The following is a 72089-nucleotide window of genomic DNA, read 5'->3' as shown; positions in this document are numbered from 1 at the left end:
ACCTTTTTGGTCGTGGATATACCATTCACTTACAACGCCATCATAGGACGCCCCGCCCTGAGGGACCTGGGACCGGTAGTTTCCACCCCTCACCTCAAAATAAAATTCCCCACTTTGACCGGGATAGGAGAAGTACGTGGACAACAGATGATAGCGCGTCAGTGCTACACAGCAAGCTTGAAAGGAAGCAACGCCCCCGCCGAAAACTTCGCAATCGGAAGCAAAGACCCCCGACAGCGAGCCCTCACTATTAAAGGGGAGCCAATTGAGGAGCTAGACTCCATCCCTATATCCGAGGACCAGCCAGAGAGAGAGGCCCGGATTGGCTCCCTGCTAAGAGGCACCTTACGGGACCAAATGATTAGTTTCCTTAGAGCCAACAAAGATGTATTCGTATGGTCTGCTTCGGACATGCCCGGCATACCCGTGGAGATCGCAGTTCACCGGTTGAACATAAATCCGATCCTCAAACTCGTCCTTCAAAAGAAGAGAAACTTCGCGGCAAAACGACAAACTCACATCAAAGCTGAAGTGGAAAAACTGCTACAAGCCGGATTCGTCAAGGAAATCCGATACCCCAAGTGGCTTTCTAACGTGGTCATGGTCAAGAAGGCCAATGGACGTTGGCGGGCCTGTATAGACTTTACTGATCTGAACCGAGCCTGCCCAAAAGACCCCTATCCACTGCCACACATTTTTCTATCATGACGTGGTCTGTTGCTTTGGCGTTCCAAAGACACTCGTGACGGACAACGGACCCCAGTTCGCGAGTACTGAATTTTGCAAGTTCTGTGATAATCTGACCATCGAACATTGATTCACCTCCGTAGCTCACCCTCAGGCTAACGGACAAGTGGAAGTAACCAACAGGATCCTACTCCAGAGTCTCAAGAAGCAGTTGGGAGAAGCAGGGAAGTCCTGGGTAGAGGCTCTCCCCAACGTCCTCTAGGCCTACTGGACAACACCCCAGGCCGCGACAGGAGAATCTCCCTTTAGCTTAACCTTCAGGGTCGAAGCCGTCATCCCAGTAGAGATTGGTCTCTCCACTTTTCGCACAGAGATCTACGACAAGCATGAAAACTCCGAGCTCCTCCGGAACACTCTCGACCTTATTTTGGAAAAAAAGAAAACGACCTAGTCTCTGAATCGCCTCCTACCAGCAGAGGGTGGCGAGATACTACAACTCCGCCATTTCTTGTTGTTCTTTATATCGTTGGTCCAGAATCTGACTTGGGTGTCGAAGTGGTCGTCCGGCACCCACCCCGAACCTCCCTGACCCCTTTGTTTGTGATTGCAGACCCCCGCGGAGGCTCTCTACCCACTACGTAATCGCGAACCCGGATTCTAACGCCCTCAAGGACCATCCTACGGAGATGAATTTTTCAGGAATGGCCTACTTACACTATGGCCCAACAAATGAACGGCTTGGATCTTCAAACAAGGTGGTTCTCAATGAATTTTGAAATAAATATGAATTATATTATCCCTAAGTAGGTGCAGATATTATTTTCTAAAATAGAGTTAGGCCCACCTTGTTCAAATATCTTAACAACTCAGGTGTTGGGCACAAAAATAAGTTGTACCCCAAAAATCATCTCCATAGGATGATCCTTACCTTATGATCCGTGAAGATTTCTATATTGTGTAGTTTCTCTACAAATTAGAATGTTAGGATCGTCATATGGAGATAATTTTTGAGGCATGACCTACTTACCTTGGCATAACAACTAAATTTCTTGGATTTTTTAACAAGGCCGGCTCTAGTCTGTGAGTATACCTTTTTAAAAATATAAGATAGCGCACCTTGCTTGAAGATCCAGACCATTCACGTGTTTGGCCTCAATGGATATAGGCTCTGCTTCTAAAATCGATGATATACGATGATGCTCAAAACTATTTGTGCAATCGTACGATAAGATGATGTTGATCTCGCCTATCGTCAAATGAGGATGGTGCAAAGGAAACCAGACCTAGGACCTGCACCGGTAAACAACAGGTTAGGGACCATCCGGAGTTTTAACTCCAGGGGAAACCTCCGACGATCAAGTCAATGAAGAGATCAACAGAATGAGAGCTTAGCCAAGAGGAAGGGTATTTTACCTGGTTTGGAGAGGAGGGTTATTATTTATAGGCAAACATTCAATATTATGAGGTTCGGTGTAATGGCGACGTGTTGCGATGCTAATCGTTAAGGGGTGATAATGACATTTTACGGTGTATTATCGCCGTAAGGAGAAGTTGATTGGACGTCCTGGGAGTGAGGAACGATCTTGTAGACACCCCCATTTTGCTACGCTTTAAGTAGCGAAAGGTTTGTTTGGTCTGCGTCAGTCATTTGCATTAGGTTAGGCATTTTTGCATTTTAGGTGTTTTGAAGTTGATTCGCAATCACGAAGGTCTCTAGGAGTTTCCATTAGTCTCCGGAAGATGAGAATTCAAGTTTCCAATCAAGTAGGAAAAACTGCTATTTTTGGGTTTCTCAGGATTTTCCTCATTTTTGCCTATTTTTGCACCTCGGGGATAATTCTGTCATTTCCAATGTGTTTCATTTGATCTCTAGAATGTGTCTAAGGAGTCACGAGTCATTTCATGAATTTTGGAAAACCTGCTAAATTTGGAATTTCTCGGGGGTTTTGCTTGATTTGAAAATTTTGTGTGTCGAGGGCATTTTGGGCATTTTCAGGTAATTCCAAGTGATCTTGTTTAATATCACCCACCAAAAGAAGCAAACTTAAAAACTTTCTATTTTTTAGGTTTGACCATGAAGACTTTCTATTTTTAACTTTCCCCTTTGGGGGTAATCCAATTTAAGGTCATTTTAGTCGCATTTGGGTGTGTAATGATCAAATAGGGGTGTTTTGGTCCAAAAAATTTATTTCTTTAAAGGAGATGATTCAACCATATGTTAGGGGTTCACCATAAAGGTCACATGGGTTGGTCCATCCATAAAATATTGAATTTAAAAGAATTTTATTAATTTTTTATGAAAAAAAACTCAAAACCCATGTGAGAAAGCTCATTGGGCTAAAGCCCACAAGGTGAGGGACCCACCCATGTGGGTCAGCCACATAAGTGGGCGCCCCAAATGAGAAGGTCACATGCAAAAACGTCCAACAAGGGATGAGGTGGTTGGTGACATCATATTTGTTTTGAAAAAATAATAAAGAATGGAAGAGTTATAATTAGAAAGGGCTTGAATGGCCAGATTACTAAAATAGTCATAACGTTTTACCTTCTTATCCAAAAAATTTATAATTATATTTGTTTCGAACGTCTCGAAAAGATCTACAACTTTTTAGTTTATGAGTTTTCCTGAATCAGCATCTAAATAGGTAAATAATGAGCTTCAACTTTGGACATCCATTTTTAGACGAAAATCATTCATAAAAGCTAGTTACCTATGTGAGAAGGCTTCTAGATTGATCTTGAAGGATCTCCATTGTGTAATTTAGCATTGCTTGGCTTGAAAGAACTCAATATTAGAAGTAAATCCAATTTAGAAGGTAAGGGAAAAGCAAGTCATAGGTGAGAATTTGAAACTAATTGAATGTAGGAATCCTCACATTGGAAACTTCCAAATCCAATCTAACCCTAACTTTTTCTATAAAAACAAAGCAAGCAAGCACAACCTTTGGCTTTTCTTTAGAAAATTCATCAATTTCTCTCTTCCTCCTTGGAATTCATTCCTCTCTTTTGTTGCTTTGGTGTTCATCTCTTCCACTTGGTTATTCACAAAGTGCTTTCACATATTCAATACATTCAACATATTAGAGGCTAGTTTATGATTCTTTGGGGTTTCTTTTACTATTAAAAGGGTAAGTCAAAGTGTATATCCAAGGATTACTTACCCTAGAGACAACGAGAGCTAGCAAGGTTGGTCTTCCAAAACCCTCTTTCATATAGTTTAAACTAGAAGCATGCTAGGATTGAATTTGTGATTTTCTTTGAAAAGCTATGAATATGAAATTGTTTGCATGTGAAATTTTGAGGAGATGGGATCAGGTTTAGGTTATTTCATAATCTAAAATTTTCTTAGAAAATCTATTTTTTTATATTAAAATCTAATTTTTGAAATTAAAAGGGTTAAATTCACTTTACAAACCAACTTTAATAAACCTTTGAAATTTTTTAAATTTCTCAATCTCTGAGTCTTTTGTGTATTAAAAAGCATAGAAATATGGACTGTTCAGAAATTTTGACTTCGTTTTGACCACGATTCGACCTTTTGAACTTTACCCTTAAAGGGGTGAAATTCTCAAGATCGAATTGAAAAAGATATCAAAACAGATCAAAAATCAATAAAAATTTAAAAATATCAAGATTTTAAGGTTTTGAATCAGTACGAATTTTTTGAAGAATTTTGGATTTAATTTAAGGGGTTTAAAAAATTATTTAGTCCTAAGGGTATTTTTGGAAAAAATTAATTTTTGAAAGATATATAGAGTTTCCAGAGAAGAGATTTAGATGAAAAGTAACTAAGACTTGATCTAATCTCCTATGAATCTTTCAAGATTTTTGGTTGTTGTTAGATACTTGTTTATGATTTTTTATTCCAAATAAAGCATGTCATATTAAATCGAAACAAATAGCATATTGAAATGAAAACTTTTGGAAATATTTTATTGAGATCTAGTGTTGTACATACATGTGTTCACAAAGTTTGGATTGATTTAGATTCGATTTACTATGTGTTTCTTTGTAAATTCATAATCTTGACAGATACTTTTAAAATCATAAATTGATAGTAAATCATCTTTACAATTAATGAAACTTTTACAGTAATCCACTCTAGTCCAATGGCATATACTGTAAAATTTTCATCTCATTTTGATTAGATTTACTATGTGTTTCTTTGAAACTTCATAATCTGGACAGATACTTTTAAAATCCAAAATTGATAGTAAATCACATTTACAATTCATGAAAATTGTATAGAAACCTTCTATGGTCAAGATCAAGTTACTGTAAAAAATTGAACTTATTTAGATTAGATTTACTATTAGTTATTGTGTAAATCAATAATCTGGACAGAACTCTTCAACATTGTAAAACTGATAGCAAAACATATTTATAATCCATGAAAATTTTACAGTAATCTCATCTTATCAAGTGAAAGCTACTGTAAAACTTTCAGCGTAATCCGAATAGATTTGCTATAAGTTGATGTGTAAATCTATAATCTGAACTAAAAATTTTGAAATCCTTAATAAAATTGAAATATATTCAATTTGTTATAAAAATTCCAGAGAATTCTAATACCACATAATGTATTCAATCTTTAAACTATTGAAACATAAACCTTAGGAATCATTGATTTTCTTTGTAAATTTGCAAAGTTATGATAGTTTAATCGCCAAGATTGCGTTCATAATCGTTTCTTAATTGCGATCTATCCTTAATAATTTGAGCATTTAAATTATAGTATGTTGTTGGCTCTGAGGTCCACTGTCCACGGAAATCCTGAGAAATATGCCAGGCAATAACATACTATAACTTACGTGTTAAATTATGCAAGGGTAGAAAGCACGATTCCCTTCCATGAATTCAACTTGAGGCTGAAACTTGCTAATAATAGAGCCATTGGTATTCCCTAGATGTTAGGAATCAAAAATCTTTAAAAATTAAAAATCATTAACTTCATAAATTAATATCATTTGATTCATGCTTTTGGAATAGTTGGATAACGGTATCACTTCGTAGGAACCTTTAGAACCAATAAGGAACACTTACGTCACGTTGTGTCCTAGGTTTTAGAGTATTCTAGAGTTAGGGAGTTCAGCCTCATCACGACCGATTGCTATTATTAGTAATTGAGTCATAGATCTAGTTACACTAATTACCCAGTTTTTTCATAGGATAAGCCTAGTTACCTAGGATGTAGGACCACCTGCATTAGTCTAAGGGATGTCTTGCAGTTAGATAGGACCATATAGCATTTTAGATGGAGCCCTAGGATAATAAAATCTACTCAACTTGAACTAAATAATCTCCCTTAAACTGTTGAAACAATCCTTCCAGTCTAGATTGGTGTCCTAGATGTCTTAGGCATGTAGCTTAGTTCAGGCACCGAACTACGATCGACTCTGATTCCAGTGAGGTTTGGATACGTAGGCAGCTTTGGATGCTTCGAATAGCATACCGAGCACGAGTCGGCCCACCACCAAATGGTGGGGTTTTGTATATTAGTTTTTTTTATAAATTCTTAACTAAATATATAGGATTTCTCTCAAATTAGAATTTTAGGAGAACATTCACATAGATTGAATCCAAACGAATTAAGAAAATCAAGATACATATTAAGAAATGCATTGAAATTAGATCTTATGATGCATGTCATATAGTTCGCACATTAATATAGAGTTAGATGAGCCATTTAAAAGAAATTCAAGAGAGTTAACATTTGGAATTGAAGACCGAATTATCGGGCAAGAATGATGCATGTGGTGGTAACTCCCCATACCTTCCATTCTCGTATCAGGTAACGAATCTAGATTTCTGGTCAATTATGGGTTTTAGATCTCTCATCTAAGTGGCGACTCTGTCTTTCTCTTTTGCGTGAAATTCGGATTGCTTTAGTGATCCCAAGTTCACGAAAAATATGAATTAAATCAATAATAAAAAATAGCACACGCCATTCGCGTGGGTACGAGAGACCAAGAGAGGCGGGTCACGCGTCGCGCCCCTCTCGCGGGATTGGATCCCACAGATCTCTAACGCTGTGGGTACAAAGGGCAAGAGATAATTAGAAGGTTCTTGCCTTTTAGAGTGGTTAGCTGATGTGACCTACTCCCTGTGAGATGGCATACGCTGGTGAGGTGGTAGATAAGGTCGTGCAATACAGCTCTGTAAGAAGGTGGGTGTTAGGGGACCAATAAGTGGTGACTGCTCAACACGCTCTTGGCCAGAGGCCACATGTTGGAGATTGGATGGCTGCTCCATTGAGAGGTAGGAGGGAACCCTTCATTCGTCTATGAAGAGGTTTGTCCAGCTTCGCCCTTGGGCTGTTATGGCTATCTTAGGGAGAGTGCTAGGGTTTAGGCGCCACGTGTCACTATCGCTAGTCGACTCGTTTCCATCCCCATCATATTGCCCTCAACTCCCTTGAGTCGGTACGTGTCAAGGGAGTAGACTCATTCCATGTGCAGTTTTCCCGAGATGGCGTCATTCTCATGCTCGCCTGTATGGTCTTCGAGGGTCCTGCGTCTTGTCAAATGTGGATGGTGGGATCCATTTGTCACCTCCTCATGGGATGGATTTGAGGAGTCACGCATTTAGCTCGCAAGGGCGATTGGCGGTACCTTATAAATGGTCTTGAGAGTGCGCTCTTCTGCGTTATTCCTTCCTTCCTTTCTCCTGATTTTTCTTGGGTGTCCTATAGGCATCGCTTTCCCTCAGTTTACTCTTTTTTGAGGGTTTTTTGCATGCTTCATGGTATCTGAGGTTTCTGACTTTACAAGGTCACCCCTAAGGCGGTGTCAGTCTCACTTGGTGATTGTGAGGTATTTCCCAGGGGTTTGGAACCTTCAACATCGGCGGGCATCACTGTAGCCATTCCCACTGCTGGAGAATTGTTGTGCTGATCCCGCCTTCGGCCGTTCGGTACTTCGTAGAAAACGGTTTGCGTCGTACCATGGTGGCTACGGTGAGGTTGAGGAAAGGAGAGGATGCAATTGGGCGGCACCACGGCTTTTGGTATAGGATCTTTGAGACAAGGTGATGTGGAAGAATGGAGGAGATTCTATTATATGTCTGACTTGGCCAAAATCCGTGCTCCAAGACCCTGAGAGTGGGGGTGTGAGGAGCGACGCGGTTTGGCGGTTTACGAAGGCGTGTTGAAAGCAAGGTTTCGTCTCCCTCTTCATCACTTATTTGTAGTAGTTTTGAAGGCTTGCAAGGTTCAACCGGCACAAATTCTGCCAAATGGTTGGCGAGCGTTGGTTTGCTTCGTTTATTTAATGTGGAGGTTGGAGAAGGCACGCTTCCCTTGATGTTTTTGGGAGTGTTTTGAAATGAGAGTGATTTCAAAGGCAGGGTGGTTCACTTTTGCCACGAGGTCGAAGGGATCGAAGATCCTTGGGAAGATTCTGTCTTCCATTCAAGGTTGGAAAAGCTGGTTTGCATTTGTGAGTCCCAAAATAGAGGGCATTGAGTGGAGCTTCAATTGTAAATGGAAGCGTTTATCCCTGGAGGAGCTTCGGGAAATGAATTGTCCTTCTACACGAGACCCAGAAACTTCTGTTATTCTTTGGTGGATAGTGTAATACATCGCGAAGGGGGGCCGATTAAGATAGCAGAATTTTAGCTTGAGGAGAATTTGGCCTTGGCGAGCCTGAACGAGTGAAAGTTTGGACCTGGAGGGGAGCTTGAACCGCTCAAAGAGGCATTCTTGTCAAGGAAGGTGGGACCCAGCGAGGGGAAGTGAGGGCTAAAGAAAAAGAATTGGGGAGTGCATATTCCAGGGGAGCTAGTTGCGCCTGCGATTTATGGTGCCCCTGGTTGCCGGAGACGAGTCCATCGATTTTAGCTGGAGTTCTTCAGGTGGCGTCTAATTTGTTTTACCCCTGTTATGTGTGTCTCGATATTTTTGTGCTGATAGGCATTGTCTTTTTATTGCATATCAAGTTTTCATCTTTTTCTGAGGTGCAAAGGAGAGTGTAAGGGGCGCCTTTGCAGTGGCGGACGAAGCGGTCAGAGATGTTTTCGTTGTGGGATTGGAGGAGACTGCGAAGAGGCCGCGATCGGAGCTCTCGCAGGGTGCGAAGGGCAAGAAGATTAGATCAGCTAACCTCAAGGTTGTTTGTGAGAAGTTGTCGCGAAGGGGGTTAGCTCCAACAAAAGGAGGATAGCTCCAACAGTCGTGCTAATGATGTTCGATGGTCATGGCCACCACAGGGTCATCCAATCTTTTCGACGGGGGGCTAACCTTTCTAAATCTACAAGGTGCGCCACCGTCGAGCGATTCTCGTCAGAAGGAGGGGGTGCACATCCTAGCTTGGGAGTTGGAAGCAAAGGACTATGTGTTGCTATCGTCCATAATCGCCAACGTGCTATTTGTGTACGGGCTGTTGCCAAGGGATAGAGAAAGGGTTGGCAAACTTTCAACGAAGGAGCTGGAGGGTATTGGATATTCTTTGATGGCCTAGTCATTAGTTCTGAATGTTGGATGCCTTTTCCACCTTGCAAAATTGTGGGTCTCTTTCGAAGAGTGGGGCAAGGAGTTAAATTTGTTAGAAAGGTTGAAAAAACCCGAGCAAAATTGCTGCACGTAGCGAAAGAATAAACCGTGTAGAACAAAAATTTTGCTCTAACCCGGGATTTCTAAGGACTAATTAATTTTATGGTGATTTAATAAACACAAATATAAATCAAATACCTTTAGTTGCTGTAGAGAAGAATACGTCCGCTTGATCTACTCCTCGAAAATCCGCAGACGATCTAATCGACGCGAAATCGCAAGTTGAATCGATGGATTCATTTTGTTGCACAAAGAAACTTGTGTACAACTCTTTGTTCACTTTATAATCTGATCTAAATCAGATTATAATATGAGAATAATTGTTTAGAACAATAGAGCTTAGTTGGATGATTGTCTTTGACCTTGAAAAGACAAAACTAGTTGATGGGAAAGAGATGAACAAGAGAATGACTTTGGAGTGTCTCTACCAATTTTCAGCATATGGAATTATGGGAGAGCTCTAAAAAACTCTAGCACTTTGTTTTGTATTTATAGAGTTTTCAATTGCCTTTTGCACAATTCAAAGTTTCTAGAGAATTCCCAAAAACTAAGGAAACTAGTCAAAATTGAAAGTTCCAATTGGGAAACAAGACACACCCAATTGGAAACCCACATGGGGCACCCAAGGGGGGCGTGCCTTGCTGCCCAAGCAACCTTGGGTTGCCTCATGTGGTTCTCTTGTTTCTAATTTTATTTTGTCCATTGTTTCCTTCTTTCTCTTATTCCATTTGCATCACATGTGTTGCTTTAATTTGTTAAAACAAATCAAGTAATAATATTTCAAATATATTTGAAATTCAAATTGATAATGGCACACCACATGGGGCTTGTGGACATGGGTCCCACCCAAATTTGTCCCATGTGGGTTCCACTTATCCAATTTAAATCCCCTTTCATTTTTTTTAATTCCTAATTAAATTAATGTAATCCAATCCTATCCAATAGGATCAAAGCTCCAATTATAATTTATGATATTCCCAAAATACCCTAATGGCTAATACTTAACCATTTTGGTATTTCTAATGTATCTCATAGTGCATATACACTATATACATTGTGTATATCCTTTCAATGCATCCAATGCCACGAAACTAGTTCATGTGAGCAACTAAATAAATGCGGGATCTCTATCCAATTGATTATAATAGGTCAATCGAGTAGTGAGTGATGCAGAACCCACAAGTGGGCCCCCACACGATTATTGCTCTGTAACTAATGTTACAATCACAGTGAGTCGGTGGCCTCCATCGAGACGTAACCCTAAAGATAACCGTCAAATTATCATACCCCTAATCACATCAAATGTGCAAGTCCTTTCTCCAAATCTACATCTACCGAGTTGAGTCCTACAAGGGTGGACATCAACTACCCCCTGGGCTTACTCATGGTATACCTTTCAGTCAAGCAGTGTTGGCCCGCAAATGCATTTGCTAAAATAATTTCAAAAGAAAACTTATTTTGTGAAATCTTTTTTATAAACATTTTATCAAATTCACTGGCCAGGTATTTTTCTAGGCCTACTGCTCTGACCAAAATCGCAAATGTTATCCTATTAAATAAGCGGAGAATTCCATGTCGGGTATCACTATTGACCTCGAAGGTTTGTCCAACACTCTAGTACTACCCTCTGGTAACTCCGATAAGAACCACAGTTCGATAGACAAAAAATGAGAGACTCGCCAACAGACCAATACTCAGGTCAAAGGACATGTAAAGGGTCATATTTGGTAGAATGGCTCGCTCAACTTCCTCCTGGCCATAAGCTATTCTAATGTGATCATGTTCAGTACACAATCTCATTGTCGTACCCATTCTATCTTGCTTAGGGTCCACTACCCAAGTGATTGAGATAAGTCACTCCACATGTCATGCATGTAGGCAAGATAGATGCTAATTGTGTACAGGAGGAGGTGTCCAACCTCAACCCCAACTAGGAACTACTAAAGTCTGCAAAGAACCGGAATCCCATATCTCATTGCTCCCTAGGATCTGTGAATCCATGAGCATGGATTTCCTACTTTGCTACCTAAGGACAAATACGTCAATAACTATAGACACCCCATTTTAACCCGGCCCTAAACCTCCTTGTGTGTATAGAAAATCTTCTAAATAAGTGAATTAGGGCCCCAAATTACACCCTAGGGTAGGTTAGGGTCCCAAGCAGGTCCATGTAAAAGTTTAGAAAAATCGGACAAGAATTGCCTAATAAGACGAGCCTAGTTTAAAACATAGTGTAAAAGGGGAGTGTACTATCTGGTAACCCGAGCCTAGTTTAAAACATAGTGTAAAAGGGGAGTGTACTATCTGGTAATCCGAGCCTAGTTTAGAACATAATATAAAAGGGGAGTGTATTATCTGGTAACCCAACCAATTTTTACACTTGGGCTAGAAACGGGTTGAATTATCCATTTTGGGGGTGGTCAAGTAAGAAGAAAAAAACAAAATACAAGAAACAAATATCTCATGCAAGGAGTGTCCAGTAACTTAAAGGGGGTAGATTATTTTAGTATAATTTTCATTAAATCTCTTTCTTGTGGACCACCTCTATTCTAAAAACCAAAGCAAAATTATTGATAAGGGAGTGTCCTAGACAACTAAAGGGGTAAAAAATTATGCCTAAAATCTATAAATAGAGCATTTTGGCTCTTATTTGAAAAACATTAGGGTTCTTAATCTAATTTTAGAGAGAGAGAGAGAGCTTTCTAGAGAAAGATAATTCTAAAGTGAGAAAGAGTTTTAGAGAGAGAAAGAATGAGATTTAGAGAGAGATATAAGGAGGAGAACAAGCTTTCAAGGAGAGATCCAAGAGAAGAGTTCAAGAGTTGCTAGAATTTGAAGTTCCTCACATAAGGTTGGTGGATTTTGAGTTTATTTTAAGTTTTCTCTTGAAAATTGACCAAAAAATGACAAATCTAGGCTAAATATGAATGAAAATGTTAGATCTAACAACATAGGGCTAAAATTCATCAACATATGTCTAATAACAAGATCTAAGAGAATTCTCCATGGATTTTGAGTTTGGGTTGAATTTTGATTCAAAAATGGCAAAAATACATGCTGTCCAGCATCATTTTTGCCCATTTTTTTAATTTTTTACCAGATTTGAGTAAAATATCTAATGTAAGGTCGTAGAGAATTTTGAGATCTTCGATTTGGCATATTATGGCCCAAAATTGGCCAAGAAACGAAGAAGTTATGCCAATTTTAAGATTTCAGCTGAAAATTTGGGTTAAATGGTGAATTCTTGGATGATTTTGTGAAAATCTTTAGATATGATGTGTTAAGCTTTAGAAATTCAAAAATATATGTGTTAATATGTGTGTGATGTGAATGTCTAGTGAAATTCATGATAGACCTAGAGTTTTGATGTGAAATGCTCTTGTAAGATGTTGAAATCATGCTGTCCAGATTTATATTTGTGCTTTTCACTAAATTTCGATTAGAATTTACAAAAGTGATACACGTAAAAATTGTAGAGCTTTTCAAGACCTTCGATTTGACATATTTTAAACTAAAATTGGATTAGGAATAAAAATGTTATGGCGATTTTACTATGTCAGCCATTTTCAAAGGCTCAAATGAGAAATCTCCTTGATTTTTCTCATTTCTATCATCTTAAGTTTGAAATTTGAACCTTATATTCATTAATTCAAGTCGAAAACATATGTAATGCAGAGGTTTAGAGCTAGACTTCTTAGATGTGAATTTTGATTTTGGAATGTCTTGAAAAACCTCAAAATTACATGTTGTCCAGATTTATTTTTCATCATTTTCATCATTTTCAGTCAAATCTGAAAGGAATGGACTATGAGGGTTGTAGAAAACTGCAAGGCCTTCAATTTGACATATTATAGCCCTAATTTGGCCAAGGAATGAAAAAGTTATGATATTTTTAAGATTTCAGCCAAAAACACCATATTTCCAGTTTACGTCTTGACCGGAGATGACCGTTTTCCGGCCACTTTCATCCAAATCCAGCCAGAGTTGTCAACTCAGAAGATTTTCATCAATGAATTTTCTGAAACTTTGGTGTTGAACACTTTTTATAAAAATGTGTTTTAGTTTCTCTGTTTTGCAAAACAAAATTGAAACTTTTCAAAACAAAACTGCATAAATTAAATTTGAAATTAGCCCAAAGATGGCCATGTTCCGGCCACTTCCGGGGAAAACTTGCCAAAGTACATAACTAATCAAATGTTTCCTGATGTGGCCCCTACAACTTTGATATGTATTACTTGTACTAGTGTGGCCATTTGGATTGTGTGATTTTCAATACAAATTTGCAGCTTCCATGTAGAATGCAAATGCATGCTTTTGATACTTGATTTATACTTAGCCTAGTTTGTGATGGTGAGATGAAATGCTTTGAATGTTTTGAGTTTAGTTTCTGATATTATACATGTTACAGGCTTTCACTCATGCTTAAGTTAATTGTTTTGAGTCTTGCTATGTTTGGATGCCTTGAATTCCGTGCTTTGTGATGCAAAAATGTTAAATGCATGCAAGTGAAAATCAAAACTAAAATAAAAGATGTGAAAATGATTAACTAAAAGATGTTATGAGGTAAGCTCAGATACATTAGAAAGTTACTCATAGGAGGCATGTTTGGCCTCATTTATAGGATCATCTGTAAGTTGTATCACAACTTGTACCCCTATTAGTAGAAGACTAACTTAGTCTTTTAGTTGCCTTACCTTATTTATCATTGCAAGGGCAATGATAAGGATACTTGGAGCCCCTCTCTATGTCTAGGAGACTTGCTCAGTCTCACTATCACCCTTATTTATCTCTTCTTCTTATATGAGACTTGCTTTAGTCTATTTAGCACTCCCTTTAGAGTTTATAGTTAGAAGCCAGCCTCATAGACTAGGAGTCTGTCCTCTAGTTATGAGTCTTCTTTATAGTTAGGAGTCAATCCTTCAGTTTAGAAGTATGTCCTACTTTCATAGAGTCATGGGATTTTGTTCAACCCTCATAGAGTCTTAGGAGTATATGCTATCGTCACAGTGCTTTAGGAGTCTATCTTACCTTTATAGAGCTTAGGAGTCAGTCCTATTCTTATAGAGTCATAGGATTCTGTCTTATCTTCATAAGAGTCATAGGATTCTGTCCTGCTGTCATAGAGTTTTAGGAGTCTGTCCTATCCTGATAGAGTTTAAGAGTCTGTCCTACCTTTTATAGAGTATAAGAATCAGTCCTCTTTCTTCTAGGAGTCTGTCCTTTAGAGAGGTGTATACCCTTTAGCTCTAGGAATTCTGTCCGTAGCATTGACACTCCGCCAGGGTGTGAATCACGAGGTGTGGTCTTATAGGTTCCCTTTTGCTGAAAGGGTGAAAATACCTTTGAAAATAAAAAATATTGAAACATTTCAAAACAACAAAAACATTGGAAAACCTTAAACTTCAAAAGCATCTGAAAAGTCATGAGTCATTAGGAGAGTAGTTAGAAAAGTCTGTTTCCGACTTACGCTGGCTTGATCCTCTTTCACGAGCTACGTAGGCAGCTTAGGATCCTTATCCTAGGTCCAATCAAACCTTTAAAAACAAATCATTTAAATCCTTTAAAAAATACAAAAATCTTCAACAAATCTTTTACACATGTTTTCAAAAAGATCTTCCTTTAGAATTAGGAGTCTGTCGTAGACATCTTGAATGTTTTAGAAGTAGGAGTCTGTCCTAGCTAGGAGTCTGTCCTAGCTAGGAGTCTGTCCTCACCTCTGTCCGGTCAATTGGCGATACTCTTCGCCGACTAATGACTAGATTAAGATGCCCTAGATAGCTCATTGTCTTCTCTAGGGTACAACCCAGTTCACATAGGATGTAGGGACCACCTGCATTAGTTTATGATTAACTTGCATTAGTTGGGACATATAGGGAGTCCTAAAACTCACAAACAACTGGAACCTAACCAATCACATTCAATAAGCTGTTAACAATTAGTCGAGTCTAGGTGATTAAATCTAGGATAGCAGTCCTAGATGTGTTAGGCATTATAATTTAACGTAAGTGCGCGAGAACTACCTGACCTTGATTCCTGTAGAGGCGGGGATATGTAGGCGGCTTAGATGGATATATGAGACCATTCAAGATTCAGGCAAAAAGAAATTAGAGTTTTAAGGTTTGTTGTTAGCATTCTGAGATTTGAGTCTATTATTCAGCACTGTTTCATGCATAAGGACATGCTAGTGTGTTCACTCCTTTTTCTCGATTATCTTTATTCCTTACACAGCCTCACATGTTTATATACACTTAGCTGTAGTGTTAGATTGCTTTCTTTATTGTCATTCACATGTTTAGATGTAGAATGCTTATTCTTTTACTGCTTTCCTTATTGCTTATGCGCGTGTTTAGTTATAGCTCGTTATTGTTTACTCTTTATTATTATCTTCTGATCACATGCTTAGTTGTAGCCATGGTTTTAATTTCGACCGAAATCCGAAATTTTGGATTTCGGTGGAGACCGACACCGAAATGGGTAAAAACCGAAACAGTCATTTATTTCAACCGAAATTTTAGAATTTCAGTCGAAATTTTAGAATTTCGGTCGAAATTTTAGAATTTCGGTCGAAATTTTGGTTTTTTCGAAATTTGACCCAAAAAATCTTTTTTTTTTAATATTAATTTAATATTTCACCGAAATTAGTGAAATTTAATATTGAATAAAATATTAGTTTCGGGTTTGGTACCAAATTTCGACCGAAATTTCGAAATTTCAAGGTCCTAAACCTGTACCGAAACCGAAATTTTAAACCTTGGCTGTAGCACACTGCTTTTCTAATTATTCTAGCTTATCATATCTATTCTTTTGTTCTTGCTACTACCTGTTTAGCTGTAGTTATGCATGTGTGTATGTTTACTGCTTTTCTAGATGTGATGAGTTAGGATTAGATGTGATGAGTTAGGACCTGGATGTTTTCTTTTCTTTTACCCATCCCCGGGTCATGCATGCTTAGATAGACGTTATCTCGGGGATATCTGTTCTCATTTCACATGATTTTCGCTCAAAACTCTTCCAAAGTTAATAAAAAAATGGTATAAGAGACCGAGTGTGATCGGGCCAGTTGAATGCCTAACACATTCCCAACTAGTAATCAGGCACGGACCCAAATTATCTCTGGATTTATTCATTGCACAGAGTAGATTTTTGGTTCCATGGTCGTATTCCATAGATGACGACTCTTTCTTATTGTAGGTACGTCTTGATTCCGGGCTTGACTCCGAATCAAGAGGTATCTCATATACATCGACACTCATGATGTGAGGGCACCATTTTGAGAGAGCCTCGGCAGGAGCTTTCCATCGTGTGGAGATCGAGAGGCCCCCTTTAGGTCTAGCCTCGAGGTCGCGGGTCCACAATAACAAGTAACATATCACACATATTTAACTTTTAGTACCCATAAATGTCATGAAAAAGAAACTTTTATTGATTAACATGCAAAATATACTGAGTTTTAGGGCACTTACTCTAACAGAGTTTCTCATAAATCCCAACCAATAGGATTCAAGCTTGAATTAAACACATACACAATTAAATCACTTAAGTTCCAACCAATAGAAATTAAGTATTCAATGTGCATATGTTAATTAAACATAGACTCATCATCTTATGATGCGCCCCTTCTTCTAATTGAGTGTGCATGCTATGGTGCATCTCCTCCTTGTATCAAATACAATGGATCCAATCCATTCCCCGCGTGCAATATAGTATAGAACCCGGTTTGTCCAACAATCCTTCAAGGGTCTAGTGAGTTGTGAGTGGGATCATCGTAGAGATTCAATGGTCGTTTCTGTAGGGCCCAACATAGGCCCCACTACGATCTCACGTAATGTAGTATAACTACGATCGCATTAGGTAAGTGGCCCTGCCAGGAAATTACTGTGAAGAAGACCATCAAATCTAAATACCCCATGTCCTTCCTCCAAACAGTCATTTATGAGTTGGGTCTTACGGGAGGTGGATATAACTTTCTCCCTAGGCCCACTCTATGGTATACCTTTCGATTTATCATTTTACAGTCTGCAAATGCATTTGCAAAGTCTTTTCAAAACAAACAAGGTTTTCCAAAATATTTGATAAACACTTTTACCAAATTGGCTAGCCAGCCTTTTACCAAAGGACCTAGCCGAGATCGAAACTATAGATACATTATCTCATAGAGAGATGGAGGATTTCGTGTTGGGCATCACTATTGATCTCATGGCTTTATCCGATGACCCACTACTAATATCTGGTAATACTATTTGGACTACGGTTAGTTAGACCAAAGCCATAAAACTCGTGCACAGTCTAAAATGATCCATCGGGTCTAAGGACATATACAAAAAGGGTCTTGACAGACAAAACAACCTTATCCATTCATTGTCCATAGGTTATTCCGTTAAGTGATCCGTTCAATGCGTGATCCAATTATTTCACCCATTCCACTTGCTTAGGGTCTACTACCCTAGTAACTGAGATAGGCCACCCCAATGCGTGTATGGAGGCAGGATCGATACCTGTTGTGTACAGGTATGAGGTGTCCAACCTCAACTTCAACCACGAACATTCTAGGCTTGCAAATAATCGGTAGGCCATATCTCCCTGCCACATAATCTCTATGTGCATGGCCTGTCTTACAATGCTACCTAAGGACAAACGTATGTCTATAAGCATATCACATACTCCATAATTTACCCATAAGATGTCATGAAATAATCAATTTATTCATTACTATCAATTCAATACAAGTTGTGATGGCTTTTGCATATATGCTAGCATGGTTATCATCCACCTTCCTACTATTGGCAAGAGTTGTGCCACATACTTGAATCAGCCCCACCAAATGATGTCTCGGTGGTCCAGTCCCACTTGACGGATTGGTTCCTTAAAGATGAATGTAAGTTGGTGAAAAATCTTCGATAGATGCCCATCCCTTTAGGTTCTCGTATATGCACGCTATCTCACAAGTCCATTGAATGCCAACGCGGCATATAACTCTGTTGATCCAGTAGAAATGAGCTGGCACTTTGATGAGTCGGTAATTTACGATCGACTATACCCAAAATGAGTGTAAACAGCACCCTAGATCAGATATCGGCAGTTCGGCACCAACACCATGTAATAATTTTTCACAATTGCCAAACATGGCCCATATCTCTATCAACCACCAAACTCTGATGTTCACTATATCATTACTATAGATGAGCCATGGTCTAAAATCCATTCGGTCTTCCCATCGCCCTTTAAGTTGAGGCTAAAAAATTTAAAAAAGCAGCTGTCTACATTCGATAGGAAAATTTTATACAAACCAACAACTTTGTATGGCTGGATGGGCGTGGAGTTTGGTGCATGGCCCATCCATAGTAAGATGTAATAGTTCAACTTACCTACCAAAGAAAAAGTAAACTCACAAACAGGTGTGACAGATAAATGATTTGAATAATGGAACAAATGACCATCGTGAAATTCACTGTATTATTTCCAACAACAAAGTAAAACGTTAAAGAAAGAAGGAAACGAAAGAAGATGCAATTACCATGGAACAAAGTCGCAGTGGTGGTTGGTGTGCGATTGAAATCTGAAAAAGGCAAAGGGGAGAGTAGGATTAGACAACCCTACGGTTGTTGGGGTAGGTCCAGTTAAATAAATCAAGTTGCGGTGGTGGTCGGTGTGCGAGTGACATCTGAAAAATGAAAAGGAGAGAGTGAGATTAGAGAACTAAGCGGTTGTTGGGGGTATATATTCGCCCCATTTTCTTTCCTTAGACCAGCCTCCTCTAGTGTATTTATGAAATTATGAGTACTCTTTTACACTAAAAGGGGGTGGACGGGAGAATTAAAAGTAACAAATATTTCATTTCCCTTTCTACTTATAAATACAGGTTGTTTTTTTCTTCACAAGGTGCCTCCCTGTTTCCCCTTTTCTATCATTTATTCCAGAGTTATTATACACAGAGAGAGTCTCGCGATGAAGGTGATTGAGAAGATCAGAGCTGCGTCAGAGCTAGAAGGGAAGGTGGTGTTTTCGTTTGAATTCTTTCCTCCAAAGACAGAAGATGGGGTTGATAATCTGTTCGAGAGGATGGATCGTATGGTCTCTCATAACCCTTCTTTCTGCGACATTACATGGGGAGCAGGTGGTTCTACGGCAGATCTCACCCTCGATATCTCCAACAAGATGCAAAACATGGTTTCCATTAATCATCCCCTCTTATTACTAAATTGTCGGCATTTTCTATCTCTCATTTTGTCTGCATTGATTTTCTTTCTCTTCGTTGGTAGAGTTGCAGATCTGAATTCTGCGCGCATCGTTTCTTCAGATTTGTTTTTTCAAATTAACGATTTGCAGCTTTGATTTTTTAGAAATGTGCTTTTAGAGTTGCAGATCTGATATTCCGCATCTCATTTTCAGAAATTTATGATTATATCTGTTCGGATCTGTGTTGAGCTAATCAATTGTCTGAAACTCTTCCTCTGTCTCTGTCTCTTGTTTGTGTGTTTTGGTTTCTGTTGGATTTTGATTTTCAAAATCATGTTTTTAGAGTCAAAGTTTGAAAAAGCTTTTTAAATGTTTTGGCAAGAGAGAATGAGACCGCGAAAAACTATCCTTTGGAGAGAAAACGAATGGGTATTTCTCTTGGGTTTTTTAAATTGATTCGTAACATTTGCTTCCAAGAGTCATGAATGGAAAGTTCAATGTCCAAAGGACACTTCATGAAGGTTCATGATCATTCAAGAAGTGAAAAGACACAATCAAAGGACATGGGTTTGAACTTTTGAAGGGATGTTTCCAAAGGATATTTCTACCTGAAAGGACACAAGTTCTCTATAAATAGAGAGGGAAAACATCCAAATTAATAGATACTCAATTTTGAGAAATTCATGGAACTTTTAGTCTCTTGATTCTCTCTTGTAGTTTCCCCTACAAGTATTTTTCTACTTGTGTTTTAGAAAATCTATCAAGTGTTTGTTATTCTAGAGAAACAAACACTTGGGTCTCACATACTTGTCAAATCTAAGGGTGATTCTCGGTTTGGTGCCGTTAATGCAAAACGTCATCAAGCAAAATTGGTTTGGAACCAGGCTTCATTGTATCTTGGAGGCGAATTCGTGGATCCCCTTGCACAGATTTGGTGGGGGGCGAATATCGTCTTAAGGAAAGCGACTATACGTCTTGAAGCATCTCATTGTTGTTGTTGTTCTTCTCATATCCACGAATGAAGGATTTTTTTTTTTCAATAATCTTAAGACGATATTCCGGAGATCTTCATGGCGTTATTACTTTCGAAAGAGCGACCGAGTTCGGACATCGCCTTGCTGCGTTGTAGGTTTTTCTTAAACATTACTTGTTTTGATCGCTATAAAAGGTATGGCTGAAATCATTTCATAATTTTGAATTATCACCAACAATTTTATGATGGGCGCTGCGGCGCTGCCTTATTATTATCTTGTGCCATTTCATATTCCAATGGGATGGAGTTGCTAAGAGGCCCGTTCCTAGTAAGCCTAGAAAATAGATAGCAACAAACAGTATTGGAACTTTGATGAATAATCCATCATGAGAGCATCCATGTTGCAATCTCAGACATTTTCCCAACATAGACTCTATATCTATGTTGCTAGTGTAGAAATAGGGTTTCTTCCAGAGGTCATTATTGTTTGCTTCGTGGTCATCATCTGCCTAGGAATATACTTTCATTTAGCATTGTTTTCCGCTAGTGACTCTCTTGTGAATCCCAAATACCGCCAATGCCATTCTACAAAGGATTTTTTATTATTTATTTTGCCAACTGTTGACATTACCACTGCTATGGCAAATGTGGGCAACAAAAGAAGGTGTTGGGTTGTCTCTTTCAAGAAGTGATTGTTCAAACACTATTTATAGTTAAAAAGATAAATAGGGTAGTTAGAAATTCTGCTTTATAACTACTTGTAATTTTGAATTTGAAAGGACACTAGCAAACAAATCTCTGAAACGACACCATTAGAAGGATAAAACGGTAGTGCAAAGTCTGTTTTATAACTACCTATAATTTCAAATTCAAAAGTGCCTACTTAAATTTGAATATTTTCTCATATGTAAATGCAGTTTTCTTCTTAGAATTTAACTTTTATGACCGTTGTTGTGAAAGGACAGTTTGGATGTTAGTGATTCTTGGGTTGCAACACTTCAAAAACCCTCATTTCCTTTCTGAAAGATAGAGATGGGAATACATTTAGTGAGGTGGGCAGTGCAAGTGCACGTATGTGTAGATTGAGGGATTAAGTTGTGACGAGTGTTTTGCACGCGTTGTGAGGCCCAAAGCCTATTTACAGAGGAAGATACATACTTCTAAGGAGAGTTCACAAGTTCTCAATATCGTACCCATCACGCACAATTTAAACTTTTGACTTGGGGTTGATATACATTAGCTTCCTTGCATGTAAAATAATGGGCCCGCCTAATCAAACACGAAGTTTAAATTCGTGGGCCAAACCGTATGGATGGGAATGATGGAGAACATAAAATAGTGAGCCTTACCCAATGAATGGGTTTGACAGAGTTATTGGAACACACACAATGGATAGTAGAGGAGCCATTGAAAAGCCTCTGCACTATGAAGTTTTATTGGTTCTTGCGGGCTTTTCAATTTATACATTTGTTATTATCGGAAAGCGGCGGCAATGATGTGATTCATTGTCCCAAACATATTTCACATCCGTTGGAAGATCCGATTTCATGGGAAAAGATGTCATAAGTCTTGAAGTCATCGTTAGAGTATTTTCAAGATAAAAGTGGTTTTGAGGTTTTGAAAACAAAAGTGTATTTTGTTTGTAAAGTGGGTTGCTTTTGAAAAAAGGTGTTTTCCAAAGGGAAAAAGACACCAAATACTCTATAAATAGAGTAGAATCCACCCATTTAAGTAGGAGCCTAATTAACATTTGAAAATATACTTGCCATCTAATAGATGTGGATGACGGTTTGCAAATGTGACTTGACTAGTAGTTGTGTATTTATTACCAAATGTCATTTAATGTTCTAGTTCTTAGATTGGTGGTAGTGAACCCAAAACGAACAATTTTATTTTATAAAAATTGACAATTAAGGTTTGTCTTTAGTGAGACCACCACTGTAGAAAATAGAAGATACTTATGTGGTTAGTCTTAAAACTACTTGAAATTTGAAACCAGAAAAGTGAAATTTGAAATCAGAAAAGTATTTTCTAACGATATGAGATTGGACAGGTATCCAACGGTTACTATAAAGTATAAATCACAAGTGATTTTAAAGAAATAAAAATCAATAGAAAGGGATTGCAAAGGGGAAGAAGTGCTTGTTAGACAAGAAGTCATAACCAAAGAATGAGATGCTTTCTACATCTTGCATGTGGTTAGTCTATATGATAGGATCATTTGGTTCAAAAGGAGACCACATGTCCAATTAAAAATTTACACTTTGACCGGATCATTGATCCTAAGAGTACTAATAGCTTTAGTCTTTATTGGTAAGGTCTATATTTATCAAAAGATTCTATTGTCAGAAGTTCTTTTGATTGTGACATATATTGAAAGTGGATCTTTTAAGAAGAAGATGAATCAAGACAAGTTGTTAGAAGATTTACACAGGAAGCCAAGATCAATTAATTTGACAGTTAGGCTTCGGTTGTTAATATTGAAAACTATAAGAGTACCGAAATAGCCATAGTCTCTATCTATAAGGTCTATATTTGTTATATGGATTACTAAGATAGTATCTTGAATAGTAAGCTTGATGGAAAAGTATATTTATAACTATAGAACGACTTGAAGGATTGATTATTTCTGATCAAGGAAGTAGAGTATGCTAGTTGTTGTATGGTTTTGCTCAAGTATCCAAACAATGGCAAGAAACATTTGATAAGGTTATAATATCAAATGATTTGAGGTTACATAACGCAATAAGTATGTATATAGCAAATCTAAATTGCTAAAATTGTTATTGTATTTGGATGACATGTGATTTTGATGTCAAGGTTTTAAATCTCGGTTTCGGTTTCGGTACGAAATTTCGGCCGAAATCTCGTAAAAATTTCACCGAAATTTCGGAAATTTCGGTGAAATTTTGTACTTAACCGAAACGTTTCACCAAAATTTCCGAAACGTTTCACCGAAATTTCCGAAATTTAACGAAACGTTTCGGCCGAAATTTCCGAAACGTTTCGGCGAAATTTGGTACTTTTCCGACTCACTGTGAATTTCGTTTCGTTTTCCACCGAAACCGAAATATTTTGGCCGAAACGAAACGTTTCGGCCGAAATTTAAAACCATGTTTGATGTTGACATTAGTATTATAGATGTCATAAGTAATTGATGATCAAAATCTGACATAAAATTGGGTATAAAATGCCAAAGAGTTTTGTCATTTATGAAATGCTGGTTTTATAAATGTTTTGTTGGATTTTGATTTTCAAAAAATATCGTCTTAAGATTGTTGAAAAAAATTCCTTCATTCGTGGATATGAGAAGAAGAAGAACAATGAGATGCTTTAAGGCGCTTAGTCGCTTTCCTTAAGACGATATTCATCCCCCACCAAATCTGTGCATGGGGGTCCACGAATTCGCCTCCAAGATATAATGAAGCTTGGTTCCAAACCAATTTTGCTTGATGACGTTTTGCACTAACGGCACCAAATCGAGAATCACCCTTAGATTTGACAAGTATGTGAGACCCAAGTGTTTATTTCTCTAGAATAACAAACACTTGATAGATTTTCTAAAACACAAGTAGAAAAACACTTTGTAGGGGAAACTACAGGAGAGAATCAAGAGACTAAAAGTTTCATGGCTTTCTCAACATTGAGTATCTATTAATCTGGATGTTTGCCCTCTCTATTTATAGAGAACTCGTGTCATTTCAAGTGGAAAGACCCTTTGGAAACATCCCTTCAAAAGTTCAAACCCATGTCCCTTTGATTGTGTCTTTTCACTTCTTGAATGGTCATGAACCTTCATGAAGTGTCCCTTGGACATTGAACTTTCCATTCATGACTCTTGGAAGCAAAGGTCATGAATCAATTTGAAAAAACCAAGAGAAACACCCATTCGTTTTCTCTCTAACGGATAGTTTTTTGCTGTCTCATTCTCTCTTGCCAAAACATTTAAATTTTTTTGTCAAACTTTGACTCTAAAAAAATGATTTTGAAAATCAAAATCCAACAGTTTCTTCTACTTTTTATTTTATTCTCTCTCTCTCTCTCTCTCTCTCTCTCTCTCTCTCTCTCTCTCTCTCTCGGATTGCCTGCATTTTTGCGAAGGAATGGGTGGTTTACGTGATCTGTGATTCCATTGCATCCTTTCACTTAATACTTTTTAGTTTTGATTTACCTGATCTGTGATTCCATGGTATCCTTTAAGTGAATATTTTTGCACTTTTGCTTGATAGAGATGGCAGGTTATTTTTTCATCCATTCCACTCATAGGTTGCCTCTACTCTTTCAAATGATTTGTTTTTTTTTTTCTTTTTTCGATTTATTATTGTAGGGAATCTAACCGGGTAGAACTCACCCCTAAAAGCTAGTCATTAGAGGGAGGTTGCCCATTCCCTTATAACTCATCCCCATCCGTTTCACTTATCCGATGTGGGACTATTTGCTTGTGCGTGGAACCCCCCCAACAATTATATGTTTTAGGGGGCCTATGGTTTCATTCTATCTGAGTTTTGGAAGTTGAACTGTTGGGACCTTGAATCCTGCTGAATTTTAATGCCTGCACTTCATCCTTCTGACATTTTTTTTTTTTAATCACAGATCTGTGTAGAGACGATGATGCATTTGACTTGCACTAATATGCCTGTGGAGAAGATCAACCATGCTCTGGATACCATCAAGTCCAACGGCATTCAAAATGTTTTGGCCCTTCGGGGGGATCCTCCTCATGGACAGGATAAGTTCGTTCAAGTAGCCGGAGGATTTGCATGTGCCCTCGATCTGGTATTATTTTTTCTTTTCCGTTTTTTTTTTGTAAATGGTAACAGAATTTATTCAAAAAACAGTAGCAAACCATACAATAGGGCACTCAAACTCCAAGCAGAAACAGAAACAATTACAAATGGGTCAGAAGCCATGTTACATGGATTCTTCTAAATGGGTGAAGAATCCGTGTCGGATGCATCTCGGATTCCAATATTTCAGAATTCTCCGAGACACTTCTACATCTCTTTTATCTGCTTTTTCTACATACTACTACCACAGCTTTACAATTACCTCATGTTTTGAGTTTTACCCAAACTACTAGTAAGTTTCGTAAATAGAAATAAAATATTATATCTACATTAAATTTTTCAATATATTTCTTGTTATAATCATATGATTATGTAAGACAACAAAACTTGAAAATTGATTAAAATATTTTTGGGAAATCCACGAATCGTTCTTTTTGAGGTTTGCTGAATCCGACACTAGATACCCGTGTCGGATTTGGAAACTCGTATCCGTACTGATATGCAACATAGGTCAGAAGTTTCCCATCAACTAACTAGCTCCTCACAATTGGTGCCATCCTTTGCTAGCAAATCATAGACCTCATTTACCTTTCTAAACACATTCAGCAAGGAGCAGTTCATCCCTCTCAATGGATTACAGATCTTGTTAATAACCGAGCACAATCGCCATGGATCTCTGTTGTCTCCAGCACTCCCACCCAATAACAGTTTTTGAGCCACCTTCCATAACAAGGCTTTATTTGATTCTGCCATGCCAGTAGGCCTTGAGAATTCCCAAATCGTTGTGACTGCTTATCTCTAAAAAACGCTCGTATGCTTTAAGGAGCAGGGTTTCCTGCTGAATTTCCATTAAAGTTCAATTTGATTTAGCTGTTTGGCGGGGACCCTTGACGCCGACTGATTCTTGCTGCTTGTAGATCAGCTAAGATCTCTCTCTCCATTTCCTGAACAAAACAGAGATGGTGATCCCTCTGAATTTCTCAGATCTTACTGCCCAAGAAGCGATCAAGAATTTGATATCTCAAAAAATTCTCCTTAATCGACTGCTTTCTGTCCAAAAAATTCTCCAGTTTCTCTCTATCCAAATCGTCTATAAGACTGCACTGGGGATCACATTTCCACATGAAGGCGGTCCTCTCACTTAGCTTCGGCCTCCGCCAACTCTGAAAGAGCTGTTTTAGAGTTTGGGGAAGGACCCAAACCACCCCAAACGAGTGAAATATACACGACCAGATTCGACCAGCCATGGGACAATGTCTCAAGGCATAAATATTTTTTGTGCCTATTTCTCTTCTTCTTATTTGCATCACACACCTGTTGGCAAACATGAAATCTTTCTTCTTCAGTAAATCCACTCTACTGATTTTTTTAAAGATCTCCATCTAGAGAAAACATGGAATCCTGAACAGTAAGTCCAGCTTCCACAAACGATAACAAAATTGCTCCGATCCTCCACCTCACAAGGCGGTCCTCTCACTCAGGTTCGGCCTCCACCAATCTGAAAGAGTTGTTTTAAAGTTTGGGGAAGGACCCAAACCACCCCAAGCCAGTGAAATATAGACGACCAAATTCGACCAGCCATGTGACAATGTCACAAATCCATAAATATATGTTCTGCCTATTCTTCTTCCTGTTTGCACAAGCAAGCCCAGAAGTCCAGAACCCTTCTTCTTGGTACATCCGCCGTATTGAATTTTTTAAGATCGCCATCTAGACAAGACACTCATTTCTGAACAGTAAGTCTAGCATCCACAAATGATTACAAACTGCCCCCGATCCTCCTGAACGATCCAAAAACTTGCCTTGAGTTTCGACTGCCCACACTCTTCTATCATCGTCAGAGGACGGCGACAAAATGTCCCCCAACATTTTAAGAACTAGGAGAAACATTTATTTGACTAGACTGTTTTAGATTACGACGAAACATCCATGCCCACACAACTCTACCCCCTCTCGACTATATCGTTGGGACACTAATACCTCCCTATCCCTAACCCTGAAAAGATTATAGAGGTTCGGCAAAGCATGCCACAAAGGGACATTCCTCTTCCAAACATTTATCCAAAACCTTATTTCCGCTCACCCCTCAAACACACACACACGCACACGCATGCATGCACGCACGCACCAAAGCCTGAACTTGACCCCTCCAAAAATTCTTTTCTAACCTGATAGGCAGATTGCCATCTGTGTTGCAAGGATTCAGATTCGCGTGTCAGGATCCAACACGGATTCGAGGTGTCGGATTCGGCAAACCCCAAAGAGTAGGATTCGTGGATTCAGTAATTTTTAAGAGCGGCCCAGTGCACGAGGCTCCCGCCATTGCGGGATCTGGGGAGGGCTAGATGTAATTTTTAAAAAGGGCGGCCCAATGCACGAGGCTCCTGCCTCTACGGGGTCTGGGGAGGGCTAGATGTACGTAGCCTTACCCCTGCTTTGCAGAGAGGCTGTTTCCGTGACTCGAACCTGTGACCACCAGGTCACATTGGAGCAACCTTACCATTGCACCAAGGCTCACCCTCTAGATGTAATTTTTAAATAAAATAAAATTTTAAATATTAAACTTTTAAATTTTAAATATATATATTTTCAGTAACCTAAATACATATATGTATATATTCATGAAAAAATTGAGGATGAGGGGTTGAGGCCTTAGAGTTTTTATTAAGAGAGTCGCAGAAGAAGGAAGGAAGGGGGGTCGATGTTCTAGGGTCGAGGCGCTAGGGTTTTTATTACAAGAGTACGGGTTGTGCTTTCGTATGGAAAAAAAGTTAAGAAGGAAGCATGTTTAAAGGGAAAATATATAGGATTCACATTTTAAAAGAGACAATGATGAGTAGAATTCGTCCGAAAAAATAGGATTCGTGCAGGACACGACTACGATAAGAATTCGAGTATGTCCCACATGAATCCATGTCCGATTCACGTGTGGGGACGTGTCGACATGGATTCGGCATAGGGGGCAAAGAATCCATGCAACACAGATTGCCATACTCCTAACCCTTTTTTTTTCCTATCTCTTTTCTTTTCTATCCTTTCAAATTCAATCACTAGAGCCCACAATAACTTCGATGCGGTCCCCATTCCAAGTGAGAGACCAAGGTATGTCAAGGGAAAGGTGGAAACTCTATCCCCCAAAATCTCTTCCAACCCCGTTGACTTATCTACAGCAAGGTTGAACCCCACTAACAAATTCTTATGAACATTGATTCTCAAACCCAGAATCTCTTCAAACCATTGGATTGTCATCTTCAAATTACCAACATGGGCTTCTGAATCGTCACAAAACATCATGATATCGTCAGCAAATTGTATGTGTGATCTGTTAAACCCTTAATTACCTTTACAATTCTGAAACCCCTTATGAGCTCCCTCTCAACTACTATCCCCGCTAGTGTACTAAAAGTACTAAAAGCCTATCACACCGTTGTAAAGAGAAACGGTGTTAACATGTCTCCTTATTTAATGCCCCTAGAATTTGCAAAAAAAAAACCCATCGGGTTTCCCTTGACAATGAACGAGAATAGTGATTTAGAAATACACCGTTTCATCCAACGTCGCTGCCGTTCCTCCCCAAACCCCATCATTTCCATCAAGTACAAGTGGAAAACCCATTCAACATGGTTATAGGCCTTCTCCATATCTATTTTGCACAATATGTCACTATCTCTCTTTTTTCCCACATGTCAAAGCATTTGTTGGCTATCAATACCCAACTAGAATCTTTTCCTCTTCCACAAACGCACCTTGGGCTTATGAAATAATCTCCCCCATCACTTACTTGATTCGCATCGCCAATGTCTTTGAAATGATCTTATATTCCCTCCCAACCAAACTGATTGTTCTAAAATCATTCATCTCTTCCTTTTACTCAGGAATAAGGGAGACAAATGTGGCTTTGGCCACCTTATTTATGTGTCCTCTAGAATGGAATTTCTGCATTACCTCCATTATATTATTCTTAATCCACTCCAAAAAGCCATCAGGTTCCCATGCTATATCCCATAGCAATGCAAACCCATCCATTTGCACCTCCTCCTCTCCAGCCCATCTACGCCTTTCAGTACAACCGCTTTAGAGCCCCTCAACCACCATATGCAGTCGGTCCTTCGGGTTTCATTTCCCCACTCAGAGATGGCCTCCACACCTCGTCTTGTGTATAATTCTTTGTAGAACATCCCCATTTCGCCATTGATCTCTTTAGGATCCTCCAACACCCTATCCCCTACTCTAAGGACCCTGATGATGTGGAGTCTCTTTCTAGAACTCGCTATCTTGTGAAAGAATGTCATGTTCCTGTCCCCTTCTTTTAACCAAAAGGCTTTGGACTGTTGATGCCATCTAATTTCACAAAAGCTCAAGATCTCCTCATAGTTTTGCTTAGTATCCATCCTCCTTATGGCTTCATCCTTCGTTAGGGCCCTCAACTCTTTCCCATCCCTTTCTTTCTATTCCTTAATACATTTCATTAGATTCTTCAATTTTTGCATAAACATAACCCTTTTCATTTTGCCTCGTTCCACCATTCCTCCAGCTTCTTAAAGCTTGGCATTTCCAACCACATATTATCGAATCAGAATGGTTTGGGGCCGGCGTTTTGATTCATGGATCCCAGGAAAATTGTTGTGTGATCTGAAACTGTCACAAATATCGTTCTTGGGAATTTCTCGGCATGGGAAAATCTCGGGATATATTAAATTTTTTTTTATTTTTTTGGTTTATATCGGGAAAGGAACAATAAAAATAAAAATGTATAAATTAAAAAAATATAAATTTAAAAATATCGTAAAAATACTTTAAAAATATTGTGATTTTATCACGATATTATCGTGGTAATTGAAAATATCGCTATATGTTTTACATTCTCGGGCTTATTTTGAAATTTTGCCTTTTTATCAAAATGTCTTGATAAAATCGCTATATTTTTTAGGAAAAGTGATTGTACTCGGTTGAGTAGATATGCTTATCTACTCGACCGGGCAAAAAACAGTGGGGCCCACATTGTTTGCGTGATCCAAACCATTCATTTGAAAGGCTCTTACCTAGTTAGGGTGTCCACAAAAATCAGATCCATAGGATCATCCTAACCCATCCAAATGTGGAAGGAAAAATGGACAGACAGTCTGTCCAGAAATCTGCCATTTTTCCCTCCATTTTTGGAGGGGTTAGGGCCTTTCAAATGAATGGTTTGGATCACACAAACAATGTGGGCCCCCACTGTTTTTTTACCGGTCGAGTAGATAAGCTTTTCTGCTCGACCGAGTACAATCACTTTTCCCTAATTTGAAAATATCGAAGATATTTGTGACATAGATCTGAAATTAATCTGAGAATACCAATCTCTGCTCACATCCTGTGAAATTGCTCATCAACTCATCCCACTTATCGGATACCAATAATCTATCAAGGTGACTCAAAACTGGAGGATCCATGACACTAGATGCATGATTCTTATTCCCTTCATCGGGATATTGATCCGGTCATTTCTGTTGATAAACTCATTGAATTAAACCATGCTTGTTGTCACTATTTCAACCCTTCTTTCCTTCAATAAATCATACGGTTTTAAACTCACATCAATAAGTCTCAATATATCTGTCTCTTAAGCAAAAGTGCAAAGGCGACATATTTGAGCCGAGAGCATATTTTCTTCCTGAGAACTGTCCCTTCATAAGCAAATCATTGGTTTTTTATTGATCAGATTCTTTATCAGGTTATTCCTCATACGCCCCTTTCTACATTCTTAAGGCAATGCACATTGCTCTATTGTTTATTATATTTGCTTTTTTCAATGTCTGATTGGCCTGTGTTTTTTGTACAAACTCATTATTTGCAAAAACTGATCTTGTAAGTATAACTGGGCATTTTTTTTCATTTGAGCACCTATTTAGAAAATTCTAGCCCTTGTCTGGTGATGTTTTCTACTCTGTATATCTCAATATAAGCATGGCTAGTATACTCGTTATGCAGGTGCAGCATATGCGAGCCAAATATGGTGATTACTTTGGCATAACTGTTGCGGGTTACCCAGGTCAGTTTAAATTGCTCTATTTGAAACATGCACTCCCATTTCTTTCCCAAGTTCATTACTCAGATGTTGTGTGTCTTGAAACTTTTATTCCATCTCAGAGGCACATCCTGACATGATACAAGGTGAAGGTGCTACTTTAGAAGCATACCAAAATGATCTTGCTTATTTGAAGAGGAAGGTATATTCAATTGATCTTTCTTTTCAAATTCATTGGTGGGGCATCTTGGCTTTATACTATGCAGATCTGGTGTTCTGTTCAGACACTTCTCTAATGCTCATACTGCAAATAAGAGCACATTTTGTTGAAAAAGATAAATGATGTAGATAGATAACATTGCGATCAAATTAATCTATTTATACTCCTGATTTCTATGGTTAACCCACTAGCTATTGTCTGAAAAAGTTTAGAAGTTGAAAATGGAAATTGTATCATAATGAGCTGATAAGACTTTGAGGAATCTCTCATGTGAAAAGTTTAGGAAAAAACAAAAGTTTTCTGTGGAATTGCAATCCCCACAAGAAGCTAAAAACCAGAAAAGCATGTTTCTCAGCCTATATAAAGCAGTATGGCACCTCCAAACACTTATCTTTCCAATCACAACATTTTGAACTTTTCCTGATTCTATTTAAGTCCAAGCCTTCATTCCTATGCTAATTACAATGCTTAAAACAATAATGGAATCAGTTTAGACCAGTATATAGGACTTTCTAGAAACTATCCAAGACCCATACTAAAATCAAATAAAGAGCTTCTAAGTTCCTAATAAATAAAAACACACCTTCTTTCTCTATTTTCTTGCAATTGACGTCTTTTGTCCTCCTACTGTCAACATAATGTCATGATGAGTTCTACAGTTAGGCCTATCTATGGGACTTTCTTCAACTATAATTTTAAGTGTTTCTTTTGGCTGATGTAGTTGCTGGATGGGGGCTGGTGAGGGTTCAATGCATTAATAGAGTCCATGCACTTTATACAAGTGAAAAAGCTTTTCTTTTTTTCTCAACTGAGTAATATCTAAAGGAAACTATGACTTGATTGCCTAATGAATTGAAAAGCTCACTTCGTTGTTTGATCATCTGTCTTCTGTTTCTTCAATTGAAAGCTTTTTTTTTTTAGAATGATAATGAATTATATTAGGACAGAACAGTGGAGCTCGGGGACCAAGGTGGTCGAATACAAGAAAATAGAAAAGGATATCAAAAGAATATAATGCCGTTCAAAAAAAGAAAGAAAGAATATAACAGCAAAATTAAAGAAACTAATAGCAAAATTAAAGGAGGATATAAAAAAAATCTCCAATAATGATCTGTCTACTCTAATTCTAGCCAGTCGGTTTGCTTTGCTGTTTGCAGAGCGCCATTTGTGTTGGAAGATAACAGAATGACCCCTCTATACGGTCAAGAATCCCCTCGATCTCATCAACAAACCTCCAAGGAAACTGACTCCTTACTTCATCTAGGATTAGGCTTACAAGATAGATTCTTGCTTACCCTTATCTCTGCCCACAATCTTGGGATATAAGACTCTGATATGCCCTGAAAAGCTGATAGAATTCCTTCCCATCACACTATCAAAGAGAAGTTTTGTCGTTTATTGGCATGAGTTCTTCTGACAGGAACTTCAAAAAAGCGATTCTTCCTTTCCTTCCAGAAAGCCCAAAGAGCCGCTACTAAGGCCAAGTACCAAAGGATCTTTCCTGTCTTAGTCCAGGGGGCCTACGCCCATTCCTCTACTAATTTTGTTATATGCTGAGGAAAATTCCATTGTACCTTAAAGAGACTAAGCACAAAATCAGATCTTTGGCAAACCTGCAATGTATTAATAGGTGATCCACTGATTCTCCTGTGGGTATACAAAGGGAACAATGGTCTATAATAAATATTTTCCTATTTCAAAGGTGATCAACAGTCATGATTCTCTTTAGAGAGAAGGTTTTAAATTTTGATTTTGGTTACCATGGAATGGAAACATTTCGATTTCGGTGGGAAATTTCGGTGGAAATCCTTTAAAATCATGAAAATGTAAGGAAACATATGCAAATGATAAAATTTTATGATGAAACTTCAGGAAATAATAGAATGAACACATACTTAGAAACCATCACATAAGCAAGACAACCATCTGTAATGGTTTAATATCATCTAACACTTGGTGCCATGTGCTGTCACCCATGTCTGATATTCATTACATATCACATTTCACATGAAATTCATATAAGAATTTATACATAATACATACAAGTACACTACATTTCACATACGTTTCATATAAACAAGGTTTTAAATTCCAGTTTTAGTGTCGGTTTTGGTTTCCACAGAAACCACTGGTGGAAATTTCGGGCGAAATCATGTAAAATTAGGTTAAAATTTCTGTATTTTTAAAATTTCCGTCGAAATGTCTAAAAATTTGGTGGAAATTTTGGCAATTCCAGTTGAAATCTTTAAAATTTTGTTGAAATTTTTTAAAATTTCGGTGGATATTTTGTTAGTAAGGGTGAAAACGAAAATTTGAGAAATCTTGTAAAATCCGGTTCATAGTGAATTTCGTTTTGGCCTTGGCCGAAACCGAAATATCGGCCGGAATTTTAAACCATGCATATAAATATAATTATGTAAAACATATTGATATAGTATACTACTATTACTAATGCACTTACTATTTTGGTTTCAATATGCATTTCGATTTCAGTATCATTTCTCGGTGGGGATGGATTGAAAACATTTCGATTGTTTTATTTCAGTTTTGTTGGAAATTTAAAACCATGCTTAGAAATACCGTCGACAAATGGGCAAACTTTAGGTGGGGCCAGAATCCTCCAATTTCTGATTGCTGGGAAGAAGACGTGTCAGGTATCTGTCCTTATGGGGTTGGATCCTTTAGCTCAATTGGTCAAAAGGCTTTGTTCTTTGACCTTGAGGTCGGAGGTTCAATCCTTAGAAGCAGGAATCTTCCCTTGGGGTGCCGCTCCCACCTCGGAACCCCAATTCGGCGCTCCTTAGGAAGGAGCTTCAAGGGAGCGCGACCCCAAAGAGCAGGAACTACTCCCATGTCGCTCCCAGCCTACTTCTATTACTCCATAAGTCCCACCATCACCAACTTCCTTGCATCAAACGCCTCCAACTCTTCAAATTACTTCATTGGAGTAAGCACAAAGGCTTGTGCATCTTCAGAAGGCACAAGGAACGAGGCGCTCCCAAACTTAGATGGTTAGAAATTACTCTTCAAAGATGGTTAGAAATTACTGTTTTTTTATGTACTTAACTTTTGAAAGATACAGATGAAAATGATTAGAAGCTATTATTTTTTATGTACTTGAATTTTGAAAGATATATAAAGAAAATATTACATTACACGCTTCCATCGCGCTCCCAAACTTAGAATCTTCTAGACCCCACGCTTCCCCGCCCCCGCTCCCGCCTCCGCCCCCTCACCCGCACCCACTTCGTGCTTCTAAGGTTCAATCCCAGCTTACTGACCAAAAGAAAAAAAAAGGCATGTCAGGTATCAGACGCATGTAGTGGAACAACTGAACATAGAATTCACTCGACTGGTCATTTCCAAATTCTCATGTCATCTCCTTCGTTCATGATGAAAATCGAGTCTAACGTCTTCATTAGCTGAGCCACCCGCTATGGTTCTCTGTCAAAAAAGTTTCTGCGAAAAGGAATCGTCCAAGTAAATCTGCCATCATTTTTTATTAGAGCATCTTTGACCGTCCACTCCTCTGACACCACCAAGTATAGATCTGAAAACCTCTGTTTTAGGGCCCTTTTGTCGCACCAAAGAGCTGTCCGAAACTTCAACCTGGCCCTTTTACAAAATCTGAAACGAATTTCTTTTAGGATAATCAGAAGGCTCTTCGTAATATCTCGCCAAATAGTGACTCCCGTACTCAAATATAGATCAACTGATTCCAACCTCCAAAGCTATCACAGCATTCCCCTTCAATCACTATCTGCCATAAGAGAGATCTGTCTTCGTCGAATCTCCATAACCATTTACCAAGCAATGATCTATTCATCACCTTGATATTTCTGAAGCCTAGACCCCAAGCACTTTTTGGTTTGCAGACCTCCTTCCATTTAGCTAGTTGGAATCTCTTTCTGTCCTCAGAATCATTCCGAAGCATGTTCCTTTGTAGTTGTTCCAAATGCTCAGAGACGCTGATAGTGCATTTGAAAATAGAGGGGTAATGATGTAAGGAGGCTAAACTAAGGGGCGCCCTTGCAGAAATGGGATGAAAGTATGGCCCCATTGTATCCATGCTACCATAGTGCACTTAACATCCTTTTGACTTCTATGCTATTATAAATGCACTATGGTGATGTGGATCCAATGAGGGGCCCTTTCATCCCATTTCTGCAAGGGCGCCTCTGGGTTTAGCATTCCTCATCAGTAAATTAGCCAAGACTGATTTTATCAAGGTGATTGTTCACTTGGATGATTGGATGCTGTTTTTTCAATTTCCTATGGCGCGCCTGAAAGCTATCATTTAAAGTAATATTAGCAAGATAAAAAGATTTGTTCTTTAGACATATAACTACAACTTACCATTTTGATAAATAAGTTATTTTTTATGATGCAAGATTTACTTGTGCAAGTCTGTTAGAATTTTAGCTTTAGGACAATTTTTGTATAAGATCTTGTACCTTTATCATACATATACCTAAACTTGGTATTATCAAAACTTTAGCTTGTCCACCAAAATACCTTTCATCCTTTCTTCCATTTCTTTTGTAGGTTCTTTTTTCTGAACCAAGAAATATTAATGTTTTTCAAACACACATCAGAAAAGTGTTTCTTATCTTATCTGCGCTTGAGTGCAGAAAAGTCACGTGGGCCCACATTTTTGGGGTGTTCCAAAGCATTCATTTGGAAGGCCCTTCCATAGATAGGGTGTGTACCAAAAATCAGATCCATAGGATCATCCTAACCCATCCAAAAGTGGAAGGAAAGTGGACAGACACTGTTTGTCCTCAAATCTGCACATTTCCCCCCTCCACTTTTGGATGGGTTAGGATGATCCTACGGATCTGAATTTTTGTGGACACCCTATCTAGGCAAGGGCCTTCCAAATGAATGCTTTGGATCACCCCAAAAATGTGGGCCCACCCTGTTTTTTGCACTCGAGCGCAGGAACAGTAAGCCCTACACACACACACTAGTGTGACAACCGTGCGATGCACGGGCTGTTCGTAAATTTAAATCGAAAAGAAGTTGCATAAGTAAAAATTAATTGTAATTTTCTTTGAAATCAATATGATGAAAAAAAGGAGTATTTCCTATCCCAAGAGAGGTGGTACTCTTACTCCTCAGGGGATGGAATGACCAAACTCAGCCTTGATGTTGTTCGTGTTAATAAAACTATACGGAACAATTTATCGCCATCTTGCGAGCCACCTCGACCATGCTCTTCGACTTAAACTCACTTTTCATGGAACAATTTGTCGTTGATGACACATTTAATGGAACAATTTGGATCAACCGTGCGATGCACGGTTTGGAAGTTATCTAATTATTTCCGATTGAAAACAAATTGGAAGACTGTTGGCGGTTTTGGCCTCCTTCGGTCTGGGTGTGTGAGCTAGGGTGAGTGTGTGCATGTGATTGTGGGTGTAAACAAAGATAATAAGAAACATAGATCAGAATATCACTCCATAGGATAGTGTAATACAATTGAATCAATTCAATTCAAACTTATCACATGGAGAAGAAGATGAATACAGAATTATGTAACTCACTTGGAGCAATAGAAGTTAGGAAGAAGCAAGAAATGACATTTAGTTCTCTCTCGCTATGTATTTAGGTATATAGTTTCTTAGTCATGAGTTTTTCAATCACATTATATGCCCTTTCCTACTACTATTGATATGGAGTGGGATGTACACGTTCGAAGCCATTTTGGACAGAAAAGAAAGAAACTGCGAGAAATTGAAAGGCAATGATAGAAAGGTAAAATTTTCTCCTTCATAGCGCCTTTTACATTGAAATAGCCGATCGAACCGATCGACGGACGGAATTTCATGTCTGAGTCCGATTTTTTTTTTTTGAAAGATGGCATTTTCATCAATATTGAAATAGCATTCGGGACCAGTAGTCCCAGCCTGCTTTTACAAATATTAGGTGATTGCCTGCTTTTACGAATATTAGGTGATTGTCGGACATGTCCGACAATCATGCCCTCTCATCTTTTGTACATATTTGTCCTTCCAGAATCTATGAATACAGATCCCTTTCCCTAAAACTCTACGCTAACTACAGATATGATATTACTTCAAAATCATCCTTGTTGGCTCCCGCCTTAGCTAGAGTATCGGCCATCTCATTTGCCGAGCGCCTGCGGTGTTCGAGCTTTGGATTAAGTACCCGCAGCAAATCCAGTATTTCTGCAACTGTCTCCTACAATTTCCAAGGTCCCTTTGCAGATTCGGAAGCCCAAGCAACCACATTCGAGGAGTCGTCTTCCACTATGAGGGGACGTTGGTCATGTTCACATGCCCACTGCAGGCCAAAAAGTAAGGCTTTAACCTCAGCCTCGTTATCATCACATATTCCACAGGGTCCCGTGTACGTCGTAATAATTGTCGCTGAGGAATTTCTAATTATTCCTCCAACCCCTGCCCTTCCAGGATTACCCAAAGAACTACCATCAAAGTTCAGCTTCAACCACCCCGTTGGTTGACTCTTCCATTTAGGTTTTGGCTTGGACCTGATGGTTCTGTCCCATATTACCGAGCACCAGTTCCTTATCAGGTCTCCCATTCCGTAAGGGGTTTGTTTCTTTGCCTTTGTCCAGGAGACTAGTTCCACCATGATATCGGAGGCAACACGGGCAGCAGTTCTACTCTTCTCCTGAAAGATGCGTCTGTTGTGTTTTTTCCAAATGTTCGACACTATAGCATAGGGAATTGTTGCCCAGAGCTATCTACCCATGTCTCCAAAAGGCCCTGAACGCCATCCAAAGAGAAGGGAGCTGATAGATTGAGGGTAAACCCAAGAAATCCCAAAGGCTCCAATTGCTCTTATCCATAAATGGTAAGCAAAAGGGCAATGCAACATTAAATGATCCAAATTGTCTTTATCCTGATGGCATAAAACACACATGCTCGCCATACTGAAGTGTCTCTTCTTGAGGCGGTCACATGTGTTAATTTTTCGGTGTATCAGGGTCCATCCAAAAGCCACTACCCTTGGTGGGGCCAGGGATTTCCAAATACGCCTCATCGGAGACTGATGACCATCATTTAACAGCGTGAAGAAAGACTTGGCTGTGAAATCCCCATTGGAAGTTGGAATCCAGATTCGTTCATCCTCCTTATATTGCGAACAATATGTTGGTTCAATAAGTAAGAGAAGCCTTTGGAAGTCTTGGAATTCGTCATCCTTTAGATTTCGACGCAAACGGATATCCCAGAATCCTCTACTACCTGTCCTTCTCTGATCAGGTAATCTACAACTGTAGCTTCAGGTGTCGAGGCAATTCTGAATAATCTCGGGAATTCCAAGCATAGCTTTGATTGACCACACCAGAGGTCCAGCCAAATCTAACCTTGGTACCCTGGCCGACTTTGTAACGGATTGCTTGATCGAATTTGTCTTTAACAGAGCAAATAGATTTCTATGCACCTGATCCCTTTTCTCCTGAGGGTTTTTTGAAGCTCCAATCCCCCCATTCGGAGCCGTATTTCAGCCCTGTGACCCGATGCCATAGGGCGGATTTCTCCTTACCATATCTCCACAGCCACTTGCCAATTAACGATTTGTTTCACAATCTAATCTTGCCAATACCTAGGCTCCCATTCGCCTTAGGCTGTGTTACTTTGTCCGCACTTATTAGATGCCTTACCTTCTTTGGGTTACCATCCCCATTCCATAAGAAATTTCTTTGCAATATGTCAATTGTCAAGGCAACCTTGACCGAGATTTTGTATTAGGACATGAAGTATACGGGCATATTAGATAGGGACGCTTTGATTAGTGTTATTCTTCCCCCAAAAGTAATATATTTCTTCTTCCAGGTAGATAGCTTTCTTTCAATTCTTTCAAATACCGGGTCCCATTGGGACGCCGATGGAATACCAAATCCTAAGGGCAAGCCCAGATAGGAGAGAGGGAAGACCCCCAGAACACCCAATGGACACTCCCAATCTTTCCACCTCTGATTGCTCCAGATTTATGCCCATGAGCATGCTTTTGCTGAAGTTAATTTTGAGTCCCGATGTAACTTCGAACCACTTGAGTATTTTCATTGTATTAGGAATAGCCTCAGGGGTGTTCTGGAGGAAGATTAATGTATCGTCTGAAAATTGAAGATGGGTTATCTCTTCCGCTGAGGGCCCAACCTGCAGGCCCCCAATCAACCCCATTCTATTTGCTTTTGTTAGCATCAGACTAAGGGCCTCAACTACCATGATGAACAGATATGGTGCCAATGGGTCTCCCTGACGGATCCCCTTGATGCTTTAAAGAAACCTTCCGCTGAACCATTGATAATTACTGAGAAGGAATTAGATGTTATAAGTGCTCTGACCCACTTCCTCCAGGATGGCCCAAAACCCATTTTTTCTTGTATGAAGTCTAGGACATCCCAGTCAACGTGATCGTAGGCCTTTTCTATATCAATTTTCAACACAAGGCCCGCCCGCCCACTTCTTTTCACCGAATCAATGATTTCATTAGCTATTAAGACACCATCTAGGATATGCCTTGAATCAACAAAAGCACCCTGGAACTGAGATATAATATCCCCCATATAATTTTTCACTCTTCGAGCTAATAACTTAGCCACAATTTTGGGGATACTATGCTTCGGGCTGATTGGACAAAAATCCTTAATCCCAATCACTCCTTCCTTTTTTGGAATTAGAGCAATGAAAGTTGCCCTCGCTGCTTCGCTAATGATACCCCTTTGGTCGAATTCCTGGAAGAAAGCCATGATATCCCCTTTCAGAATCTTCTAGAAGTGCTGAAAGAAGGCCATAAGGTAGCCATTCGGTCCTGGGGCCTTATCCCCAGCCATTGAAAAAATAGCTTGTTCAACTTCTTCCTCTGTAAAGTTTCGATCCAAGTTAGCTCTCTGACCGGCCGAAATTCGTTTGAATTGAACGCCCTCCACCTTTGGACGCCACTCCACAGATCTGGAATAGAGCCCTGAATAAAACTCCACGATTAAGGATATAATAAGATTTGGGTCTTCAACTATTAGATCCCCATGCTTCAAGCAAGTAATCGAGTTAATCCTCCTTCGTGAGTTGGTTGTTCGGTGGAAGAATTTAGAATTCATGTCCCCAGCCTTTAGCCACAAGGCACGCGATTTTTGCCTCTAGCTAATTTCATCTCTGCGCAAGATTAGGTCATTTTCATCCAGAAGCTTCAGGCGAGCCAATTGATCTTCCTCAGATAAAGGTCCTTCCTCCTCCTTGAGTTCGAAAGAGGCCAGACTAGTAGAGATGGCTTCTCTTCTCAGGTTGGTTTCTTCATCAAAATTCTTTTGCCATTCTTTGATTTTGGATTCAAATCCCTTCAATTTTTGGCATAAATTATATCCTTTCTAGCCCCTGATCTCCATTTCATCCCACCAAATCTTGACCTTCTCCGCAAAACCTGGTACCGCCAACAGGTCTGTTAAATTTGAAAGGTCACGGACCCCCCGAGAAATTTGAAATTTCCAGTATAATAGGATTATGGTCAGAGTTGGATCTTGGGAGCGCCTTCTGGGAGATAAGAGGGAAGCGTTCCTCCCATTCTCGGGAGAGGAGGGCACAATCGATTCTTGTCATAACTAGCCAGGTCTGATTGTTGGACCAAATGAATCTCGCTCCGTTAAGCGGGATATCCAGTAATTCATGGCGCTGAATAAAATTCGAGAAGTTCCTCATGCTGGTTGTGATCCTTGTGAATGTGTTCTTTTCATATCGAAACCGGATTGTATTGAAATCGCCCCCAAGTATCCAGGGGCCCTGCCATGTGTCCCGGAGACTATTCAACTCCTGCCAGAGGTCACTTCTTTCTGAAGCTTGAACTGGTCCGTACACAATCGTAATCAACGAATTCTAATTCCAGTCAGATGAAGAGAAGATCATTGAAATAAAAAATCTCCCAATTCTGACCTCCTCCCGACGAAATCTTCCCTCTCTCAAGATTACAATAATCCCCCTTCTGTACCCACTACTTCCTTTGCAGCCCATTCTCGCTGGTTCCTTCCCCAAGACTTGTCGATGATACTACCAGTTACCCCCATTAACTTTGATTCGATTATGGCCACCAAATCTAACGATTCTTGGAAATGAAGTTCTTCACCGCCCGAAATTTTATGTCTTCCCTTAATCCCCTAATATTCCAGAAGCCTATCTTCATTGGGAGTGGGGATGAGCACTCCCATGGCTTCTAATATCTTCAGACAAAAAACCCCTCGCCGGCCTAGGATCCGTGACGGACCCTCCTCTTTAAGGCAGGGCGGATGTCTAGGAATTTTCATCGCGAGGTCAGAGACGTTTCCAGGGATTGTACGGTTGGGCGTGTTGCTTTGGCTCTGATTATGCGAGCCCCATCTATATTTGCTTCCCTTTGCAGTCCAGGTGTTTGATGGGTATCCCTTTGTAACCCTTCTTGACAGCTTTAAAGCCTACCGTAAGATGCTCAGGGCCTGGTTTACTTTTTTTGTTAAACTTGATGGAACAGAGGGCAAAGTGGATTTTTTCTCTCTGGATCTAGGGCACAGTGTTGCCGTAATGTCCGGTCTTGTCACTTTTCCAGATGGTTCTGACAGAGGCTTTTGAAATTTGAATTTTGAAATCTCTTTCTGAGTCTTTGGGTTAACGTCAGAATCTTCCAAAGAACGCGCGCGTGGCTGCCACGTGGGGGCCAATACAACGGTCTTCTCGCCAACGATTGCAAGGTCACCGGAACAATTCGAAACAGGCCCCGATGGCCTCCTCTGCTGCATTCCGGCCGTTACCTACACCAGAATATACTCCTCCCCATTCCTTTCCAAGGATCGACCCCTCTTCAAAAATTGAGCAGGACCGATTTGTCATGAACGGACATGCAGGAACCCATCTCTAGTAAAATAAGTTACAAAAGCTCGTATTAGGGCTTCTGACTGTCGAAACTTAGGGTTTAAATCTCAAAGGAACTGGGTTTCTTAACTACCTAAGGAAATTAGAGTTTTTGATGAAAAGGAAAATGTCTTTGTAATGGGGTTGAGACAGACTATTTAACATAGCTACAGGGTTACCATCCGAGCAAAACAAAGTTGCCAGGTTTCCGAAAATAGGAGATGCAATTTAACCTCTAGGTGAATGCAAGCTCAAATTCAGGATGCAAAAATTGGGCGAAAGGGACTGGATTTTTGGGCCAGAAGAGAAATATCTCCAAGCCCCATCCATATTTTAAGCAACTCGGGGTGTAAGCAGCCCATGGTGCCATTGTTCTCTCAAGAGAGGAGTGGGAGTAACAATGGCGAACGCCTAAAGAGAGGGACAATGGAGGCCAAGACCAATTCTTTGTCTTCCTTATCAACCCACTGCAAAAGCAAAAAAAAAATAACCCAAGGCAACTGTCGTGGATGATTGAAACCGGCAATTTTCCGTGGTGAAGATGAGCATGCTGGTAAAATCCAAATCTGCGGGTTCTTCATCAGGTTCTTGTGGATGATTTTAGTGGAAAGGAATGGCGACATTTTTTTTATGGGTAAGCTGGGGTTTGGCGGGGGTATGTAGAATCGATAATGAAAGCTAAAGAGACCAACTTTCTAGGAGTGGTGATGGCGAGCCAGAGAGGCGTGATATTTTAAGGAAAAGGGAAGAAAATATTGTGATACTCGTTTTTTGGTTGATTTTACGATATTTATTTTTTTTGTTAATTTTAATAGATTTGAGTGTTTGGATTAGAGTTATGGAGAACTACTTTGGAATCCAAAGGTTTTAGACTGAGTAGGACTAAGACAGAGTATATGGAGTAAATATGACTAGACAAGAGGTACCTAAGAGGGATATCTTTCGCTATCTTGGTTCAATTCTACATTAGGAAGGAGAGATTGAAGAGGATGTTAACCATAGAATAAGAGCAGGTTGGTTGAAGTGGAAGCTTGCCTCAAAAGTTCTGTGGAACCGCAAAATCCCTACCAAGTTGAAGGGAAAGTTCTATAAGACAGCTGTGAGGCCAGCCATGCTGTAAGGCTCAGAATGTTGGGCCACCAAAAAGCAGCATTTGCATAAGATGAGTGTAGCGGAGATGCGAATGCTTGGATGGATGTGCGGCCACACAAGGTTAGATAGAATTAAAAATGAAGACATTCGTAAAAAGGTGGGGTTGGTACCAATTGAGGAGAAGATGAGAGAGCGCCGCTTAAGATGGTTTGGACATATCCAACGTAGGCCGTTGGATGCTCCAGTGAGAAGAGGCGACTCGTGCCTAGTTGATGGAGTAAAAAGAGGTGGGGGCAGACCAAAAACAACTTGGGTAGAAACAGTGAGGAAAGACTTGATAGCTAGGAACTTAACAGAGAACATGACGTTGGATAGGATAGAATGGAAGAAAATGATCCACGTAGACGAACCCAACTAGAGCTAGGATTAGAGTCGGGTAGATTCCTTTCACCTTCTTCATGAAATTTTTCTAAAGGATTCATTTAGCCGACCCGAACTAGTTTGGGAAAAAGGCTTTGTTGAGTAGAGTTGAGTTGAGTTGAGTGTTTGGATTAGAGCGTTTTCTTCGACAGGAAATCGGGAAATTGAGGATACTCGGCATTTTCTACGGAGGAAAATCAGGAAAAAATAATTGATTTCGGAAAGCGACTCCAGTAATTACTTTTTAGTTTTGATATATAGGGCATGACATGTAGGATTGAACGCTGGATGGGGGGCTGTCCGCATCAGAGTGAACAGTGAAACCCCCATCCTGTTATATTACAATAGATGTAGTTATATCATAGCTTTTATGATTCACAGTTTAGTTTCTTCTCCCCTCTCTAACATCCAGTATGCATATGAATGTTAAGGGATTCTAAAAAAGACCACAGGAATGGAGTTATTCTTTTGGATCTTCACTGTTGTCGGTTGTCTTGTTGAGTTATATCGTAGCTTTTATGATTCACAGATGCTTCTGTAGTTTAATGAGTTTTTTTCTTAAGCATTTGGTCGTTGATTGAATATAAATAATGGTTAGTGGTATCAGATGATTCATGGCTTCCAACATTTGGAAAGCCCTGTTGCTGGCATTTGGAAGCTGAGTTATTCTGATTGTATCTCCATCAAGCTTCAAAAGGGTTATCTATATCGACTTAGTTCTAGTATTTGCCAAGTGATCCTGTTATTGATTGTCAGCTCTTGTTTTTGTATCCGAGAACCTTAGGCAAGTGTTGACATTGTACATGGTGAAGGACAACAGCCACCATTGGTGATGGTTTTCCGGAACTTTATTTGATGATAAACCAAATTCTTTCTCCCTTATTTCTACAGCCTAGACCCTGTTTTTTGCCGTGAGATTTGATTATTGCTCAATCTTCATATCCAACTCTCTTTGGGTTATTCTTTAGTTGATCATGGTGCCAGTAGCAATTATATGCATGTGGGGAGTTCTTGCTCTTGTATTTTGTTTTGTTTGGGTTTTGGCAGTTGGGGGAGATGTATGCACCCGACCTTCTTATCTGTGTTTTGTTTTCATGTAAAATGTAAAAGGTTCTCCTAATTTATATCATCCCACTTCAATCAATCCCTCTGCATTCTCTTAGTGTTATTTGGACACTATTTTGGTATTTGTGTAGCTGCTTCATTGATTATTATTTTTTCCATCCCCGTACTTATGGTGTTTTTCCTTTTTTTTTTTCTTTTCCATATAGGTTGATGCCGGTGCAGATCTTATTATCACTCAGCTGTTTTATGATACAGATGTTTTTCTGAAGTTTGTGAATGACTGCCGACAAATTGGAATAACTTGCCCCATTGTACCAGGCATTATGCCAATTAATAACTATAAGGGATTCTTGCGCATGACTGGGTTTTGCAAAACTAGGGTATGTTGCCTTCTAACCATAACTTTATTGGCAAGATACATGCAGGGTTTCTTGTTGGATTTCATATAGTAGTAGATTAGATCAATTGTTGAATGAAACATGGTTCAATTTCTCAATTTTTGTTGTGATTATATTGAGCTTGTAGCTCAATGGTCAAGGCTTTGTTCTTCAACCGGTAGGTCGGAAGTTCAATCCTAGCTTACCTACCAAAAAGAAGTGTTACGATTAGGTAAATGCAGTTCTGTAGTGAACCTTTTCGAACATCCTTTATTCCTGTCTTTATATTCTTTCTTTTTTTTTAACAAAGTTTGGGAGCTTGAATTTGGCAGCCAAGCCATGGATGACAACCAAGGAAACGTGGTCGGTGTCTTAGCAGAGTCTTGTTAAAATACTCAAGGTTCCTAGGGGTCATGTTGAGCCAACTCTGTTGAGACCAAATCCAGCTAGATTTTAGACTCTTTTAACATGCTATCTAAATCCTTCATTACTTGAGATCACTTGGTGCCAACTAGGTTTTAGACTCTTTTAACATGCTATCTAAATGACTAAATCATTCATTACTTGAGCTCTCTTGGCGTAGATGACACATCCCAGAGGTGGGTTTAGGAGGTATGTGTCTTCTGGTTAAAATATAAACATATGATGTTTGTATCTATTGTCATATTGTAGGTACCTTCTGATATTATGGCTGCTCTAGAGCCTATAAAAGACAATGAAGAGGCTGTCAAGGCCTATGGAATACACCTTGGAACTGAAATGTGCAAGAAGATTTTAGCTCATGGGATCAAGACAGTGCATCTTTACACGCTAAACATGGAGAAATCAGCCTTGGCTATTTTAAAGGTGATTCTTGATGTGGCATTCTATTGTGTCTGTAAGAAGTTATTGCATTTTCGTGCTGTGTATTTTATTTGTCTATATGTCTTATTTTGAGGCTTATGTTTGCAGAATCTTGGGTTAATAGATGAGAGTAGGATCTCAAGGTCTTTACCATGGAGGCGCCCTACAAACATCTTCCGTGTTAAGGAAGATGTTCGACCTATTTTCTGGTATTCTATCCTTTTAGGAAGCATACTTTTGGTCCAAGCGAATATCAAGTTGCAGTTAGGTATTTTAGGGTTCACTTAATTATAAAGGGAATTTTATTTTCTTTTGCAAATGATGGCAGGGCTAATCGTCCAAAAAGCTACATATCTAGGACCCTTGGTTGGGATCAATACCCTCATGGCCGCTGGGGTGATTCTTGTAATCCATCATATGGAGCACTTACTGACTACCAGGTAATCCTAATTGGACGCTACCGAACTTATATCTGTCGTTCAGACTTCAACACCTCTGTGATCCTAATAATTTTATACACTTAACATGTGTTCAGGCAGTAGCCATAGTCCAGTATGTAGTTAGCAAGTTCAGATTTGGGAATAACATGGCGAGGCAAATATACATACATGTATATTATCTATGTCTGTATGTGCGTGCACACACAAGACACTGACACTAGTAAGCGCCATAGCACTTTGGTCATGAGATTCACCTTGTTTTCTGAATGTTGTGGGTTCAATTCCCACTTTAATCACTTTAAAGCATTTTTTATTTTACCATGAGATTTTAATAAAACCTTAAAATAGTTGATAAATTCATGATTTATTAAAAAAACATGACTTTTTTTAATGGAAAAAAACATGCAACTTTTTTCACCAAAAAGACGTAAAACACATTTTTTTAAAAAAAAAATTTACGTTCGTGTAACCATTCATTATTTGGTTAAGCACCAACAGAATTCCTGTATTTAAAAGAATGCAGCCTATTATCTTAATCTGATATGCTACTTTCCAAGCATTTGTCACCTGCCTGCATTTTGCTGCTCCATTCATTTTCAGAAATCACCAGTACTGCACTACTCATACACCTCAATTACTGTTAATTTGAAGGAAATTATAGATGTTACATTTTTTTGTTTTGTTACTTAAAATTTTATTACTAATAAAGTATAAAACTAGTATGTATAACCACGGAGCCTAGGTATCAAATACAATAATTTTTGAAGTCTCACTGATGTAGGGCTGGTTAGGGAAAATTGACTTATGACTGCTGATTTTCATCACAGCAGCAGGGCTAAAAGATACATGGCTGGGGTTTAAAGTGTGGTTGTTGAGTTATGGTGCAAAGCATTAAAGGACCGGTTTTAAGGGTCTGAGAATCTATTTAAGTAGACTGTTGTGAGGGAGCATTGGGCTGTTTGGAGGGATGCTCTGTTTGGAGGGACTATTTGGTCTGTTGGAGGAATTGGTGTGACTTGAGGGGATTGATGGGACTGTAGATACGAAACTGTTGTAGTGGGACTGTTAGGAACGCGATATGGGGTATGTTTATTGTGGCTGATCAGGTAGAAAGTAGGTTAGAGTGGCCGATTGGTTGGGAAGGGGTTGGTGATGATTTGGTAAGGGAATTTTGGGACTGGAGGTATGAGATTTAGGACTATAGGTATAGGTTTAAGACTGTTCTTGTAGTTATTAAAGATCAAGAAAGGGGCTGGTGTTATGGAGTTTTCTGGGATTAGTAGGACAATCGGGGTGTTCGTTGGGATGTGGATTTGTTTTATGGCTTGTTGACTTAAGAATGGGAGCTGTGGCTAGGATTTAGGACTATGAAAAAAGGATTTATGATTTTTTTTTCTTCGACCAGTGGACAGATCACAAAAGGAATCGACGTGGGGCTGTCAGATGTGCAAAAACTAGGAAAATGGTTGGGGAAAAAAGGTGGGAGCAAGGATGGTGATCGAGGATTCAAGTGATGATAGACTGTTTTCTTTAGCAGGAAACACAGATTAAGGGTTGGGAAACTAAGAACTGACGTAAATAACCAGAGAATAGAGGGGGAGAAGAAGACCTAGAATCACTCTAGGGTTCCTAGGAATCACTCCTAGTGCTGAGCATCACACTCCATGAGCACAAGAAGCTGTAAGACTGAGATCGTATTCAATATCTGTATTTAAAGGAGGGGTGTCGTGGTTGTGGGTTATTAGAATACTAATCCTACCACCTCCAAAACATAAGAAACCACTTATAACTTGCCATTTAGACAAGAGACCAAAACTTGGAATATTATTTACCTAAGACATGGACTCTTAACATAACAGGCAAACTCCCCATAGCAATAGGACTAGTCCCAACCAATCAAAAAAAAAAAGGACTCTAGTCCCACAAAAATATGGTCTAGTGTTTTAGAACTTGTACTCGGACAAAAACTTTCCAAGTTAAAACTGAGTCGACTTGGGCAAGTCAATGATTGATGCTGTGAGTTTTTTCTTGACTTTGGTCTGAGCATGCTAAATAGGGGATGCATTTCCGTTTCTGCTACTCCTCAATTGGGACTGCATCTTGGAGGTCCTCTGTAAGAAGTTTGTTTTAGAATGGTCATCATCTCATGATTATCTTCAGCGAGGCTGGGTAATTTCAGTTTGCCTCATTCTTTCCACATGGATTTGTTAGAAAAAGTTCCTTCCGTAGTCTTCTACTACTTTGGAACAGGGAAATTTTGAGCAGAACGAGAAGGGAAACGCTGATAATTTAATTGAAATAAGACACTTGGCAGTAATCTGCCTCCAATTTCTGCTGATCTCAGGTGCTGACTTTGCTGGCTTTTGCAGAAGATCTAATATTCAGATCAAGGTGGTCCATCCATGGGGCTTTATGCTTGCCTGAACCTACTAGGAGTTTTTTTTGCCCAATTCTGCCCCTCTTTTTCATCAAGCCAATCCAGGGATAACTGTCAGTCTGTCAGCCAGGCATTCCTTCTGCTCAACATTGCATCGGCAAAAGCCTACCACAAGCGGTCCCTCTTAAGTACCCCTTATGTACTTTTCAACGAAACTGAATAAAATTTTTTAAAGTTCAGGGTACCATGTCTCTGTTCTTATTTTGGCCTGGAGACTGATCTCCAACTATTTCTATTTGATGGCCTTTGTGACTCGGTTTGGCTTGACACAAATGTATTGCTTTTTCTCAATTTCTGTCACATGCCTGGGAATGGGCTTGTGCAAATCAATGTATAATTTATACCATTTTTGTTTTTTAAGATAATATTATTTGAATTATTACTTACTTTATTGGAGAACTTATACAGATCAGTGTCCCATTTTCTTGTGGAACCGTATATGATAAGCATTTCACCTCAATTCATAATCTCATTGCAGTTCATGCGGCCGCGTTCTCGCGACAAGAAACTTCAGGAAGAATGGGCTGTCCCATTGAAATCGGTTGAAGATATTCATGAGGTATTATATTCAATAAATGAGTTCGTTGTTTGTGAAGTAATCTGTTCCATTGCTATAAATGCATCTTGTTTGTCTCTGAATGACCCTTTCTATGGAATACCTTACATGGATCGTGCAATTCTTATTTATTAGAGCTTCATGAACTACTGCCTTGGGAAACTTAAAAGCAGCCCCTGGTCAGAGTTAGATGGGCTACAGGCGGAGACAAAGATCATTAATGAACAATTGGGACAAATTAACTTGAAGGGGTTTCTTACCATCAATAGCCAACCGGCAGTCAATGGGGAGAAATCTGACTCTCCCTCTGTTGGTAAGTGACATATTTAGATGACTGATCTACCAACCTTATTAAGCAATATGTGTATGCTCTAAAAATGTCTTCGCAATCAATATTAAAAAATACCTGAACATGATTTGGAATTCTGAGTTCATATATGCCGAGTCAATTGAAAATTTCATGGGTTCACAAAATTCGGAGTTTGATTTTCCCAGTCCATTCAGATAGTTTGTAATTTACATGGTTCTTGACCGTTACCATCCGTGTGGATAGCAACATCTTAGTGAATGGATTAGATAATTTAAATCAGGATTTTTTTTCCCCATGAATTTAAATTTGGATTTATTTTTACTCATTAACTTGGAGCTGATTAGTTCATGTGATTCTTTTGAAATAAGTGAAATCTTGAATATTGAAGATTGATTCATCAGACAACTTGCAAATTCTTGTTTACATAAATTATAGTCGTACAAGAGTTACAAAAGATCATTTTCTTACAAGTTTTATTATGGATCCATAAAATCAGTCAGTGGATATCTGTAGCTGACACAATAAAGAAAAGCCTTGGGCTCTTTAGTCCCAAGGTTGCTCGAATGTTTTTTTAATGGTACAAGGTTGCTTGAAATGCATGCATCTATATGATTTTTCCTTTTTTTCACAATAAAATTCACAAATACCATCCAATTACACTCCACGGGTTCTTATGTCAAATAGTTTGGACGTCTAGTCAGATTGTTCTTGCTTCTTCGAAATTCACAAATTCAAATTCGACTTTCAGCAGAGATTTTATCAATTCTATGTAAACAACTCAACTCTCTCCTTTTAACATGCTTGGCAGGATGGGGTGGGCCAGGTGGGTATGTTTATCAGAAGGCATATCTGGAGTTCTTCTGCTCCAAAGACAAGTTAAATATGCTGGTGGAGAAATGCATGACTATACCATCTCTCACCTATATTGCTGTGAACAAAGAAGGGAAATGCGTGTCAAATGTTGGACCGACTGTTGTGAACGCAGTGACATGGGGTGTTTTCCCTGCTAAGGAGATCATTCAACCCACTGTTGTGGATCCTGGGAGCTTTATGGTGTGGAAGGATGAAGCATTTGTGATTTGGACGAAGGGATGGGGATGCTTGTTTCCAGAGGGTGACCCTTCGAGCAAAATACTGGAACAGGTAGTGTGACCTCTCTCTCTCTCTCACATTGCCATTGAGAACTCTTCCTCAAGTTTCCATTCCCTTTGTTTCCTCAAGCAATAAGATGTTTCAGCTGAGCCCCCCTTTAACATAGGAATTGTTAATTGTTATTGAACAAGGGTTCTCCCAAGTAACTTCAAAACTCACTTAAGTAGGTCAGTTGAAGAAAAAACCAAGAAAAAAAATGAAATTCTAGCCTTAATAAAATTCATTTTCTTTCTCTTTTTCAATTTTGTTGTTTTTTCTATTTACTCTTTAAATGAATGTCATTTTTATTTCAATTGGTAGTCTTATTAAGCATTGGTATTTGCCCTTAGCCACTTTAAGGCTTTTGTGAATTGTATAATATTCCCGACTTCCAATTGTTTTTTTTTTTTTGGTTACTTTTGCTGTGTACTCGCTCTACTTCAATGTCACCTGTGCATTGCACCGGTGTTATGTTATGGGTTTTTCCTTTTATCGCATCTTTTCCCCCACTTGGGAAAGTTGGCTTATGACTGAATAAATGGAATGTCTCATTTACAGGTAGAAAGCAGTTACTATTTGGTGAGCCTGGTTGATAATGATTATATTCATGGTGATCTGTTCTCGGTATTTAAGGATATTTGAAGCAAAACCCACTTATCTCTCTCTTCATTTGTGCCTGCCTCCCTTTGCCTCAGATGGCATTATTTTTCATGTAATGAGGATTGAACAGTTGTCCAAGTAGACTGGACTGGATGCACCAATGACAAGTAGGAAGTAAGCTATCTTTGCATCAGAGGACGGAGGCATCACTAGATTCTGAAGCAAATGTGCCTTATAGATTCCCAATTGCTACTTATAACAGTGAGTTGTTATCTATCATTCAAAAAAGAAAAAAAAATAGTGAGTTGTTATATTACTGTTGCTGTTTTATTAGATTATTGATTTCTGCACCTTCTGCGCAATGCGAATTGCATCGTAGGTGACAGCTTTCATTGTTGGAAACATGTTTTATATTTTATATTTTTGATGAATAAATGGCGTGTCTGATCAATTAATCATTTTTCTTTATTTCTGCTCTTGTTTCCTTTGCCGAAACCAATTGGAGAAGGAAAAAAAAGCTGCTGTTAACGTAACCTGAGCTGGAATAGGGAATTTTTAACTTGTCCACTGTTTCCTTCTCGAGGAGAATGCATTCAGATGATTGTATGAATGGAAAATGAGAAATTAGTTATCATTTTTTACACTCGCGGACCCTTCAAAGGAAGATATGCAATCATCTGTGTGATTCAGATGATGTTTTGCCAATAAAAAGAGAAAAAAAAACTAGAGAAAGAAAGAGAGATTACGTAGGACGCGTGATGCTTGGGTTGCCTGGATAGGCCTCATACTCTCTCAATGTAAAATACCACCTAGTGTTTTGGTTAACCTCTCAATTTATCAATACCTATTGTCCTTCTAGGTTCCCCATTCTGTATTTCTGTATCATGGAGTTCCATCCTTGTAGCTATGTCAAGAATGAACCCCCGGATCTAATGCAGCATTGGTTGCACAACGAATATTGATTGTTCAAACTATTGCTTCTCCTCTCTCTTTCATCGAATACTACTGTAGAACCAGCCAATTACTAGAAATGAAAGGATTAGGAAAAAAGAACCTGCTAATAGTCTGATACCCGTGTGCCACTCATACAACGCCTTCATGTTACGCCGAGTTACCTAACCAAAGTAGATGGATAGAATGACTTGTATTGCTCTAAAGCAAGAATGCTCAGAAGTTATCAAGGTTCAGAGGTTCAAAGTTAAGCAGACGAGATATGCCCTCATTTATCACAATAATAGTCCCGATCATGGTTTACGGGGGATTACTCCCGCACCCCGACCGCCACCCCGCCCCCCTCATGGTTTACGGGGGATTACTTCCGCCCTAAAATAGCGTAGGGGATACCCTATGTCATAAAAAAATAATATGATTGAAATCTCTACAATTGTCTTTAAAAAAATTGTACAATTGTAAATGAAGGTCTATCTAGGAATCTAAATGACAGGTATGTACGGAATTCAAATGACATAAAATAAAGGGGATTGATATCCGCAGAAGGATATTTTGACAATGGCACTGCTCACTTTATTGTACACTTATTAATTAGCTTTTAGGGCTATTACTAAAACTCAAAATTCTATCGACATCATGTCTGGCCATTGTTTTAAATTTCGGCCGAAATTGCCGAAATTTTGGTAATTTCGGTAAAAAATTAATTAATAAAAAACAGGTTTTTGGGTGAAATATCGGGAAAAAACAAAATTTCGACCGAAATTTCGAAAGTTCGACTGAAATTATGAAATTTCGGACGAAATAAAATACCATTTCCGGTTTATATGATTTCGGTGTCGGTTTCCACCGAAATCGTCCGAGATTTCGGATTTCGGTCTAAATTTAAAACCTTGTGTCTGGCAACTAGGAAATCTTTTTCATGATAAATTAGTGTCTCCAAGTGGTGATGTGTAGGGTGGATCTGACAAGGCACGATTAAGATAAGGGCGAGTAGTGGCTACATATCAGGAAAAAGTTGATCCTTTTTATAGTAGAGCTTTTTTTCTTTGAAGGTAGTAAAACTGGTGGCCAAAAGACTTTGAATCAAGCCTCGTTTATAGCATGCAAGCGAATGTTAGATTGCAGCCACGCTACCTGCACAAAAGAGGTCTCAATGGCTATAAAGATCTACGGCATATTTAGACAAATTTAAGCAAAAGGCTTGATTTCACCTTTTGGCAATATTTCAACAGGGCTTCTGCAACGAAAATAGATATTCCTAACAAAAATTCTACATTACTTCCCTAACTTAGTAAAGCAAAAAAAAGAACAGAAAAGAAAAGGCCCCAACATAGTCTCAATAAGCGGTCTGGGTATCCTACCCCTCATATGAGGGGTCCTAGGCATCGACTTAGTTGGGACTCGGTTGAGAACGTAAAGCGTCATTTCTAGGACATAGCCCCATAGAAACAAGGGTGCATTGGTGAAGCTCATCTATGATCGAACCATGTCCAACAAAGTTTGATTTCTCCTCTCTGCAACGCCGTTGTGCTCCGGCATTGCAAGTGGAGTCCACTGACATACATCAAACCATGGTCATGATGCATGTTTTTAATTCATGAGATAAATATCATAAACATGCATGTAATGGTTTGGTTAATCTCCCGAATAACCCTCCTAAATTAATATTAAGTAGATAAATGGGTTTTAGTTCGAAAGGAACGGATCTCATGGCCTTCCATAGCCATCTAATAGTTGTCTAATTTAAAGAATAGGACAATTAGATGCCGCAAGGAGAAGCCGCTCTTGATTTTTTTGCTAGAGTAACTACCTTATTCCCACTGAGATAAGGGAAATGAATAGGATACAATGACCATATGCCATAGCAGAAGCCACTGTCATTCTTTCCATGTTTCCGAGGTAGTGGGTTTGACTTAACCAAACAAAGGGTGTTGATGCCCATAGGATATACACACTGTGATGCTTGGAGGCCGAATTAAATCGGATATCGTTTGAGACATGATGGATTAGATGAATCCACCCTTCTGAGGGCAAACATGGTATACAACCAAGAGCCACGACTAATGTTGCATGAGTAGGGCTTCTGACGCCCATTGAAGAAATAGAGTATTTCTCTTGATCCTTAGGGTAGAGGGCCCTCAAGAGTCAGGATAAGACGTACAATGTGTGGAACCATCGAGATCGAAAACCCATATATGATGAATCTTGCCTTATTTTGCTTTTTATTTCTTTGCATGAAGATACGATGTCTGCCCCAACCCAGTAGCTAGAAGAATGTTAGAGGATAATGAATTATCCGATCCAAATTACGTGGACTGGAAAAGAAACTTGATGCCAGTGCTCACAGCTGCTAAGGTCAAATGTGTTCTGACCATAGAGGTTCCTAGGTCTCCTAATATCAAATATGGCAAAAAGGATAAATTTATAAAGTGGCATAAGGACGATGCCATGGTCAGGTGTTGTATCTTGGTGTCAATGACCAACATGCTGCAACAACAGCATCAAGGGTTATCAATGTCGACCAATATAATGGTTAGTGTCAGAGAGATCTTTGGGGAGCAGAATCGCACTACTAGGCTGTTTACAATTAAAGACCCGGTGTCCATCAAGATGGTGGAGGGTACCCTAGTCAGGGAACACATGCTCAAGATGATTGCATATCTGAATGAGCTTCATGTGTTGGGGGCCTCCTATAAGATGGATATTATGCTAGCATCACTCTTTAAGTCATTCAGTGCATTTATGTTGAATTACATGATCAACAGGCTTGAATATGACGATGTTAGAGCTGCTTAACATGCTTCTAAAGCAGAATCAGAAGTCTGCCTTCTTGGCTAAGGGAAGTATTTCTTCGGCACCCAAGTTGAAAGAGAAGGGAAAAAGAAAGAAAGACAGGGGATCCAAAAAACATACTCCAACAGTGGTCAAGAATAAGGATGGCTTCAAGAGGAAGTCTCTAAGGAGCAACTATAAATGCTTTCATTGTCGAAACTTTAGACATTGGAAGGAAAATTGTCGCTCTTACCAGTTGAGTAGATAAGATGGCACTCCTTCTAAAGGTATGTCATAGTCTATTGCTGAAATTAATGAGATTGGTCATGTTTTTCCTTGATGTGTGGATAATGGTACGACCACACATGTCTGCAATGTGTTACAGGAGGACAAGGAAAAGTGGAAGGTTGACTAAAGGGAAGTTGTGCCTACAAGTCGACATAGATGCAAGGGTTTCAATCTGGTTGTAGGCTATTACGTGTTAGCATTCTCTCAAGGCATAGAGTTATGGTTGATAGATTATCTAAATGTACGTTTCATCCAAAAGGAATTTTATTTCTTTTTCAAAACTATATAATGACTACTACATTTATTTTAATAAATAGGGTTTTTATTAAATGTGTAAATTCCTTGATAGTAGAAGGTAAAATCGTAAATGATTTGTGTATGCTGTAGATAATGTCGACATAAGTGAGAGTGTAGCGGTAAACGGTGATGGGGTTCCCATGAGGACAAGGGACGTTGTGAACCCAACTCATCTCTGACTCCTACGATAAGGTCATATTAACCTGGAACAGTTCACTAGGTTGCTTTAGGATGGTCCATTGGATCTATCCAAGTGGAACCCTATGCGACATGTGAACCGTGTTTGCAGGCTGCCATGACCATGATTCCCTTAAGGGCAAGAGTGGAAGTGCAGCGGATTGGTAGGAAACAATTCACATTGACGTGTGCTTTCTCATCTATAGGGAAGTGAGTTCGTCTACTTCATGTTTTTTCATAGATTATTCCGAGTATAGTTGCTTGTACCTAAAGCGACGCATGTCAGAGACCTTGGAAAGTTCAAAGGGCTCAGGGATGAAGTAGTGAACCAGTTAAGTGTTAAGGCTCTTCCTTGGTTAAAGGACAAGAGAATCTGTCGGATGAATCTAGGAACAACTTATGGGCAAGTGAAATTGTCTCTCAGTGGATTCCTCCTTTCGGATAGGAGAAACCGAACCTTGTTGGAAGTGGTTCGATGAAGAGATTTGCCTATGTACCAATATTTCTTTAGAGCTATAGCTTAGAAATGACAGTCTATGTTCTTAACATAGTCTCAACTAAGTCAATGCCAAGGGATCCATATGAGATATGGAAGGGCAGGAAATCTGCATTGAATCGATAGAGGATTTGGGGTTGTCCAACCAAGTTGGAAACTACAAGTCTGTTTATTGGACAGAGGGTTATTGGTTTTATAATCCAGGTGAGCAAAATTGTTTTACATGCCAGAATGCCACATTTTGGAAGAAGAGTTCATCCTTAATGCAGGCAAGAAGAACAAGGTAGCCTTGGAAAGAACAATCTTAAAGTCCAATAAAGAGGACACATGGTAATGCTGAGCAGCAAAAATTCTGCCTAACGAAACAACTATACTTCGATATAGTGCTAGGGAGATCAGGCCTCTTGATATATTTGTTTCTCTAGGCGATTATTATAGTATGGTCACTGACAGGGTCGAGATGGATCCCCTTAACTATAAGGAGGCAATGTTGGACATCGATGCGGACAAGTGGCTAAACACGATAAAATCACAAATGGACTCTATGTATCATAATGGGGTATGGAATCTAGTGGATCCACTAGAAGACTTCCAGCCCATTAGGTGCGAATTGATCTATAAGAGGAAGAAGGACCCAAGTGGAAAGGTGGAGACCTATAGGGCAAGGCTGGTGGAAGAAAAGGGCTATAGTCAAAAGGCTAATATTGACTATGAAGAAACCTTTCACCAATAGCCATGCTAAATTCCATTAGGATTTTATTAGACATAGCAACACACTTTGATTACCAGGTCTAGCAGATGGATGTCAAAACCAGCTCTTGAATGGAAACATTCTGGAAGCAATATATATGGTCAAGCCTGAGGGTTTTGACACTCTTAAAGAGAGTAATCTAAAAGTGTACTAGTTTCTAAAGTCCATTTATGGATTGAAGCAGGTGTCCTATAGTTTGAACCACTATTTTGATGAGACAGTCAAAGAGTTTGGCTTCTCATAAGACATGGAGGAGGTGTGTGTTTGCAAAAGAACTAGTGGGAGTGATGTGATGTTCTTAGTACTATGTGTAGATAATATCCTATTCATTGGGAATGACGTAGGGATACTATCCCGCATTAAATCATTTACCTTAAGGGCTTCCAAGAAATGCCCCATCTAAAGTCCATTTATGGATTGAAGCAGGTGTCCTACAGTTTGAACCACTATTTTGATGAGACAGTCAAAGAGTTTGGCTTCTCATAAGACATGGAGGAGGTGTGTGTTTGCAAAAGAACTAGTGGGAGTGATGTGATGTTCTTAGTACTATGTGTAGATAATATCCTATTCATTGGGAATGACGTAGGGATACTATCCCGCATTAAATCATTTACCGTAAGGGCTTCCAAGAAATGCCCCATGGAAGAGATGCTGTGATCATCTCAGGGTATATTGACTCTGGATTCCACTCTGAAGTTGATGGCATGAGCTGGAGGAGACATAAGCAAGATACCGCAGTTAGACTCCACGGCTGAAGCAGAACATGTTGCTGCATGTAATGCAACAAGGGAGACAATATGGTTGCAGAAGTTTTGGGATGGACTTGGAGTTATTCCCTTTATTGAGAGGCCCATTGTGATGAAAATGGTGCTTGTAGACACCCCATTTTGACCGGACCCTAAAGTCCCAAAAATTGAATAAGAACTTCAAAAATCCAATAAAATTCTCAAATTCCGAGTCCCAAAATATTCCGAAATTAATCAAAAAAAAATCCTAAAGGACTGAGCCCAAAATGAGAAGAAGGCTTGAGTTTTGAGCATCTTATTGTGCGTGTTCCTGGGTACAAATTCCCTAGGAGGTTGTTAGTATTCTCAGGGATACCCCTGCAAAATTTCACGGCAATCGGGCAAAAAATGTAGAATAAGACAGGCAAAGTTTGTTCAATAATCAAAACTGGGTTATGATAGGGTATGAATTATCAAAGCATTGTTGTGTAGATATCACCCTCCTTTTTTCATAAAAGGCAAGATATTTTTGTTGGTAAAATGGTGATTTGCCACCTCTATAGGGGTAATTTTGAAATTCTAATATTGCTTAAGGTGTAAGCAATCTTTAGGGACCCTTGGATCAAATCAAAGGGTGAGGATCATTTAGAGAAAGGAGAATCTTCACCTTGTTTTTCTGCTTGGCCCCCCCTCCCTTAGGTTAAATTTTTTTTTCACAAATACACTATGTGGTGGCTGTCCATGGAAGATGGGGGGGGGGGGAGGGGGGAGAAATTTTTTTTCCTTTATATACGCATCGAACTAGGGTTTCTAAAGAAAAGAGGTTTTCATTTTCTTCAAAGAAAAACAGAGGAGGCCTCATTTTTTTTGAAAGAAAAATCAAGAAGCAGAGAGAAGGAGAAGAAGGAGCCGCCGGCCACCACCTTCCCACCGGCCGGCCACCTCCACCTTCCCCTTCATTTTCGCCCCAACCACCTACCTCCACCATTTTTCCTTTTTCCTTATCACTCAAACCCATCAACCACCACCTTCCTAGCAGCCACCTCTGCAAATCCGGCGAGCCGCCTCCATCTCCTCCCTCATCTCTTCACTTCCCAGCCACCCTCATACCTCTCCCACTTCATCTCCCCAAAACCCATTATCCCAAACCCATTCTAACACGACCGTAACCACCTCCATTTCGGCCACCATTTCCACCTCCTCCGGCCACTCCTCCGGCAAGCCACCATCTTCTCCACCCTCTCTACATCCACCATTCGCCCAACCACCACCTCCACTCCCATCAAGAATCTCAACCATCATATTCTTCCTCGGCAAACACCGCCGGAATTCGGCACCCATTCTACCCAAAGCCATTTTCGAAAACCCACATCCATACCACCTTCTTCTCAAACCCCCAACCTCCATTAAACCTTTCATCAACCGGCCATCCTCTGCCATTTTCCCAAATCCATTTTCACCTCCATTAAACCCTCTCTCAAAACCCATTTTCAAAAACCCAAATCCACCGATCTCCCCCCCATCTAGCTTCTTCATTTTATTTTTTATTTTTTCTCTCTAACATACACAGAGAGAGAGGAGCAGAGAGAAGAAAATCCTTCTTCTCCGGCGAGTGGTGCCGGAATCCGGCACCCATTCCATCTCCGGCCGTCCACCATCTTCTTCTTCCTATCGCCATTCCCACCACCACCATCACAACCTCTCTCCACCACCAGCCACCTCGATCTCCGATCCCCATCCATCACCTCTGTTATTTTCGCCCCAACCACCACTTTTGCCGCCGTCTCTGTCTCAAACCCACTTCACTTTTCTTTCCTCTACAATCAGATCTGAGCATCCATACCCATCTTCCATTTTTTCCAGTCACCATTTCTCGGATCTGAATAACCCATAAAACCCACCTTCATCCACACCATCACCCTTCTCCATTCAGCCCAACTCCATCCACTCCTTTCAAAGAATTCAGGTAATTTTCTGTTTAGCTCTCTAATTTATGATTCGTATATGGATTGTGATGGTCTTGCATGCTCGATGCAGTAGTTATTGTTAATGTTCGTTGCTAGATGTCTGTGTGATTTATCCTATTCTATCTTGTTTCTTTCTGAGGTGCAAAAATCTGGGTATGTTTTCATTGTGATGCAATGAAGAAATAGGGTGGGTTTGGAACCATTATCAAAACAAGGTAGTGCCCGCAATTATGCTTTTGCAAGCTAAGGTTGACATTACTATGTCTTAATAATTGCATGAACCAAGCTGTTCCTACTTTCAGCAACTTTTCTTGTGAATTTCTTGTAAGAATGCAATGATTTTTTTTTATAAAAGGTGTTTCTGCAGTGGTATTACTTGGTTCCGGTAAGCATAAAAATTGGTTTGTCACCTTGGTTTTACCCGGCATTCCCTCGAGGTCTCAATGGAATCGTAATAATGTAGATGACAGATCTGTTTGCCATAGTTGTCACTTCAATGGTAGATCCCTTCACCATTGCTAAGGTAAAGGTGTCTATGCTTGTTTTTGTCCTTTATTTCTCTAAATAATACTCAGTTCACTTGGTTGTCTGGAACCCACTATTCTTCCCCCTGTTTGTTAAATTTCCCTTATATTTACACCCAAAGGATTGAAATGGTTGTTGGAGGGAAGAACGAAAATGGTTTGACTTTAAAAAAGGTTCTGGGTTCTATGTTGCTTTCAAAATGAGGTAATTCTTGTGTCAAATATCATTGCAAGCTCTTAGTATCAATTTATAATTCGATTGACCTGAGAGCTGTATTAACTCTCATTAACTGTCTTGGTGAGAGAATATAGGTGCAGGTACTCATTATTCAAATGTTTGTCTAGTTTGAAGGCTTTGGTGTTGTCATTTGAACCATGCTAGCTTAAAGTCATGTTCTTCTCTAGTTTCTGTTCTAATTGTCAATGGCAAACTCTAGCAAATGCTTTTAAATGTATGGTACTGGAATTTGGTTACATGCTTCAGCTATTGATGTGACTTAGTCCCATGTATAGTAAAGTGGTAGGTGTGATCATTGGTTTGGGTTGATTCTTCTGATCTCTCATATAGTCATGCCGAAAGTTGTGTTCAAAGGTCAATCTCTTAGTCCTATTCCTCTCAAATTTTCATTAGTTTCGAGATCTTTGTTGGCCTTCATGACCTTCTTTGCTATAGGGATATTCATCAGTCAAGGCTATGACGGAATGCTTCTTGAGCCAACACCTTCCCTTCCTGCCTTAGAGTTTTCACAGGTTAAGGGGTTTCTTCCTCTATATAGCATAGGAGTCTGTCCTATCGTATATGAGTCAGTCTTCAGCATAGGAGTCAGTCCTTCAGTCTTTCAGGAGGTTGTCCTATCATCATAGGGGTTAGGATTCTGTCCATCCTCTCATCAAGTCATGTGATTTTTATCCGCTCTTGTAAGGTATAGGATGCTGTCCAACCCTTGCAAAATCGTGATTCTGTCCAATTCCCCCGCAAAGCATAGGATGCTGTCCAACCTTTGCGGGATATCAGGAGTCTATCCTACCCTTATGATGATAGGATTCTGTCCTCTTGTGTCAAAAATTCAAAAACACTTCAAAAACATATAAAAACCAAAAATCTCAAAAATCTTGAGTCATTAAGTGTAGCTAGGAAAATCTAGTCCGAACTACGGATGGCTTGATCCCTAGTTGAGGGGTATGTAGGCAGCTCGGGCTTGCAGCTGGCATCCCGAATTCAGTCACAATTTTCAAAACTTCCATAAGCTTCAAAACCTTTCAAATCTTCCCAAAATACAAAAATTCTTCAAAATAACCTTGCAAATCATTTTTCAAAAGATCTTCCCATAGAGTTAGGAGTCTCTCCTAGGCGTTTGGGGTCTGTCCTAGGCATTTGGGGTATCTTAGAGTTAAGAGTATGTCCTGATTGTGTTGCTTTGCTGTATCTGGTCTTATGAGTGTCCCTAGAGTTAGGAGGCCTCGAGTCGTGGTCGGCTAGACATTTAGTCGATCCGATGGCTAGACTAGAACGCGCTTAGATAGCCTATGGTTTTCCTTAGGACGCACAGCCTAGTCACACATTGGGTGTAGGGTCCACTTGCATTAGTTAGGGCATATAAGGAGTCCTAAAAATTACAATTCACTTGAACTTAAGTAATAGCAAGAAGCTTTAAAAACTAGTCAGGGCTAGTTGATCGAGTCTAGGATAGCGGTCCTAGAGGGTTAGGTATTGTAGTTTAGCATAGGTCGCCGAACTACGTTGACTTTGATTCTTCCCGAGGTCGGGATACGTAGTGCAGCCAGGATGGATGGCCATTCTGGTCCGAGTCAAATATTGCATTAGAGTCTAGGGTTTGTCATATTGTATGTTTTGTTGTGTTTTCTTACTTTCATGTACAGATCCTATACCTTTAGCTGTAGCATGAGTGTGTTTGTCCACCAGAACTTAGACACCAATCAGGCATGACACTCATAACCTAGCTATTCTTAGGTGGCATGTCTTTCATTTTCTTTTGTATGTGCTTATTATTTATCTCCGAGACATGCATGATTAGCTAGACGTTATCTCGGGGATATTCGTTCCCATTTCGCATGATTTTCGCCCAAAACTCTTCAAAGTTAATAATAAATGGCATAAGAGACCAGGTGCTTGCACTTGGGCGAATTGGGGGCGCCTAACCCCTTCCCCATTCGTGATCAGGCACGAACCTTTTGTATCTCTAAATAAATGCGGGACATGTATCTAATAGATAATAATAGGTCAATCGAGTAGTGAGTGGGATCATAGCAGGGATTCAACGGTAGATCTTACAGAACTCATAATTGGGCCTCAATGCGATTATTGCTTCGTAGCCAATGCTACAATCGCATTGAGTTAGTGGCCTCTACCGAGACGTAACCCTGAAGATAACAGTCAAATCATCATACCCCTAATCACATCAAATGTGCAAGTCCTTTCTCCAAGTCCACATCTACCGAGTTGAGTCCTACGGGGGATGGACATTAACTACCCCTAGGCTCACTCACGGTATACCTTTCATCAAGCAGTGTTGGCCCGCAAATGCATTTGCTAAAACCATTTCAAAACTTATTTTGTGAAATCCTTTTGATATACACTTTATCAAATCCACCTAGCCAGGTATTTTTCTAAGCCTACTGCTCTGACCAAAACTGTAGATGTTATCCTATAAAATAGGTAGAGAATTCCATGTCGGGTATCACTATTGACCTCAAAGGTTTGTCCAACACTCCAGTACTACCCTCTGGTGACTCCAAGAGAATCACAGTTAGATAGACCAAGAATGAGAGACTATCCAATAGACCAATTTGGTCCCTAGGGTCAAAGGACATGTAAATGGTCATGTCTGGTCAAATAGCTCAACTGTTTCCTGTCCACAAGTTATTCTAATGTGATCATGTTCAGTACGCGATCTCATTGCAGTACCCATTCTATCTTGCTTATGGTCCACTACCCAAGTGATTGAGATAAGTCACTCCACATCTCGTGCATGTAGTCAAGATAGATGCTAGTTGTAAACAGGAGGAGGTGTCCAACCTTAACCCCAATTATGAACTATTAAGGTCTGCAAAGAACCAGAATCCCATATCTCCTTGCTCCCTAGGATCTGTAAATCCATGAGCATGGGTTTCCTACTTTACTACCTAAGGACAAATACGTGTCAATAACAAGTAGCATGTCACACATATTTAACTTTTAGTTACCCATTAATTGTCATAAAGAGAAACTTTATTGATTAACATGTGAAATGTACTGGGTTTTAGGGCACCAACACTTAAATCACCTAGGTGGCAACTTTGGTCATCGTTCTTTTGCGTGAAATTTGGATTATTCCGTAGTCCAAAGTTCACGGAAAGGAAGGCTTACTCTTAGAAATATCAAACCCGACACCACTCGTCGTGGGTTCGTAGGAATACCCTCCCGACACGGTACCACACAAAGGACTTGAAGTGAAGGAATCAAGTTGAAGATATTTAAAGTTCCAAGTGCTTTAGAATATAAGAGTCCAATCCCTAATCATAGATACTTTAGAGGTTCGAAGGAAAGTAATATGGGGTCCCCAATAATGCCAAAGTGTAAGGTGAAAAGAATGGACAAAAAGCTTAAGTGTTAAAGTAAGCTCAAAAGTGAAAAAGCATCAAATTGGGACCTGCTCGATTGATCACGGAACATGATCCAATGATAATTGGTCCAAATAATTTTTAAATATTTTTTAAAGTATTTTTAATACATTGCTCTCATTCTTCTCATTACCATATAGCACAAGAACGTCGAAATCCGATAAGAAACGAGGGAGATATGAATTTCGCAAGTGACGTGTACAAATATGGAAAATCCAAAAATTGTTGTGCGGTCGACCGAGATTCTAAGTCGACTGAGATGCCATAAATCCGTTTTTTTAAAAAAGGCCTAGTGGCTAGTTCTTACTAGCCAGTTATAACTGTTGCAGGAGCCCAAAAAATAGCTACTTTTGTTCCTTAAGCCTATATAAGGGTTCCCTAACCTCTTAAATCTTAACTTTAACACTCCTAAACTCAATTTGGAATATATTTAGTGTGAAAAAATACCTTTGAGCCTCAATTGAATCTTTTGATGAAGGATTGGACTTATGATTTCAATTTGTACATCTTCATAAACCTTATAAGGCATTGATAATTCATTTTTATGTTCTTCTTTCTTGAATTAACAATTGTATTAGTGAGTGTTTGGAGACACGTAACCTTCTCCAACGGGTGAGTGTTGGGAGACGCAGTAGCCTTCTCTATTGGCAAGTGGTGAGGTGTGGAGCCACCTCGATTGTAAAGGGTTTAATCTTCACCACAAGAAGATTGGGTATTAGCGAACCCGTCAAGGAGAAAAACTTGGTGGAATGGAGTAGGTCCGAGTTTGGACCGAACCACTATAAATCTCGGTGCACTCTACTCTCTCTCTCTCTCTTTCTATCTTTTATCTGTGCATGTAGTTTATCCTCCTTGTGCTTAATTGTTAATTTGCTCTTTAGTTTTAATTTCTAATTAGCAAGTGCAAAGCTTTTTAGAAACCCAATTCACCCTCCTCTTGGGTTGCCTATTGGGATTTCAGTGAACTCTAAGCAGGCAGAATGGGTGCAGGGAATGGTCCACGCACTGAACGGGATCGTATTCTATAATAGCATGTGGACAAGAAACAAGGATAAGTCTATTCTACCTAGACATGACCTTTATATGACCTAAAACCCCAGGGGTAATACTGGTATGTGGGCTCGGTCCATGGCTTTAGTCTACCTAACTATGGTTTTAGGATCACTTGAGGGTGGTGTTGGGTCATAGGGTAACCCACGAGATCAATAGGGATGCCCAACATGGAATCCTCCATCTCTATCATAGAGTAAAGTCAATTACAATTTCAATCACAACATGGGCCTCTAAAATTAGCGTGGCTAGGCTATTTGATAAAATGTTTATCAAAAAGTTTTCAAAAATAATTGGTTATTTTTCAAAAGAATTTGTAAATGTATTTCCAGGACCAGGCATGTAGATTGGAAGGTATACTTTGAGTGGGGCCTGGAGGTAGGAAATCTCCACCCCCGTGGGACCCAACCTCATAAGTGAGGATTGGAGGTAGGACGTATGCATATGATTTGATTAAGGGTATTTGAATGATACGACAATTATCTTCAGGGCAATGTCACGATGGGGACCACTTACCTAAATGTGACCGTAGTATGACTACAGAGTGACGTTGCAGTGAAGCTCAATGAATCCTACTGGATCGCCGTCGGATACCCGTAGCGATATCACTCATGACTCGTTTGACCAGAAGGATTCTTGGATAATCCAGGTCTCAGATTTTATGGATTGCATGGACGGATGAACTCAACAATATTAGATACAAGGGAGATTTACATCATAACTATGGTGCATCCACTCAGGTGTATATACCTGTGGCGGCCGGCTCTCAGGCGTGCCACTCCGTTGCGGGGGTGGGGGTGTTTCGTGCGTGTTTGTCATGTTTGCGTTTTTAGTGAACTTGTGACCGAGATTCGAATTCCACGGAAAATAACGTCTCTCAGAGTTGCCACCTAGGTTAGGGCCTATGACCCGTGTCTACTTTTCTGATGAATTAGGGATAAATATCCGAATTTCATAAGAATTGCAGTAACCAAAGCTGTCATCTAAATCCGGGCCAAGAACCTGTAATTTTACTCTGTTTTTAAGGCATGGTCTTTACAGAAATCTGAGTAAGGGATATGGCTAGATTCAGAGAAGGTGTTAGGCACCCCTCATGCTCGGGTAAACCCAGTCTCTTGGCTTGACTTGGCAGTTTTGAAGAACTTTATCAAAAACCTTGACTTTTTATCCTTTATTACGAGTAGGCTAAATTCCTATTCGGAAAAGAAGTGGATTTACAAGAAAAATCGGTTAATATTATCCGAAATAGGGGTGTTTGCTACGTGATTTGGGTCCTACATGGATTGCTCCTGAATCACGTAGCGACCACCTTAATCTGGATAACTAAAACAAAGAAGAAAAGGTGGGCATCGGTTCCCTCTATTTGTCCAACACCGTTGGAGCGCTATGCTCTTCTCTATCTCTTTTGTCTATGGTGGGACCAGAGACAGAGTGGTGGGATAAGGAGAGGGAACGTAACCCTATTTACAAAAAGATGGTAGGAATTTATGTTATAGGATTCAGGTCAAGAGGAACCTCGGACCCTATAACTACCCTATATTGGGTTTTATAATTGAAATGCGGAAAGCTGGGAAATTATGTAATTTTACTTAAAAAGCGGGCACGTCTTCCGAAAATTCGGCGTCGTAATGGCACATGTCGGATTGTGTAGCTCCAAGTTCTCAGAAATTCAGCAGAACCACGACACTTGTCGGATGGTTGAGCTCCGAGTTCTCTGAAATTCGACAAAACAACGGCTCTTGTCGGATGGTGTAGCTTCGAGTTCTCCAAAATTCTGCATAACAACAGTGCTTGAAAAGTTGTGTCGCTCCGAGTCCTTAGAAATTCAGCAGAAAAATGATGCCCAGTGTAAGCTCCTTTAGTATTTCTCTACTTTCTCTCTGGTTGGAAAAGAAACTAGGGTTTGTGGAAAGTATTTTCTCGGAAAGGTCAAAAAATGGAAAACGAGAGGTTTTTTTTACTGAAAAATCACCTCTGAACTGATTTCTAACTGTTTCTAATTTGAATTTTACTCTTAACCCTAGTATATAGGTTCAGGATACAAATCGCAAATTACGATTTGCTCTGTCCAGTTAGGTTGGCTAGGGGTATTTCAGGTACTTTTTGGGAGTTTTCGAGAGTTTGGACAAGCCGTAACTCCTTCGTTTGGACTTCAAATCGTGCATTGTCAGATCCGTTAGACTCCTTCCGGCAAGGAGAATTCACTGAACCTAGTTTTGCGCTATGAAGTGGTGTGGGCAATTTTGGTACATCCAAAATTTGGTTTTCAGGAGTTTTTTGGGAGTTTTCAGAATCGTTGACAAACCATAACTCCTTCGTTTGGACTCCAAATCGCACACGGCTAGATCCGTTTGACTCCTTGCGGCAAGGAGAATCCAATGAACCTAGTTTCATGCTTTGAATAGGTGTACGCAATTTTTGTACATTTTTTTACTCAAAGTTAAATTTTGGCGAATGCCGTGTAAAACAGGCTTTTCTGGTTGTGCCGTAAAAGCCGGGTACCGTGTGAAAACGAGCTTTATGAAACCTGCAGGATCGACCGTCGGATACTTTGAGTGGGGCCGGGAGGTAGGAAATCTCTACCCCCGTGGGATCCAACCTCATAAGTGAGGATTGGAGGTAGGATGTTTGCATATGATTTGATTAAGGGTATTTGAATGATCGAACGATTATCTTCAGGGCACGGTGGGGACCACTTACCTAAGTGTGATTGTAGTATGACTACAGAGTGACGTTGCAGTGGGGCTCAATGAGTCCTGCAGGATCGAGCGTCGGATACCCATAGCGATCCCACTCATGACTCGTTTGACCAAAAGGATTCTTGGAGAATCCAGGTCTTAGATTTTATGGAGTGCACGGACGGATGAACTCAACTATATTAGACACAAGGGAGATTTACATCATAACTATGGTGCATGCACTCAGGTTTATATACCTGTGGCGGCTGGCTCTCAGGCGTGACACTCCGTTGCGGGGGTGCGGGTGTTTCATGCGTGTTTGTCGTGTCTGCGTTTTCAGTGAACTTGTGACCGAGTGTGGACCCCGATCTGAGAGGACGAGTGCCGAGGGACACGAGATCCCCCTGCAATCCTCAAAGATCTCCACAATGTGAAGGAGAGCTTTACCAAGGAGCTCTAAAAATATGTGCCACCCTCATAGCATAGCACGAGTGGCGATACAAAATGAATGAGAAATTTCTTGATTTAGAACCAGGGTTCGAAACCAAGACATACCTAAAAATAACTCAGAGTCGCCATCCATGGATACGCCATGGAACCAAAACAAATGCTCTGTTGCAATGAATAACCAGAGATACAAAAGGTTCGTGCCTAGTGACGAATGGAGAAGGTTCAAAGAGCGCCCCCAATTCGCCCGAGTGCGAACACTTGGTCTCTTATGCCATTTATTTATTAACCTTGAAGAGTTTTGGGCGAAAATCATGTAAAATGAGAACGAAATATCCCCGAGAAGATGTCTATCTAATCATGCATGATCCGGGGATGAAATAATAAGCACACACAAAATAAATGAAAGAAGTGTTACCTAAGCATTGCTAGGTTATGAGTGACATGCCTAATGGGTGTCTAAGTTCTGGTGGACAGACACATGCATGCTATAGCTATAGGTATAAGGTCTGCACAAAATATATCAAATACAATAAATAAGATAAATGAGATACAACTAAACATATGATCAGGTAAACAAATAGGTAAATATTACAGCTAAACATGTAAGTAATCAAAGAAATGAACGCCCACTATCAAGATCCTATGCAAAAATCGTCATCAAAATACAAACACAAACCCTAAAGTACTAAGCCACCTAGTACTCAGAGTTTCTTCTTCAATATCCATCATCTCTTCGTCAGGAAAATCTGCCTTCAAGAATGCATTTTCTTCTACAGGAGCATCAGCCAACTGCTCAGCAATAACCCGTCCCTTTACCAATTTCTGAGTGACATAGGTGATATCAAACTCAAACAATAACAACAACCACCTTGCAGTCCTTCCTGTAAGGGTAGGTTACTCGAACAAGTACTTTAACGGATCCATCCGTGATAGAAAAATAACCTTGTTTGACACCAGATAATGTCTAAGCATCTAGGTAGCCCAAACTAATGCTAAACATGTCTTCTCCAAAACTGTGTACTTTAATTCATACTCTAGCATCTTCTTGGTAATGTAGTAAATAGGCTTCTCCTTTTTAGTTTCTGGATCTTGCTGAGCGAGCATGCAACCCATCGTTGTATCCGTGATAGACAAGTACAACAACAACGGCTGGCCCGGAATGACAGGTGATAGAACAGGGGGTAAGGATAGTGTAAGCCCAATGGTTTCCACCTTGGCATTCCCATCTTATTTTGATGATTCCAATACACAAGTGATTAATGATCACTAATGTGTTTGACTGTCTAAGTTGTAGATCACATTAGTGCTAAGACAACATTGCTTGGATTGAGGCCAAGAAGATCTCATTGGACGACATCATGAAGGCCAAAGACATCGAAGTCCAAGAAAAATGAAGACTTGAAGAATCCATTGAAGATCAAAGTTATATTAGTTTGTATTTAGATCCAATCCTAGTTTAGGATTTTGAAATGCATAATTAAGTAAATAAACACACACCCTAAATATATAAGTGATTGTATTTGTGGAATTCCAACACCCTGGAACCCTCATAGCAATCCCATCTTGGTTGAGAATTGGAAGCCCAAAAACAGAAATGAAAATCTGCTCAACATAGGCTTCTCGGAACTCCGAGATTCGGTCCAGTAGACTTTTTTCATCTTCTGTTGAATTCCCGGAACTCCGAGATTTTTTCTCGGAACTCCGAGAACACTACAACGGTCGGAAAAATAGCCGTTGGGAATTTTGCTGGAATTACCACAATGCCATTGAACGGTCATATTTGGTTTTTCCTATATATATGGGTATTCCAAACATTCAAATGATCAATCCTAACACTCTAAAACTTCATTTGAACATCCAAAGAGTGAACCAAACTTGATTATGCCTCTCATCCTCTAAAGATTAGGATTCGGATCTATAGGCTCAATTTGTACATCTTCTGCAATTCTTGTAAACTCTTGTGAGGGATTTTTTTGTTCTTTCTTTCTTATCAAGAACGTTGTATCGGGCGAGTGTTCGGAGAAGCGTAGCCCACTCTCCGTGGTGAAGATTGCCACCAAGGTTAAAGGTGATGGGAATTTGTAATCGGCACCGATCTTCGCCGAAGTTAAGAAGATCACATAGTGAAGCCATCAACGGGTTTGGTTGGTGGAGTGGAGTAGGCCTCGCGTTTGGAGGACCGAACCACTTTAAATCTCGGGTGCAATCTCTCTTGCTCTTACTCTTTATTTGCATTTGCACTTTAGATTTAACTTGTGCGCTTGAATTTTATTGTTGATCTCTTAATTTCCAAAATTGGGTTTGAGTTTTCAAAAGAGTTAAAACTTGTTAGCAACTAATTTCTCACTCCTCATAAGTTGCCGTACTCGGGACCACCCTTGGAATTTCACTTAGTATCAGAGCAAAGGCTCTTAAAAGATTTTCTTTTTTTTATCTTTGGTAAATTTTTCTTTAAAAATTTCAAACAAGGGAAAGATCATAAGATCTTTGGCAACTTTCTAATTGTGAAATGGCGGATAGAAATGGAACCAGACTTCCGGAGGGCCATTCCACAACTAGACCTCCCTTCTTTAATGGGTCCAACTATAGACATTGGAAGACAAGGATGCGCATCTATCTTCTATCGATAGATGTGGAACTTTGGCACATTGTTGAAAATGGATACATGTTGCCTTCCAAACCATTTGAAGAATGGAATGTCGTAGAAAAAAGGCATGCAAATTTAAATTACAAAGCCATAAATTCTTTGTTTTGCGCCCTATCTACGGAGGAGTTTAATCGAGTTGCTCTTTTTTATTCCGCCAAGGTTATTTGGGATACACTTGCCGTTACCCATGAGGAAACATCTCAAGTTAATGATTCCAAAATAAACTTGTTAAAGAGCAAATATGAAATGTTTAGAATGGATCAAAACGAAAGCATTTCCGAAATGTATACACGTTTTTCTAAAATTTCTAATGAACTAGCTAATCTTGGTAAATCTTATCCTACTGATGAGCTTGTGAGTAAGTTGCTTAGGTCTCATCCTCCATATTGAGATCCAAAGGTAACCGCCATACAAGAATCAAAGAATCTCAAGACGCTAACCATGGAGGAGCTTGTAGGATCTCTCATCACCCATGAGCTCCTCACTAGCCGACAAGAGGAGAAGAAGCCGAAAGAGAAAGAGAAAGAGAGTCGATCTCTAGCTCTAAAAGCCTTCAAAGCAAACTCATCATCCTCTAGCGAGGCGGATAGCGATGAAGAATAAGCTTTAAGGAAATTTAAAAGCTTATGGAGAAAGAAACATAAAAAGGATAAAACGAAGAAGAAAGTGAAGTAGGAGGAATAAGGTGCTATAATTGCAAGAAGGCCGGACACAAAAGACCGGATTGTCCACTTCTCAAGTCATTTTCCTCAAAATACAAGGGAAAGAAGGAATGGAAGAAACATAAAGCTCTTGTCGCCGGATGGGATGCTACTAGAACTTTGGGAAAGAGCTCAAGCGAAGGGGAAGAAAACAAAGATGATCTTTGCTTCATGGCACTCACCCATGAAGATGAGGTAGACTCTAACCCCTCATGTTATTCATCTAGTAGTGATAGTGAAAAAATATCATATGATGAATTGTGCTCAACCTTGCACTCTCAAATTTCTAAAAATAAAGTTCAAAAGAAATCCATTTTAAAATTAGAAAATGAACTTAATTTTTTGAAAAATGAATCTTCTTCTAAATCTCAAATACAACTTGAAAATTTTAAACTTGAGATTGAAACCCTTAAGGGTTGTTTGGATGAGAAATCTTGCCAAATTGCGAAACTCCAAGAAGTGG

The 72089-nt window shown here is 39.5% G+C and overlaps 2 protein-coding genes across 2 annotated transcripts; both read left to right on the top strand.

Moving 5' to 3' along the window:
- The first annotated feature begins 19108 nt into the window (after positions 1-19108).
- LOC143880250 (putative methylenetetrahydrofolate reductase (NADH)) lies at positions 19109-51982 on the top strand. The gene is made up of 12 exons (XM_077383087.1): positions 19109-19402; positions 24978-25160; positions 31142-31202; positions 31301-31380; positions 45044-45217; positions 45887-46060; positions 46166-46266; positions 46386-46497; positions 49413-49493; positions 49626-49803; positions 50609-50943; positions 51490-51982. Exons 1-12 carry the CDS (start codon positions 19181-19183, stop codon positions 51571-51573), a joined length of 1785 nt encoding a protein of 594 aa, XP_077239202.1. The 5' UTR covers positions 19109-19180; the 3' UTR covers positions 51574-51982.
- Positions 51983-54756: 2774 nt separating this feature from the next.
- On the top strand, positions 54757-55278 carry LOC143878947 (uncharacterized). Its single transcript, XM_077381162.1, has one exon. The coding sequence runs from the start codon at positions 54757-54759 to the stop codon at positions 55276-55278; it is 522 nt and encodes a 173-aa protein (XP_077237277.1).
- Positions 55279-72089: the final 16811 nt, after the last annotated feature.

The sequence above is a fragment of the Tasmannia lanceolata genome, unplaced genomic scaffold (genome assembly GCF_043159265.1).
Source record: "Tasmannia lanceolata isolate RefF3 unplaced genomic scaffold, GAP_Taslan_0.1 ptg000006l, whole genome shotgun sequence".
Classification (NCBI taxonomy): domain Eukaryota; kingdom Viridiplantae; phylum Streptophyta; class Magnoliopsida; order Canellales; family Winteraceae; genus Tasmannia; species Tasmannia lanceolata.
Note: the sequence above shows the minus strand (reverse complement) of the source record. Positions and strands in the feature narration are given on the sequence as shown.

Bases quoted from the DNA above. Each gene is read 5' to 3' on its own strand.
- LOC143878947 (XM_077381162.1), top strand. From the start codon at position 54,757: ATGTTAGAGGATAATGAATTATCCGATCCAAATTACGTGGACTGGAAA.
- LOC143880250 (XM_077383087.1), top strand. From the start codon at position 19,181: ATGAAGGTGATTGAGAAGATCAGAGCTGCGTCAGAGCTAGAAGGGAAG. The intron at 31,381-45,043 runs GTATATTCAATT...TTTTCCATATAG, and splicing joins TTGCTTATTTGAAGAGGAAG to GTTGATGCCGGTGCAGATCT. The intron at 46,061-46,165 runs GTGATTCTTGAT...TTATGTTTGCAG, and splicing joins CAGCCTTGGCTATTTTAAAG to AATCTTGGGTTAATAGATGA.